Source organism: Vicia villosa, linkage group LG3 (assembly GCF_029867415.1).
Source record: "Vicia villosa cultivar HV-30 ecotype Madison, WI linkage group LG3, Vvil1.0, whole genome shotgun sequence".
Taxonomy (NCBI): domain Eukaryota; kingdom Viridiplantae; phylum Streptophyta; class Magnoliopsida; order Fabales; family Fabaceae; genus Vicia; species Vicia villosa.
The window spans coordinates 1546856-1618944 of NC_081182.1; the positions used below are offsets into that span (position 1 = coordinate 1546856).

General features: G+C 33.8%; 7 protein-coding genes across 7 annotated transcripts; 5 read left to right on the top strand and 2 right to left on the bottom strand.

Moving 5' to 3' along the window:
- The first annotated feature begins 3410 nt into the window (after positions 1–3410).
- Positions 3411–6977, top strand: LOC131654733 (uncharacterized). Its single transcript, XM_058924676.1, has 2 exons — positions 3411–3662; positions 6153–6977. Exons 1-2 carry the CDS (start codon positions 3495–3497, stop codon positions 6675–6677), a joined length of 693 nt encoding a protein of 230 aa, XP_058780659.1. The 5' UTR covers positions 3411–3494; the 3' UTR covers positions 6678–6977.
- A 7567-nt stretch (positions 6978–14544) lies between these two features.
- Positions 14545–15154, top strand: LOC131654735 (uncharacterized). Its single transcript, XM_058924677.1, has one exon. It carries the CDS (start codon positions 14614–14616, stop codon positions 14947–14949), a length of 336 nt encoding a protein of 111 aa, XP_058780660.1. The 5' UTR covers positions 14545–14613; the 3' UTR covers positions 14950–15154.
- Positions 15155–23073: 7919 nt separating this feature from the next.
- Positions 23074–23853, bottom strand: LOC131593629 (uncharacterized). Its single transcript, XM_058866193.1, has one exon. It carries the CDS (start codon positions 23851–23853, stop codon positions 23074–23076), a length of 780 nt encoding a protein of 259 aa, XP_058722176.1.
- Positions 23854–28705: 4852 nt separating this feature from the next.
- LOC131660032 (26S proteasome non-ATPase regulatory subunit 11 homolog) lies at positions 28706–32251 on the top strand. Its single transcript, XM_058929146.1, has 2 exons — positions 28706–28841; positions 30811–32251. The coding sequence occupies exon 2, from the start codon at positions 30832–30834 to the stop codon at positions 32098–32100; it is 1269 nt and encodes a 422-aa protein (XP_058785129.1). The 5' UTR covers positions 28706–28841; positions 30811–30831; the 3' UTR covers positions 32101–32251.
- A 16263-nt stretch (positions 32252–48514) lies between these two features.
- Positions 48515–52281, top strand: LOC131660033 (basic leucine zipper 9-like). Its single transcript, XM_058929147.1, has 6 exons — positions 48515–48752; positions 50902–51016; positions 51101–51236; positions 51319–51394; positions 51481–51606; positions 51680–52281. The coding sequence occupies exons 1-6, from the start codon at positions 48636–48638 to the stop codon at positions 51989–51991; spliced, it is 882 nt and encodes a 293-aa protein (XP_058785130.1). The 5' UTR covers positions 48515–48635; the 3' UTR covers positions 51992–52281.
- Positions 52282–63939: 11658 nt separating this feature from the next.
- LOC131660034 (bZIP transcription factor RISBZ4-like) lies at positions 63940–68134 on the top strand. The gene is made up of 6 exons (XM_058929148.1): positions 63940–64135; positions 66704–66818; positions 66906–67056; positions 67150–67225; positions 67306–67431; positions 67539–68134. The coding sequence occupies exons 1-6, from the start codon at positions 64019–64021 to the stop codon at positions 67842–67844; spliced, it is 891 nt and encodes a 296-aa protein (XP_058785131.1). The 5' UTR covers positions 63940–64018; the 3' UTR covers positions 67845–68134.
- LOC131660035 (calmodulin-like protein 6) lies at positions 68071–68876 on the bottom strand. Its single transcript, XM_058929149.1, has one exon. It carries the CDS (start codon positions 68790–68792, stop codon positions 68262–68264), a length of 531 nt encoding a protein of 176 aa, XP_058785132.1. The 5' UTR covers positions 68793–68876; the 3' UTR covers positions 68071–68261.
- Between the last annotated feature and the right edge of the window lie 3213 nt (positions 68877–72089).

A 72089-nucleotide genomic window follows, 5' to 3' on the forward strand; every position in this document is an offset into this window, starting at 1 on the left:
GCCTCTAGTATTCTTCTTGCTTTTAGTCGTATATTTGTTTTCCTTGATTACCCATAAAAAATGGATCAATCACCATAAGTTACTTTTTTACTTCTGTTGTCAAAAAAACCTTGTAATTCCCTCTCTCTTGGCCACTCTTCCTCACAAATGATATGTTAACTGCCTCTTTTGATTTTCACCCCTACATTTAGGCAACATTTGTGGATTCCTATTGATCCTTCCTCATCCTACTCGACTTTAACTTTGCAGTTTCCTTAAGTTAATACTTTCTTTCTTTACCTTTTCAGTTTTTCTACTTTATTGATTAGTCATGGAAAACATAAAGAACCCGGATATTGCATTTGGGGACTTATCTAGTGGGATGACATATAGGCGATGTTTCCTCATGCACTTGTACAGAGATTAGTGATACTTCTAACACTGAGGGGAGATTTGAAAGGCGATGTTGATGGATCTAAGGGTCCCCGAGATGCGAAAAACCTTGACTGTAGTATAGAGAAAGATGGGGCTAGATATAATTTTAGGCTCGACGTGAGAGAAGTTGTTATGGTTTTGTTTTGGGGCTCGTGTTTATATTAAGGCTTTTAAGTGGTGGTTTAAGTCTCAGTCTCGTTCCAGAATTCATGATCATGATTTTTTGTTAACAGTGAGAATGAGATAGTTCATTGGGGACAACAAAACCTCGAGCTTCCCACTAATGAAGATCAATACCCCTTTGTGGAACATGACATCATGGGCAAGGATTTCGTCATCAATTAGGCGCGCTAGGGAAGAATTCATATTAGGATGTAGACCCATCTTTTGATTGTCTAGTCTCCCACATAAAGCCTGACAAAAGACCATGCATTTGCTTTGACAAATGTCCGTTGCCCTTACATGAGTATTATTTTTCTATAATGGGATTTAGACTTCCTTTTAGCGATATTGAGATTGGGGTTACGAATCACTTAAAAATTAAATTTTCCCATCACAACAGCACCAAGTGAGTTGGACTTACATTAAAATATTTAACTATTAGTGTGAATATAAGAATGGTGGTCCAATTCTGAAGCTATTCTTCCACCTTTTTAATTTGCAACATTAAAAGATTAAATTCAGATTTTGAATATTGAAATGCATGTGTGAAGATTTGATAAAAAAACATGATGATTGATGATGAGTTTGATGTTGTATATGTGAAATATTTATATGTTGAGTGTGAAAAATGTTTTTGATTCAATTACTATAATTTTTTAGGTGTTTTTGGGGCTGTTTGGGACTCGATTAGTGAGTTTTTAATCTGTTTCAAATGGTAAGAAAAATCTCAAAACGCCGAAAACTCGGAAAAATTGCATAAAAACATAGAAGGGGATTGATCGACTTGTTTCATTCGTAATTTGAGTTTCGTAAGACCTTTGAGGTGCGGTCAGTTGAGTTGGAAAACTAACGTGATAATCTATCTGCTGAATTGGGGAAATTGGGTCTATGAGCGCTACAACAGTAGTAGTTTTCTGGTTTTTATATCAGAAGTGTAGTCGAATTTCAGCCTTATATAAGTTGTCTTGTTTCACGCATAACTTGAATTTTCCAAGTCCTTTAAGAGTAAATCTTATATCATAAGAAAATAGATAAATAGTCCATATATTAGACTTAATTATCTCATTACATTAAGTTAAGTAAAAGAAATACTAGTTACAAATTTGAAGAAACTTTCTGCCTAGAACCTGTAGCAGTTCCTATTGTTTGATTAAACTGTATCGATTGGAACCATCAAAAAGAGACATGCGGTACCAAAGAATCCCCAAAAACCACCCCAACCACCTAAAGATCCTATATCACACAGACGACGCTACCTCAAAGGTCACAAACAATTGAGAAACCAACTTTACCGACCTCCTACACACAACACAAAAGAGGCCACTCAAATCAGCTAAAATTAAGCTTAAGCAAATTTTCTTAAGATGGAATTTTATCTCACAAAAGTTGCCAAGAGACGACAACCATTTTAGAGGGAGCATAACTTATCCAAATTAATATAAAAATCATTTTCGCTCTATGAGAAAAAAAACTAGTGGGGAAACTCCTCTCCACGAAGGCATGATAAGCCGAGGGTACCAAAAATACTTCATCCTTAAAAAACCTTCGCCACTATTGTAAAATATGAAGTTTTTCTCTTATTGGGTCTGCTTTGTATTGGGTTTATGCTAACCTTATATAGCCGTTACACTATATTTGTATAGGGATAGGATCAAATGACACCAAGGTGTCAAAATTTAATTTGACATCAAATCTCAACCGTTAAAATAATAGATCAAACGGTCGTATTAAATGAAATAAAATATAAAAAATATATATAGCCTATTTTCCCCCTAAAAAATAGGTTATTTATATGACTGTTTGATTGAATACAATTAACAGTTGAGATTTGGTGTCAAATTAAACTTTGACACCTTAGTGTCATTTGATCTTATCTCGTTTGTATATATATTCTCAACATTACTTGATAATGCAATATACAGATTTTATTCCCTTTATGTCTTTTGTAACATGTGAAAAATTCCTATTTAAGAAATCCAATATGGTTTCAAACTCCTAAAATTATCACTAACTAAAGATGAAGATGATTCCTAAATAATAAAAATTAGGTTGACAACCATATCTCTTGTTCATAAACAAAAAGAGATTCCTTTCATCTTAGATCCCAAACTAAAATCTCGTCCTCCTACAATCTAACGTTGGTTAGAAATAGTAAAAATTCTAAGGAATATTTCTTTAAGGGATGTGAACCTAACCCAAGAGTCAACCAGAAACAAATGTGATTATTTACACTTTTCACAAACCAATAACAAGAATCATCCACTTTAGAATCAAGAAGAGAGACACTAGTGTTCTTCAATATATAAACAATATTCTTCACACTTATCTCTACTATTTGCAATAAATATTATACATATGCAATTCTAATAGACAAAGTCAAATTTATAATTTAACACTGCCTACATGAATTTGAGAAAGAGAGAAAATTATGTCTTATTGATTTTAGTAACTAATATTTGCATGCAACTAGGTTATATATATAATCTATATTGCATATGTGACCAAGTTGAAATTACTAATTAAAGTACTTTTTATTTTCCAATAACAATTAGCCAAGTCTCCCCACGTGATTACTAACTACAAATCATCCATTTTCTATAATCATACAAATTAACACGTAATTAAAGAACCTATCTAAAAAATAATATGAAAAAAAAAAAGGAATTCAGACAAAAGAGACCCCACGTGTAGTATCATAATAAGCATAATCATAAAGTTTGTAATAAATCTCAAAAAGCAAGGGTCTTTCTTTATGAAGTATATGATATAGACTGAATAGAGATACGAACATGTCCACATTCATTCTTTCTTCATGTGTATAAAAACCAAGCATGGCACTACCAAATTATTGGAATATCAAACTTCCACTGAGGTTGCTTAAGATAAGGATAGTATCTAGTTGATCTCACGTAGAGATTATGGAATGGAAGAAGTGTTATTTGGATGTAATATTGGTTCCATTGGCAATTCTAATGAGCATTGGTTACCATGTTTGGTTGTGGTATAATGTTCGAACTCATCCTCATACAACTATCATTGCTATCAATGCTAATGGTAGAAGGAATTGGGTTGCTGCTATGATGAAGGTATGTACCTACCTACCTACACACATATAGCTTGTTTTAGTAATTTAAAAAAAGAATTATTTTATGTTTGTTTATTATGATAAAAATCTTTTTTTTTTTTAAATCAATTATAAAAAATGATTTTATTCTGAAACATCTTCTTATTTGAAACAATTTTATATATTTTTTCAGATGTAAGAAACAGATGAAAATTTTCAAAAGTGATTATTTTATTTAAGAAAATTTATTTTTCATTTATTTTAATTTTAAGATGTACTATGTTTTATATTAAGACTGAGATCAATGCTAATCCGCATTTATTAAAAATAATTAATAATTTCTATTGACATGATAATATATTGAAATACAACGGAAAGATAGATAAATTAATATGTATTAATTGAATTAGATAGATAGATTTTAATTTCTGTCAGTAATATTTTTCTCTACTTTTTATAATTTAGACGAGGCATAACTAACATGTCTTGAAAAATAATGAAAATATATTGAAATAGAAAATTTTGCTATAATTAATTATTTTACTTACATTTTGTCTATTAAATCTTAGAAATGCTTATTTTAATATATTTTATGATTTAGACAATATGGATGTTTAAATTCAAATTGATTGACTAAAAATTTATAAGTCAGTTAAAAAAATTAAAAATCACCTAAAATTAAATATTATTAAATAAATTTGAATTTCCTTTAATAAAAAATAGTTCGGATCAAGTCGAGTTTTAGATTAATTTTTCAAAAATAAATTAAACTGGACCAAACTATACACATATATAAAAAAATACAATATTATTTTGGTGATAAAGAAATAAAAATATTGTTTCACAAATATAAAAGAAGAAATATTTGATATTCTAAGATTTTGTTGGTACTAAAACCCTTAGAAAACTAATTCAAAAAAATTAATTTGATATGGAAAAATATTATATTAAATAATTGGATGTTGAATATCATATCTAATAAATGATTCACATGCCGAATTTAAACCTAAAATTGTAGGAATGGAATAAGTATACATGTGAGTATATGCTAGTATAGATGCTTCACACCTATTAGGAGTGTGAACAAACAATTTATTTAGGTAAGTTTGTAGCACCCTTAACTTTTATATTGCAAAATTAACATAATTAGTTTATTAAATAATTGGATGTTGAATATCATATCTAAAAATGATTCACCAGCAGAATTTAAACCTAAAATTGTAGGAATGGAATTAGTATAGATTCTCCGCACACTACTTTCGCATTACGTGGTCCATTAGAAGTGTGAACAAACAATTTATTTAGGTAACTTTAATACAAATCTATGAAATCTGATCATGTACGAAAAACATAATCTATCATATCATATCCCCAACAGGAATTTTCCAAATCACGAGTTGTGGTGGTCGACCAAATGGACCTACTCATATTCCATCAACCTTACCTCTCCGACTCGCCTCGTAGGAGTGCAACTTGAATTAGCAAAGTGGATTATAAACATCCACAAAAATGTATAGAATGGGTTCATGATTAGATATTAGACACAAGAACAAATCAACCATTAAGTGAGGGTACGTGCCCTCCACATAGTAACAACTAGCTTTATCTATTAAGAGTATGTTTGTTTCACTTTTTTAAAATAATTTTTATAGTATTTTAAAGAGATTTTTCATAAAATTTTAAATATAAATTTATTTGGAATAGTTATTCTTAAAATTTTATTTTAAATATTTTATCATTTTATTAAAAAAATTGAATATCAAAATTTTAAAAAATCACTTATAATATATTATTATAATTGTGTTTGAATAATATTTTTTATTACATATAATATATTTTTTAATAGTAACTAAAATGTATATCATATATAAAATTATTTATTTATTCATAATTGTAATATATATATATATATATATATATATATATATATATATATATATATATATATATATATATATATATATTATGTAATATGTTTCAAAAATATAATATAGTAAAATAATATTATCTTATTAATTATCATGTCTCTATTTTATTCCAACCATAAAAAAGTTATGTTTTTTCACTCTCGATTTTTAATTTTGTATCTTATTAGATAAAGAAGAGAATATAAACGTATTTTAGTTAATTAATTTAATAATATTTATTCTCTTCATTTTGATATACAACATATACCATGATTTGTTTTGACAAAACATGTTTAAAAATAGAGAAAAAGGTTCATACACTTTACACTGTCAACCAATCACAACCTTGTATTAGAATAAATAACACTTTAAATTAAAAATTCTTTTAATAACAAGACACTTTGTTAGTTTTCTATTGGATGACAGTGTAAAATGATTTTACACTATCAGTGCATATAAATTAAACTCTTAAAAATAATGAAGATATAAGTTCACTATTCAATTATTTTAATATATGAAATCATGTATATAGAAGAATTATAAATTATTTCATCGTAAAAAAATACTAATGTAATAACACAAAGTATTGATAAATATTTTGACAGGACAATGAGAAGAAAAACATCCTGGCTGTTCAAACACTAAGGAACACACTAATGGGCTCAACCCTAATGGCCACAACCTCCATTCTTCTCTGTTCAGGCTTAGCAGCAATCATAAGCAGCACCTACAGTGTCAAAAAGCCACTCAACGACACAGTCTATGGAGCACATGGAGAGTTCATGGAAGCACTTAAATACGTGACACTTCTAACAATTTTCCTATTCTCATTCTTCTGTCACTCTCTATCCATAAGGTTCATAAACCAAGTGAATATCCTAATCAACACGCCACAGGATCCAATGTCTTTGGCGACACCGTCTTATGTTAGTGAGATGTTGGAGAAAGGTTTTATGCTAAACACGGTTGGAAACAGGTTGTTCTATTCGGCACTTCCTATGTTGTTGTGGATTTTTGGACCTGTTTTGGTGTTCCTGTGTTCTCTTACTATGGTTCCTTTGCTTTATAACCTTGACTTTGTGGTTACTAAGGGGAAGATGGATCCAAATGAGAATAGGGATTTTGTTTGAGGTTATGAATGTGTTTTATTTAACTTTTGAGTAATAATTGAAGTTGGTCTTTATTTCAATGATTAGAAACTTTGGTGTATGTATGTGATGTTCTCAGTGTAAGCATGTAACAGTATTTTAGATGAGAAATTTACTGTGTTCAATAACTTGGGTTGCACTATGATAGTATTTGATATGCTATCTATCTAACATGTATTATTAATAGAGCCACCTAAGTTCTATGTGTAAGGTAAATAGGACACTGATAAAAAAAATAGCGGATGAATTTATTTTGGATAATTTATAAATTAAATGATAGCAGATAAACTCTCTCATTGAATTTATTTTGGATAATTTATAAATTAAATGATAGCAGATAAACTCTCTCATTAAATTTACTTTTGAAATTAATTTTTATCAGAAGAGTTTTGATCGATGAATCCAATATTCAAAGAAGTGAGCTTCCATTGATAGGGCTACTCCAACCCGTTTAGAGGCCTAAAATAAATTTTAAAGTGAGACCTTTAAAATATAATTTAAAGTGAGACTTTTAAAATGTATTTTAAAATATTAATTTTGTGGTTGCTAAGAGTTGAACTCAAGACCAAAAGAAAAAGAAGCCTATATTTTACCAACTCAACTACAATAATATATGTAACTCAAGTATCATAATATATTTTTTATAACTAAATTAAAAAAATTAAAAAAATTTGAGGCCTTTTTTAAGCCCAATTTTTGAAAATTTCTTTAGCCACCTCCCTATGGGGGTCACCCCCAGCGAAAATCCCAAAATACCCCTACTTCGGAAATGAACTTCCGAAGCGCTTTTTTTTTAAAAAAAATTTCCATAATTCGGAAGTTCATCTCCGAAAACACCTCATGGGGGGTGTCTTCGGAGATGAACTTCCGAAAACACCTCATGGGTGAATTCGGAAGTTTATTTCCGAATTATGCAGAAACTGTGTTTTTTTTTTTATGTTATTTCTTAAACAGTCTCGCATTTTAATTAAACGCAAACGCCAAATAAAATAAGCAACAGATAAACAGAAAATACTAATACGATAAATAAAATCCAAATAATATATACAAGCCGAACCAAATAGTAATAGTGTGCGCAATATACAATCCGAAAACAAAAAATAAATAAACCCGACCACTACTGGGTGTGCCTAACCCTCTCACCCTGAGCCCTCCTCTGCCGCCTGTACCCCGCCGCACGGCCCGCATCAGTGACGATCGCCTCCATCACGGCGACTGCATCTGGACCGCCCTGAAGAACGACACCCCGATCCAAGGCGTCCCGCCCAAGCATCTCTATCCGCTGGCAGATCGGCAGGAGATCAATGGCGTGGTCATCCTCGGCCTGCTGGTTCTCCAGGATCTCCTCATGTGCTGGCCTAGGAGCGCCGGGAACGTCGGGTCTCAGTAGAGGATGGGACACCCGATAGAACCATGTGACGTACCCCTCCTCACTGTGCCAGTCTTGTGTGACCCGAGTGAGACGGTACTCCTGCGGTACCACATGATGCTGTCAGTCCTCCCATATGGCAGTGAGCTGCACTCGGGTCACTGTGTCGGGAGCTGCCTCAAAGGGTGACCTGGGTATCCGCTGCACGAATCCGAACTGACGCATGCACCGCTCAGGGAGATACCGGACCATGATGCCGGTCCCGCATGCCAACCAGCCTGAATATAGAGCAATGCCGTCAAAGGGGACAATCTGAGCGTAGTCGACGAACGGCCTCCAGGTGACGTCGTCGTGCATCGTGCGGTCCAAGTACAGACGGTATGGTCCCACCGCATCGTTCCCCCTCTGGAGAGCGTATCTGGCGGCCCTGGGCATGACGTCCACGTACGCAGGATCGATGTGAAAGCCGTGGATGCGGGAGAAGTAGGAGATGATCCAGCTCTGAAACAGAAACACGATAATGTATTAAAAATAAATACGAAACATAAATAAATAAATAAATACGATAATGTATTAAAATAAAACGTACCGTAAGCAGTGTGCAGGATCCGACCAACTGCCTCATCCTCCAGTTGGAGGCCTCATTCAGCTTCTGGTAGAGATATGCCAGAGTAGCTGCCCCCCAGTTCCACTGGTGAACGGTATCCAGGTCCATGAAGTAGCGGAGGTAGGTCACGTCGACGTACCTGGCACTCTTATCCACAAAGCATGCAGCGCCTACCACATGCATGTACCAGCACCGAAGAGCGCAGCCGCGGTGATACTCTGTGAACAGCTCGTTACCCACACCCTCAGCCTCGGCAGCCGCGTCCAGGTGGTGCTCAAAATAAGTGCTCAGTGTGGTGAACCGGACATGAGGCCCAGAAGTCGTGGCACACTCATAGTGAGCAACCTCGTGCTCCATGCCCAAGTAGAGCATCATCCACTCAATGGCCTCCACCCTCTGGATCTTGGAGTGGGTCAACAGCGGCCCCTTAATCGGCAGGTGGAGAAGACACTGCACGTCGTGCAAGGTGATCGTCATCTCCCCAACCGGCAAGTGGAAAGAGGACGTCTCCTTGTGCCAGCGCTCCACAAATGCCCCCTGCATGCCGGTGCTGATCGTGGTGTACCCCGTCATGCAGAGCCCGCTGAGCCCTGAACCTCGCACATGGTCGTTAAACCACTCATCTGCTGGTTTAAACAGACCGAAAATCTTGCGGGCGTGGTTGACCATTTTCAGCGGCTCTCTCTCCTGTTACCAAAAAAAAAACAAATAAGCGACATATATTAAATAAGCGGACATATATTAAATAAGCGACAAATAAACGGTTAGATTATAAAAAATGGTGACAAATAAACGGTTAAATTAAAAAAATACCTCTCCCTCCCAGATCCGCCGAGCGACGTGATCGTGGTAGTGAATCAGCACGGAAGTGTCAAAGGGCCCTCCCGGATAGCCATCCTCCTGCTCATCCTCCTCCCCGGCTGGAGGGTCAACATCCGGTACACCCTCCGGCTCGTGGTATGGCACTGGCACCTCCTCCTCCTCCTCCTCCTCTCGCTGGCGGGAAGAAGATACCCGAGCCAGCCGACTCCTAGATCCTGAAGCAGATGTACCCTCTCCCACGTCCACGGGAACTCGCACACGGCGTCCCCGACCCTGCCCCCGTTCCTGGGTCGACGCCAGCTGCGCCGCCGCCCGCTCGCGTCTAGCCGACGCAGTCTGAGACTCTCTCCCCTGTCTGATGCGTGTTGGTTGGTTGCCTGACATGTTCCTGTAAACAATTGAAATCGATTAATATGCGAGACAAAAGAAGAAACAAAAATAATTGAAATTCTGATACAGTTCGGAAGTTCATTTCCGAAAACTGGGATGGAGGTGTTTTCGGAAATGAACTTCCGAAACACCCCTGCGATGGAGTTTTCTGCAACTCCCATGGCAGACCCCAAAACCAAACATCAAACCTATGTCTACACATTCTAAACATCCTAAATATCAGTATAAACCTAACCTAATACATTTTTTGCTATTTGTAAACACCCTAATATACATTTTAATCATAGATCTTAAAATCAAAATGCTTACCGATTGAATGGATTTGAGGACTTTTGAATGTAATAGAGCAAGTAGTTGGAGCCTTTGAGGTAGCTTGGAACTGGTTTGCACAAAAATCTCTTGGGGTGTGAGTTTGGAAGAAGATTAGGGTAAATGATTAGGGGGAGGGGGCTGTTTTGCTTAATCTGCAAAACGCGCAGTATTTCGGAAATGAACTTCCGAAATGGTGTTTTCGGAAGTGCATTTCCGAAATAAGTCAATTTTTTTAAAAAAAAAGGCGCTTTCGGAGATGCATCTCCGAAAACACCTTTTTCTTGCATTTCGGAAGTTCATTTCCGAAGTCAGGGGTATTCTGGATTTTTCACCAGAGGTGAGCTAGAAGGTTGGGAGGTGGCCAAAGAAATTCTCCAATTTTTTTAGGCCTAAAGCCCTAGCTTGGGTAGTTTGGCCCTTGGGCCGGCCCTGTCCATTGAATATGATATGGTCACTGAGGTGACTGAAGAGGATGATGGACTTGCTAAAGAATCAACAAACCATAAGCCTTTGTGTTACTACATCATAAATTATGGTTCTTTAGATGAATACAAGGTCGTGTTTGAAAGGTTTGATTTAGGAATGAAACAACACCTGAAGTCCCTTTGCATATGGGCTAAGGTTGAGAATGTGGAGATTAATAAATTCTTAGTGGCTGGAGGGGCGACAATTAACCTAATGCCAATATCCTTAATAAGGAAGATTGGAAAATATGACACTGACTTTAAACCTCATGACATGGTTTTATCCAACTCTTTAGGAGTCATACATGTGGATGTTGTTCTAGGAACCACTACCATGCCAACCCAATTAATGTGTGATCCAAGAAAGAATGAGTCTTCATTAACTCCTAAAATATAGGTGGTCAATAACTCCCTGGAATAAGAAGGGATCAGTTAACTCCAGTAGGAGTGACTCAAATCCTAAGTCCTAAAGACCTCTATAAATATATCTCTTCTCAAGGAGATGAGACAGACCCTAAGAAATACACAATCTTAACACCCTAAAGAGCACAACCTTATTAACATTTTAAAACATGACCATCGTGAGTGTACACTTGCTATCAAGCATCACTGGTCATCAGTAGAGCCTTTGACCTCACATGATCATGTCTCATAAATAACTTCAAAACACCACCGTATATGGCTTCTGCCACTGTGGGTAAGCCCTCATCATCAAAACGTGTTATAAACATACTAAGGGCTCTGAGTCTCCCTGTTCTTGCAGGGGGTGTACTTTTTCACTAGTACATTACGTAACCATAGTATTTCAGTTGTTGCATGATACTCTGCCTCACTCGAGGATTTTGAAATTGCATTCCCAAGTTTCACCAAATATCTTAATACAAATATTATAGTAATAGGACATGACACCCTATTCGAGTCGCAGTAACCAACTCATTTTAAATCATTATCCTTGGGTAGGATTATGCCTTGACCGAGAGAAGATTTCACGCATCTCAAGACTCTCATGGCTGCATCACAAAAATATTGAAATGGGATTTGCATAAATTGGCTTATAATATTAAATGAATAGGTGGTCTTGTAATTGTGAGGTAAATAAGGTGTTCCACTAATCTTTGATATCTTGATAGTTCTAAAAAATGTTGTTTGTTAGCTACAGTTTAGTTTGTGATTTTGTTCCATTGGAAAAGGAGATGGCTTACAACCAAGCATGCCAAAGTCCTAAGTATATTTACTTTGACAAATGAATAATCTTAAAATTCTTGAGCCAATTCTAAACTAATAAAATACCCCAAATCTCCTAGATCCTTCATTTACTAAGATATTGTTTGAATTTGATAAGAGCAGTTGATTTACTGTTAGCTATGACCAAATTAACCACATGAATTAATACTGCAATAAAATTGGATTCACACTCATAGCTAAAAAGGCTATTATATGCTTGGCTTTCTTTAAAACCATAATTGAGCAAGGACATGAAAAGTTTAAAGTACCAATTCCTAGAAGCTTGTTTTATACCATAAAGGGGCTTCTTTAGGCGACAAACCATGCTTTTATTAGGAACTTTGTATCCTTTAGATGGACTCATTTACACTTCTTCACTGAGTTCTTCATGTAAGAATGTGTTTCTAATGTTCATTTGATGAAGCTTTCACCCTTTTGCTAATGCAATAGTTAGTAAACACCTAAATGCAACCATTTTTGCTACATGAGCAAATGTCTCGTTAAAGTCTTCACCTTCTACTCGTGTGAATCCTTTTGATTTTAATCGAGATTTGTATTTCTCAATCTCTCATGTAGCTTTATACTTAATCTTATATACCTATTTGCAACTTACCAAATTTCTCCTTAAAGGTAAATGAGTTTATTCCCAAGTTTCATTATCTTCCAAGGCTTTAAGTTATTATGTGGCTCATGTCGTATTTTACTTCTTGTGGATATGCTTTTAGAACTTCATTATTGGTGATGGTTTCAAGGTATGCTTGATGTTTTGGATAAAATCGATCATAACTTAAATTTTTTGAAATAAGATAACTCATACATGAAAAGGAATTGCTCTTTGATAAAGTGCGTTTGGGGTTTATAGCATATCAATAATGATCCATCAAACAAACATAAGGCTGTCTATTTCTAGGAGGTAATTATAACCCCCCTCAATTTTGACTTCCGCTTCACTTTCTAAACCTCTTTCTCGCAAAATCCTCTTCTTCAATTATGTTAGTTCATGGTTCAACGGATCCTTTTCTATTTCATAAATGTGTATCTCTTCATCATTGTAATTTGAATGGATTTCATTATTGTGGAAAACATTATGTTCTTCTTAAAGACTGAGAGTATGGATTAACTCTTCCTCCACTGAAGGATCTTCAGTTTCTCCTTGATCAAATAAATATGTTGATTCTTCTACTTGATTTTGATATGTATGTAGTTTTGTACGATTCTCAATACTTGGTTGTATCATATTGTCTCAAGGCATATGGAAATATATGTTAATGAAATACAACATCCCTTAATGTGGTATATGTAAGTGTATGTGTGTGTGTTTTTTGATTATATATTCTCCATCCTTTTTGTATTTGAGGATAACCATCAAATATGCATTTTCCTACTCTTTCTCTAAATTTTTCAGGTTTCTTTGATGGACTTTTCATGCAACACAAGCATCCAAAGACTCTAAAGTGTTCATAATTAGGTTCTTTCTCGAAAAACATGTCATATTTTCTTTCCTTTATTGACTATAATGGGAGTTATATCCATGAGATGTGTTGATACAGTTTATGTGAACTTGTTGTTCTTCTTCTCTTTGAGTTAATTCTTCGGCGGCGCCACAATTCTATTTGGGTAAGGGTTGTAATTTACTCAACTCATCAACAAGACTCTTGAATTGTGTGTAGTAATTTGCTACCGTTGTGTTTGATTGTTTATGCATCAAACATAAATTTCTCCATAACAGGTGAATTGTGGTGTTTTGGCTTGAAAGCGCTCTTCAAGATTGATCCACACATCTCGAGTTGTTGAAGCATGTGAGATGGTATTGTGTAGATTTTATTTTATCACATTGATCAACAACATTATCACCATTAAATCTGTTTTTTTCCCAGTCATGGTATTCTTTAGATTTAGTTGATGATTCCATCAATAAAACATAGTTTGTCTTTGCATGTAAGGTTGTCTTAATCGATCTTGCCCACATGTGGTAATTTTCTCCACAAAGTAGTTTATTAACACGAGTGAATTTCCAGAATTATTAGACTTGCTTAGATGATATGCCTATGTATTCTTTGTTTCGGGTTTGGAGGTATTTTCTTCTCCAATTTCTCTTTCAAATTAGAATTGTGCTCTAATATCATGGAAAAAAAAGTAAATAAAATGCTTTCAATATTAAGAGTTTATGCAAATTTAATTGGTGCATATTTTTATATAAACTACAAAGATGTTAAATTATTCATAATAAAACTCTATATACGTAACAAAGTCTATGTAAGACTTTGATCGCATCAAATTTTTTAATGTGATTGAATATTTTAATTTTCCAATTTTATCGGCTCCACTTATCTAATTTATTACAATTTTATCTTCTTCTATTTAATCTTTTTATAATAGATATTTTAGATTTAAAAAGTTAATGTATTTGATTTATTACAGGTAAGAAAGAAGTAAACAAAGTGTTTTTAACTCATATTTTTATTTAAAGATGAGAAACATTGTCTTTTTAATATTTTCTTCAATATTCAATGTGCTTCACCCAACAAAAAAAATCTTAGAGACTGTTAAAAATAGTGTCGCCAGCATTTTACTTATTTAAATTCATTTATCTCTCTCTCTCTTTTTTTTTTATTTTTATTTCCATTATTTAATTTTTTTTAATATAAAAAAAGAAAAGGTTTTCATTTTGCAGTCCGAATTTTCAGGTCGCTCTTCCAACATTTGCCTAACGCCATCCCCAAACGCAAAATGACAACCTCTTTCCCTCGCTTGCTCTCCACCGCATCCAACCCTACTCTCCTCCGCACCGGATCCGAACACCTAACTCGTTCCGTCTCCAACTCAGTGACTCGTCTCCTCTTCTCCTCCTCGTCTCAGCCCCATACCAACACCACCGTTAGGGATCAACCACAGACACCGGCGCCAGAATCTCTCAAACAAAGCCAAAAGGAACAAGAAGAAGAAGAAGACGACAGCGACGAACTTGATCTGAACAAAGAAACGGGCGAGGTCGGTGGACCCAAAGGGCCTGAACCCACAAGGTATGGCGATTGGGAACGCAATGGTCGATGTTCTGATTTTTGATATTTTTCTTCAATTTACCATTACCATTAAATATCATAATATAAGTAATATTTGTGTATTTCTCATTCAATATATGTAACTGAGGTTGGAACAAATCAATTTGTTATTTGTATGATCTCTAGAATAAATTACTGGTTTGTGATTCTTGAAGAATGTTGAACAAATTTGTGATATATTGATATGATTTAGCAAGGTGTTTACACCAGCCACGTATCTACCAACTAAACCACTTATTTACTTGAGGCAGCTTTGCCTGATTAACGATCTTCTCTATTCATTTCAAGCCGTGATTGTGTAAATGCACACAAAAATATATTGGTAGGGTTCAATGTGAGTTGTTTTATAGCTTTTTAGCTTGCAATATGCAAGCATGGAGTGAGATTTCTGTCTCTGATCTGTTTGGGATTTTAGGTTATGAATTACAATTGAGGGTTTAAGATTCATTAGAAATGAGCAAATATTCTAGTAACTTAGGAATTTGAAGGTGTAGCATCTCTATTGTAGGATTATATTTCACGAGCTGGTGTCTTTTTAAGGTGTTTTCTCTTAATGGTTCCTGAAACTATGTTGTTGGTAGTGCGCTATATAGCAGAATATCGTAGCGGTGGTAGGGTTCAGCACAACACTTATGTCCTGCGAGCCACCACCAACAATAGCGGGTGTAGCGCCCAATATTGTGGCCCAGAACTACTATCCCAAAAGCTATTAGGGGTTTTTGGGAAAAATTTCAAGGCATTTTTTCAAACCCTGACATTTTAAAGATTATAAATGCCAATCCAAATCCTTTTAAAAGTAAAATTATGTAATTCATACCCAAAAACACTTGATGACATGGTAAGATATCTCTTTTAGCTTAACCAAGATTTGATCTTGATCATGGGCATGCATCAGAGAATCTAAGGCTGCTGCATGTCCAGGGCCGACATCAAACCAAGGACCTCTGGTTAAGCTGAAAGAGATCTCTTATAATCTCATTCAAGTGTTCTTGGGTTTGGTTCAATTCTATCTATTAAATTATTCACTTATTTATGATCATGTTACATGTCAATTTTTTATATTCAAAACCATAAATTTTTTTAACACAATTGTGCTCCAGTTTCAATCATGTTTCCATTGTGACTCGTTTTCTCAACCTTGTTCTATGCACTTCCAAATAGTCACCTTCCATGTGCCTGTATGTGCAGGTCGCTACAGTAAACGTCACCCTTGACTTCTCATACATAATTTTGTTTATCACTTTGTGTTCTTTGTCGCGGTTGTTTTTTTTTTTTCTTCTAGAAATTTGATGAAATAATGGGAAATTTATGTTTTGGTTGATTTGTTCAAAAGAGCCAAGTCCCAAGTATTGAAATAGAGTGAGTTTTCATGAAGTTTTCTTTGAGGTCTTCAAGCTTGTTGCATAGCACCGAGTTGCACAAGTACATTTTGTTCTTGTTTTTCCACTCCAAGCTACAATGTGCCCTTTTGTCTTAAGAATATTTTGATGCTATGCGTTCATTTATCACTTCTCATCTCCTTCTATTTCTTTCCCATTGATTAATTCAATTTCTGCACACACAAGAAAGAGCACCGCGGCGATGCAAGACACATGAAAGTAAAAAGAATAATGAAGATAGGCAGATAATTGCGACACTTGCTGCGGCGCATGCAAATTGTGAATTCAACAAAATCATATTGTACACTTTAATACAAAAGGTATATCATCAGAAATTGAAGAATGAATAGATGTATGCTTTGCTGTCAATCTTTCACTCTGCTACCAAAGCAGTCTTGTTGATGGAAGTGTGAGCTCTTAGTTGGGAGAGAAATATGGTGAAAAGAATATTAGAATGCAACTACATGACTAAGAGGTTTTTGCTCTTTATGATGAGCTCTTCAAATATGAATGTTCCAACTTTATTACCTCTGCCCAGTTTTGAGAAAATATCATAATATATTTTGCGTATTTAATCTAGATTAATTAGTATGTTTTGCTAATTACTGTGGCTTTTATGTGATTTTGTTGCTAAACCAAGTTTGATACAACTCATCCAGATATTTTGTATTTGAAATCACTTGTGAGCATATATCATTGTTAAATTTTTTGAGAACTTTGTTATTCATTGTAATCTTTTCCGACCGGATCCATACTAAGTTATACTAAAATTATATAAAATTTGCTGGTGTACAAATGACGGATCCATATTCAGTGTGGTGTATATATGATACTATCTGTATTCCAAACCTTTCATTGAGGTCTATTTGTCATTTTTGTCTATAGATTAATTTTATTTTTTTAAGAATTTGATATTAAGGTTTAAAAAAAAGGAAGTTGTTCTGGTTAAAACTGATGTCCATTTTATAAAGCTCAATAAGGAGAGTGTTTCAAACAACAACAAAAGATTCAAATGTCCCGCCAAGGTGGGAAGAGATATGATAATATTTGTTTCCTGAACATGTCTAGGGTTTTAGGAATTCAGATTTTATAAAGCTACTATAAGGCTTAACAAAAATTTTAAATTCAAGTATACCCTATTTTAATTCTAACTATGACTCATTTTCAATTTTCAATTCTCATTAAACATCAAAATATTTTTAGATATTCTGTCATCAAACCAGTCCATGACACAAAACCGCATATTAGAGTTTGCCATTAATTTTATCATTTCATATGTGAACTTCCTTGATCTTTTTTTAAGATAAAAGTTTTCTAACCGATACTTTTAGAGTGTCTTTGAATTTTAAATGAAATAATATTTTTGAGATAATACATTTTTAAAGGAAAATTTAATTCTTATACTAAATGTCATCGTTTTAATAACATATTTAAAATTTTTAAGAAATTTCATACATAATTAAAAATTAAGAATTTAAAATTCTTTCTTTTATCTATTAAATGTAAATTTTTCTGGTAAAGTTTAAAAATGATCAATTTAGTCTATAAATTAAGAAAATTTATATAATGGTATCTTTCATATTTTGAAATTGGTTTCTTAATTTTCAAAATTCATAAAAATAATTCAACAACCAAAATTAAATAATGGAGAATTTTTTACCCTAACTAAAGGAAGAAAAAGAAATTAAAAATTAAAAGCATCCAATTAAAATATTATTTTGAAAGAAAAAATAATTTAATATAGAGTAAAAACCCAATTCAAGTATAAATGAGTATACGATTGATTGACACAAGATGTATAAAAAATTACAACATACAAAATGTATCAAAAATTACATCATAGAAGCCAAATAAATAGAAATAGAAGAAAAAGCTACATGGCCGAAAAAGCTACAGGGCGCGACATCGTCTCTGAGACAATACATTTGCTCTTTCAATTTTGCGTTAGACATAACATGATTGTGAGCGATACTTGATGATATTGACGAATGATTTAAGTTGCGTACAAATGATCAATAGGTTTAAATATTTGACGGGTAGATGAAATTCAATCCTGACGAATGCCCTCCTCTCCAAAGAATGTTTTTTTACATGTTCATATTTTACTTTTTGCACAATTTAATGTTTTAAACCATTCAAAACCAAGCTTATAAACAAAAAGACTATCGAACAACATTCTTTCCCTTGCACTGATCCCTATGAATACGATAAAACCAGAAATGCTTTCAATATTTTGCTTGCTACTTTACCGCAAACAACAGTAAGTGTGATGCTTTCACTGCTTAGATGTTGAAAATGTTGCATGGATTAGACTAACTAGACATGATAGAATTACAAAATTGGTGGTCGACGATGATTCTAAAGTCTTAAAAGATATGGCCAATGGGGATGGCAACAGGGCGGATCGGGGGGCGGGTTTAAGCACACCTAGACCCGCATCCACCACCCAGACTCGCCCCTGCTTCCAAACCCGATCGGCGCTAATATTTGTTTCCTCTGCCCTCACACCGAACAAGAAACAGGTTTTCCCGCACCCGTCCAAATAAAATTTTAATTTTTTTAATAAAAATAAAAGTCAATAATTAAACTAAATAATTGATTATTTTAAAAGTATTTTTTATGTTTGATATTTTTATTTAAATTGTATTTTCAAAAAAAATTCTAATAAACATGATATTACAACATTAAAAAGTGTATATGAGTAATAAAACTATGAAAAATAAATTAAATTTAGTTGGCGGGTGCGGGTGCAGGGCGGGTATTAGCATCACCCACCTTGCACCCATAAATAAAAATTGGGTTTTCCCTGCAACCGCCCCGGTTAAACTGGGTTTTTCCCGCTAATTTTGGGGCAGGGCCTGGCGGAGGCGGGTTTATTTGTCATGCCTAATGGCCAAACAAGAAACTATCGACTAGCATAATTTTTAAACCATAGTATGTAGAATTAGACAAGTGCCTAAAAGGATTGACACACCAAATTCAATTATCACTTATGCAAAGGAAATCAATGTGTAGATTGACTAAATAATTATAATCTTACTTTGAACGATAATTAGTTCTTCATTCTTTTGACTCTCCTAAAAAAATGGTTTAAGGATGATCGTTTTAATTGATGAAAGTAATGAGATCACATTCCTTAGAATTTTTTATTATGTTTTTTTTATGTTTTTTTTTCTATGGGCCATAAGTGAAGAGACATGAACGATGATGTTAGTTGAAGCTAAAATATGTGGAGTTTAAGCTTAAAACAACTAGTTTAATGTTCTGTAAAAATCAAATGGCTGGAGGTTGAAGATGAACATTTGCCGTAGCATTTTTATTTTCTTTTTCTATTTTAATTCTTTTTCTTTTAAAAATTGATTAAAAATAGCTCCCTTAACCTTTTTGACCCCAAATTTTTTCTATAATTTCATAAAAATATTTTCCTACTCATCTATTTTTTTTCTAGATTTTAAAAAAGATTTTAAATATTTTTTTGTTATTTTTCTATTATTTTCTTTTTAATTCATTTTTAACAAATTATTTCTCCATCACTTTCAAATATTTTGAGATCCAACTTTTTAGATCTTGTTTCTCATCATTTTCTTAATTTTTCATAATTTTTTTGTTCATTTATTTGATTATTTATATATGTTTTGAATTTTCCATCTAATTTCCCTTTTAATTCATTTAAGAATCTTTAAAAAAAAAACTTTTATTCTTTTTCTTTTGATTTTAATTGGTTGTTTGCTTCTGACTTTTGGTTTACTTGGTCAATTTTGGTTGATTAAAGTTTCATCTTGTTTAATTGGCTTTTGGATTGATGCTTGCTGAACTTTCATCATTTCAAATATATCTTTAAATGATCATTAGATCATTTTTAGTACTTTGACCTGATGATAAGTTTGTCTCAAGGTGTCATTAAGAAAGTGGGTTGAAGTAATAATCTCATCTCCTTTGCCTTAGTGCTTGATCAATTCTCTCATTATATTTTGTTTTGACTTATGCTACTTGTTTTAGGAGAATAATTTCTATCATTTCTCTAAAACGTATGGTACATAAATTGTTATTGACCGACCTCATATAAGTGTTACTTCTACATAAGTGCACTTATGATTGCTTAACATGACACTAAATTGTCCAGAATAAGTTGATTGGTCATTAATACTATCATTGACATATAATTGTGCTAAAATTTATTTTATGTTCTTTACTTTTGTGCCTTTACTTTAATGTCATTTTATTTTATGCCATTTACATTCATAGCATTTTATATTTCTTGCTCTTTACTTTTATGCCTTTTTGTATCGCCCCTTGGGCTTTTACTTTCTTTTCCATTAAAAGACCAAAAACATCTAAATATGAGAAAATCCTAAAAATAGCTCTTAATAATTTTGTGTGAACTAGATGTTACTATCCCATGCTTATGGACTTTGGACTTTAGACTTAGACTTAGGATGCTTTCCCTTTGTTTAGAGATTCATCTGAAAATTTTATTCATCTAGACCTTGGACTTGCATCTGAGAACCTGTCCCTTATCTTGATAAACACTTGAACTTTTGAACTTGGAATTTCATCTGATGTTTTGAGATCCTAATGTTCATCTGATACACTTGTGGTCTTGGCTTTCATCTGAGGCTTGAGATGCATTTGATCATATTGCTTTACTTGCTTGCTTGTTGCTTCTTGTGGCTAAAGTCCAAAGAAAAAGGAATGCTCATTTTTTATTAATGTCAAATGCTTGCTCCATCTGGTGTTTACTTCACTTGTACACACACAAATGATTTCTCTTTGGCTACCTTACAATGAGACCTTTTATTTCAAGCTTTAATATAATCTCTTCATCTCTTCCCCATTCTTTAATTTTCAAAGCTTCTCTCTTTTTTCAAAATCTTCTTATTTTTAAACTTCAAACCTTTTCTTAATAAACCTTGACTTCGTCAAGTGATCTTCAAATCTTTTTCTTAAATAAATGCTAAAACACTTAAGCAAATTCAAACCCTTTCAAAAAAATAAAAAATACCAACATCATCAAACTTTCTTTTGTGTCTGTGTAAATTTTTTTCTTTTGAAACCTTTTCAGAAAGGAGGAACATTAGTTTAGTTCTTGCAGTGATGCAAACCCTAAGCTCCTAAGAGTTGAGGTTGCAGTTGTTGATATTTTCCACTTCAATGTGAGACATGCTTGTTGATTAAATCCAAGTAAAGCTCTCCATATCAAGATGATGCATACACACTCCCTCATACTTGTGGATGACAAATGGTGTTTTCCACTAGAAAGCGACATAATGTCTTTTCCATTAAAAATAAACAAACAAAGTGTTGTGTTTCTTTATGAGCAAAACTACAAATGCTCTGATTTATCTATTGCATAAAAGGGGTATGTAGGCACAAGATGGGACGTCTTGCCGAACACACAAAAATAAAAATAGTTTTTTTTCCTATCTCATCAATCTTTTTGCAAACTTTAACCCTTTAGCCTAAAAACACAGATTTTCAAAAGGTTCATGTGGAGTACCACAGATGTGGGAGGTGCTAATACATTCCCCTTGCATAACCAACCTCCGTATCCAAATCTTTTTTTGTTGGGTTTTTTCGATATTTTCCCTTTCCTTTGGAAATAATAAAATTCGGTGGAGATTCTTGCTTTGTGAGTTAAGTTAATCAATAACTTAATATTAATTTTTCCACCACGACAATTTTGAAAGTGGAAAGCCTGAATGAAGACATTTACTTGGCTTATGGCACATGAGAGACTTTTAACAAATTATAGGAACCACAAGAGGAATCCAAATTTTTTCGCTGATTTCCATTAGTTTACAGACACTGATGAGACATTGGTTCATGTGTTGTGAGATTTCCCTCATGCAACACAACTTTGTATTAGACTAGTTTCTGATAACAAAATGATTTATTTTTACTATTTTTCTTATAGGGCAGTGAGTCGCTTACAACCTCAGATTGAGTATTGCGAATTTTCACAAACTGCACTGAAGGTCCTTCTTTATAATATTTTGTTGGTACTTTTGGAAGTGGAGAAACAAAACCATTTTTAAACAGGGCTTATAGTGTCCTAAAAACCCAAATAGAAACAATCATGCATTTGATAAAGTAGATCGAGAATGACAATTATGTTTAGGACAAAGTTGGACTGTTTATACTAGAGATCAGACATATTTGTTGGTAACGTTCATATAGAAATTAGATTAAGTACAATTGTGATAACACTTATAAGAGTTTTACTTCCATTGGTGGTTACAGAGGCTTATTCAAAGATTCTTCAAGAATTTGGGTGAGGGGTTATGCGTCGGAAATTGGTATGTATGATGCTTTCAGTGCTTAGATGTTGAACATGTTGCATGGATTGGACTAACTAGACACGAGAGAATTACAAAATTGGTGGTCGACCATAGTTCTAAAGTCTTAATAGATATGGTCAAACAAGATACTATGGATGAACACAATTTCTCAACTTTAGTATGTAGAATTAGAAAAGTGCCTAAAAAGATTGACACACCAAGTTCAATTATACTTGATGCGAAAGAAATCAATGTGTAGATTAACTAAATAATTATAGTCTTACTTTAAATAATAATTAGCTCTTCATTCTTCTGACTCTCCCAAAAAAATATATTGAAGATCATTTTAATTGATTTTTTTTGTGTAAGCAAGATGGAATATATAGGAGAACTAAGGATTCTCAAACCTGTTTACACGAAAGGCGGAAAAAAACAAAAATCCGCCGAAAAGAAATTACAGACTAAATGTAGTTATGAGAGGAAAAACAAAGGGTCTTTCGTAAACTCATAGAAACTATAAATTGGGTGCGTAATTTCTCCGAAAAACGACCACTTCCATAGCAAAGACTTGATATTCCAAACCGTATTATAAACAACACAACCTTCATTGCGGAAGCAAACCCCGTTTCTAGACATCCAAAAAATCCACAAAATAGCAAACCATATCACCCCACATTTTCCTTCCTTAACTTTCTTTTTTTTACAAAAGAGGTACCAATCCATAAAGCTTTGAAAGCACTCTTCTTCCATTCCCCTCACCGGTTTTCCAACCCAAACCGCTATCTCTCTCCAAACCACACCCGCCTCCTTACACTTGAAAAAAGAATGATCACAAGTTTCCGGAATAGTGCCACAAAAAGCACACAAAGAATTCTCTATCGACAAAGAAACGCCCCTACACATCAATAAATCCTTTGTTGGTAGCCTATTAATTAAAAGCCTCCAACCAAAAGCCTTAATTTTGAACGGCACTTGCACCTTCCAAATTAATTCCTTAGCAACGTCAAATCTATTAGGAGGGCCAAACGGATAATTAAAACCGGCCAAAAACTCATAACAAGAAGCAACGAAAAACGAACCTCCCCCCGAACCACTCCATTCAACCTTATCCCTCCCCTCCATATGCACAATTCGGTCCAACAACAAAAGATGGAGCATGCCATGCTCGACCACCACCAAAGAATCGGTGTCATCACCCAAAACTACACCAAAATTCCCCCACTTCCTCATTCCATCAACCCAACCACCCATACTAGCCACCAATACCCTTTTCAAACAAGAAATCGAAAACACCTTGGGAAAAAGCTCCTTTAAACAAAAAATTATCCACCCAAATAGATTCCCAAAACGGAGTGATGAAACCATTTCCAACCACAAACCTACATTTCGACTCTATCGGGTCTTCCGGCGATAAATTACCAATCGAAATCAAATCTTTCCACCACACCGAAGAAGAAGAAGAAGAAAAAGAATTAAAAGAGGAAGACATACCTCCACAAAAGGAATTCATCACCAAGTCGCCATACCGAGCTTTTAAAACATTATACCAAGGCGCTTCTTCCCCTTCTAAGATCCTCCACCGCCATTTATTAAGAAGCGCAAGGTTGAAAACACCAACATCCCTAATACCAATGCCACCTTTAGAGGTCGGAAGACAAACGTTCTTCCAACTAACCCAATGAATCTTCCTTCTCTCATCCAAACCCCCACACCATAAGAAATTATTTTGAATCCTCACAACTTCCTTGGCAACCGAATAAGGCATCTTGTAGAAAGACATAGTGAAAATAGAAAGGGAGCTAAGAATCAATTTCACTAGAGTGATTCTTCCTCCCAAGCTTAAAAAATGGTTTTTCCACCCCGATAATCTCCTCCTCATCTTAGAAATAAGATGAGTCCAAGACTCCTTTTTTCGCGGATTACATCCCACCTTAATGCCTAAAAAAGGAAAGTACTCTCTTCCACCTTGCAAGATAAAACAAAAGAAGCGGCCTCCAAAAAATAAGCGCTTACATTTATACCGATCAACTTACTCTTATGATAGTTAATACCAAGACCCGACACCAACTCGAACGCCTTAAGCACCGCCTTTATCGCCCAAACTTGCCTCCAAGAACAATCCCCCACCAAAAGAGTGTCGTCCGCAAATTGTAAAATGTCTATCTTGCATCTCCCATTAAAATCAAGACCTTTAAATTCTCCAATTTCATACGATTTCCTAACTAGACCCGCTAAACCCTCCGCCACCAACTCAAAAAGAAACAGGGATAACGGGTCACCTTGCCTTAACCCCTTCTTCACTACAAACTCCTTAGTCGGACTACCATTCACCAAAACGAACATAGAACTACGAAAAATCAACAACTCCATCCATTTTTGCCACACACCTCCAAAACCCATCCTAACCAACATATATCTAAGAAAATTCCACGAAACTCTATCGTAAGCCTTTTCAAAGTCAACCTTAAAAAACAAACTAGCCCTTCCTTCTTGTTTCGAGAAATCCACCACCTCATTAGCCACAACACCCCGTCTAAAAGTTGTCTTCCCGGAACAAAAGCGCTTTGACAAGGCGATATAATCAAATTCAAAACCTTCTTCAATCTCCCCGCTAGAATTTTTGAAATAGCCTTATACAAACAACCTACCAAACAAATGGGCCTAAAATCGTCCAAACCCACCGGATTAGAAGATTTAGGAACCAAAGTCAAGAACGAAGAATTAATAGCCTTTGATAACGCCCCGCCCCCATGAAAGTGGTTGAAGAACCTCACAAATTCCTCCTTTAGGAAGAACCAACATCTCTTAATGAACAAAAAGGAAAAACCATCGGGACCCGGACTTTTATCACTCCCACATCCCCAAATAGCTTCCTTGATTTCAATTTCTTCAAAAGGCCTCTCAAGATAAGCGCGATCTTCATTGCTTATACTCTTAAAAGGAATACCATCTAGGTTCAATCTATCCTCCTCTACCTCAATGAATTTCGAAGCAAAGTGATTACGGACCTCCTCCTTTACCTCTTCTACCTTTTCAATCAAACCTCCGGGACTAACAATAGGACCGATGTGGTTCCGTCTTCTTTTCTCTCTAACCACATTATGGAAGTAACGTGAATTAGAGTCCCCATCGTTCATCCACTTAAGCCTAGCCTTTTGAACGAGCATGTTTTCCTTGATCTTAAGATTCAACCACAACCTCTTATTCGCCTCACTCCTTCCACTCAAAGTATCAAGGAAATCCTCCTCCCCCACTTCCTCCAATAACTCATCTCCCTTGTTAACCTCCTTCATGCATTTCTCCAACTCCAAGTCAATATTTCCAAAAATCGTAACGTTCCACCATCTAAGTCTCTCTTTTAACCTTTTCAATTTTTCACATAGCACAAAATCGGCTCTACCCACAACTGTCATCTCCTTCCATTCCGATTCCACAAAAGGAAGAAAAGAAGAAAAAGAGAACCATTCATTATTAAATTTGAACGGTTTGGGTCCCCAATTAGAATTATCCTTCACCAACCAAACCGGACAATGATCCGAAATGTCTCTACACCCAACCAATTGACCAACCAAACCCCATCGATCAACAACCACGTTAGACACCAAAAAATGATCGATTCTACTCATGGATCTCCCGCATCCGCTATACCAAGAAAACTTCTTACCTTTGCAAGGGATATCCACTAAACCAATGTCCTCGATGAACTTACTGAACAACTCCTCGCCACTAGAAAGATCCCCGTCCCTCCTACCTTTCCTCTTTGTGGAATTTTTAATGGAGTTAAAATCTCCACCAATAATCCACTCCCCATCACAATACAAATTCTTCAACACCAAAATATTGGCCCACAATTCTTTCTTCTTAGCTAGGAAGCAAGAAGAATACACATTAATAATATAATAAATGCCCCCCTTCCAAATAACCTTGATCCCTAAAAAACCTTCACCTTTGAAACTAAGCAAAACCTCCACAACTCCTCTCTTCCAAAGAGTTATCATACCACCCGGCATACCAACCGAATTTGAAAAGGAGAAGCCTATATCCTCCTTACTCCAAAAACTATGAGCTAAACCTTCCGTCGTATTTGTGAACTTTGTTTCTTGAATTAAAAAAATGTCCGCCTCCCCTTTATTAATTATATCACAAATCCTCCTTCGTTTTAGAGCGTTTCCATCCCCTCTAATATTAAAAGAACCAATGATCATTTCAATACTGACGGTATCTCCTTCTTAGACACAATTCTCTCCACCTCCAATCCATTTAATTCTTCCATTTTTCTAACAAAGTGCTCCCTTCCTCTAGAGCATCCCACTCCTAATGCCTCAATCGCCATTCTCAACTTTTGACCATCCTCACAATTCACTTGTTCCCATTGTCTTGCGTTGTTAGCCAAGATAAAATCATTCTCAGAGTGATTACCATGGTGCTCCGATCCTCCACCTCCTATAGACCCTCCTTTCCTCAAACTAACATCCCGCCCTTGTACAGTCAAATTTACTTCCTCTACAGACTCAGAAACAACATTCCTGCTAAACTTCAAAGCTTTTTTAATTTTGCCCTTCCTACTCATACCCTTCATCTTCCTCAGAAGTTTGTTTTTTGAACACCCCCCAAACTCAGCCACAGATCTGAACTTCACCTTCTTGGAACACTGTTCTTGCTTGCTCCTGAAAGAACACGGTACAGTAGATGCTACCACTTCCTCCGGCCCTGAAAAAATTCTCGCTTGAGGGTTCGAATTCCTCACCTCCTTACGACTAGAACAAGCCGAAAGAAGAGCTCTATCAAAGGAAACCTCCCAAACCCCCAGCCTCCTTCCCTGATCCCACCACCGATTCAGCGGTTGAATCTTCCCGCAAACAACCTACCGAATCACCCCCTTGCGCCTTTGCAGAAGCAGAAACAGGAACAATTACGGTACCACCCAAACCCTTCACATCTGATTCAAATTCTTCAATAGAGTCTCTTTGATCCAGACTACTGCCAGACTCCAAAACCGCTTGCTCACCCCACGACTCGAAGTCATCAGAATTAATTGATTCTGATGAATCAGATTCATCAAACAGAACCGGGGAACAAGAAGAAAGAAACACAGACTGATGCTCTACTAAAAGAGCCAGCTTAAAGACTTTGCCATCAAGCTGCAGATCAACAAACTTAGGTATGGTAGAGTTAAAATCAATACAAACCTGAATTCTAGCCACTTCGAATTGACACCCGCTTGCAGTTGCTTCATCCACACTAATGAACTTACCAAAACGATTGCCCGCAAACGAAAAAACAACAGAATTTCACCCAAGACTAGGAATCCCAAAAACGCGAATCCACACCGCTCTCGTTACGTCCACCACCTCCTCGCACCACTTCGACATCTTAATTGATGATAGTAATAAGGTCATATTTCTTAAAATTAATTGAGTTTTTTTTTAATGTTTTTATTTTTTTTTTCTATGGACCACTAGATCCTCTTTTGTACTAAAACAATTATCCACAAAATAGCTCAAAAAAATAATAGAATAAAATTATTTATAACCTAAGTTAATGCTCGTTTCACCCTAATAAATCGATCATATGATATTTTAAACATTTCACACATATAAAAAATATAATTAATATTATATGAACTTGAGAAATTGTTCATAGTTTCATGAAATAGTTTTTTATTATTAATATGAGAGAAATATTAAAAGAATTAGAACAAGAAAAAAAAAGAAATAATAAAAAAAACAAAAAAAAACATATGAAATATAAAAAGAGTGTAAATGTTGTCTCAATAATGTTAAGCGATTTATAATATGTTACAATTTTTTTTTAAAGTGATTTATAATGGGAAATGCTAACAAGTGCCCCTGGGGCACTCTTTAATAGCTTTAAAAAGTAAGTTTTTCTTGGAAATATGCGTAATTAATGCATCGAAAATTGAAATGGTGAACTTTTGAAAGAATATTTTCTTTATTTAGAATGCTTAAAGAGTGTCCCTGGGGCACTCGTTAGCATGACCCATTTATAATTTGTGTGATATGTAATAAAAATTTCAATCATTTAATATTTTTATATTAAATCAATTTATAAAGTAAGATAAAAAAAAAATAAAAAAAAAAAGAGATTCTAATCGGAGGGACAAACTCATTTTTGAAGAATCCCATCGTCCGCTATCTCATTGCCCTAAACTGGAGTCGCACTGAACTCAACTGATCGCTAAGCTCGCCGGGAAACATCGTGGTAATCAGAAACCCCAGGTTTTTCTTCTTTTCCTTCCCCTCTCTTTTAGCGTGCTAGGTTTCGATTTGATTACCGCCCCTGCAAAATGCTACTTCCCATATAATTGCGTCGCAGCAGATCTTTACTCTGCACCGCAATTCATAACATAGCAATCTAGTTCGTATACATATTCATATAATAGCTTAATATTGAACAATTTCATCTGATTTTTCACTAGACACTATTAATTTGTTTAGGGTTAGGTTTACAGGGTATGGTGTAAGGATCTCTCCATTTTCTGTGTTTTTAGGAATAAATTAGAATCAAAATGATTCGATCTACTAATTAGAGGCCCTATTTAATTTGAGTTTAACATGGGCAAATATTTTATGAGGCCCTATTTAGCTACAATGACAAAGTTTGGACCCTGTGCAATAGTCTGCCTTGCACGCCCTCAAAGACGGTCCATTATCTGTTGTTCTTGATCTTCTTTTACAACTACTTTCTTTTTAGCTTGTTTTTGGCTTGGGCGAGGAGGATAGATGGTTTGTGCCTTGGACATGGAATATTTAGAATCAATCTTATTAGCATTAAACTGAGGGGAGATGAGCTTTTGTGATTAGATAGATTGTAATGAAGCTACCAACTAGGATAAGACAAGTGGATGGGGCCACTGGCTCCTCAAATTGTTCTTGGGGAATTGAATAGAAGCGACACATGGAAGGAATCCAACCCAAGTCTATAGGGGAGGTCTAAATAATGTAAAGGGCGTGGAATGAATGAGTCAAGTCTCTCTCCCCTCTCTAATATTTCTTCTATTCCTTCCTCTACGAGTCCTTTTCTGATTATTCTGCTCTGATTGTTATAACTTTAGCATTGTAATTGTGCCTTTTAGCCTTTATAAAGGAAATTGAAATTCCACTTAGTTAGAACTATCAATAAAACAGTACCTTTCCCCTTAATTTGCCTTATAGTGTCATTACATAGATTATATCATCCATGCACCCACTTTAAATTTCATTTAGATTGGCGTTACAGTTTTAGCTCGGTGACACTAAGACTTCCATTTGATTATGCCTTGGTGTCTGTTGAACAAAAACAACATACTTTTGAATATGACATTGGTGACATTTTTATCATGATGAGGTAATTAAATTGTGACTTTCTTGAAAATAGCTCTTTAAGAAAAAAACTCAGGAGCATTAACTCTGGAAACTGCAGCCACACTATTTTGGTGGATAAATAGATGCATTGATTATCATTTTTCTTTAAAATCAAAACAGACTATTTGAAAAGATTTTCTGAGGTTCGCTTGATTCAATTTCAACTTCTGTATTCCTTTCCAAAATATTCCAAAGATTATCAATGATGTAATATTCTTATATTAGCAGTGATGAAAATTCCAAAACATTGACTTCATTTTTTGGTTTTTATTTTGTTATGAAATATATTTGCTTTTGATACTTTTTCACGATATATGAATACTTCTCAATTTTTCTGTAATACATATAATAAAATTTATATTATTTATTGTTGGATTTCAAAATTGGCCATGTTACCGCTTTGCATTGACAGCTGCCATGTCACTTGCAGAGTCATGATCGCTCTATTGGGTCATGTCTTCAGTGATTACCAATTACCATTACCAATGTTAATCATTTTGAAATATTGATAACCATGGCTAAAGTTATATATTTAATTACTGCGTCCAGTTTGAGACATACACATTCTGCCTCTCTCACCTATATGAAGGGAGAACAGTGTAAACCTTTTCAGTTGGTCTCTTGCTCTTTTGTGCAAATATGCAACTAACTCTTTCCTTTTCTCCAGATAGTAGTATGTATCCCTTTGTATGATTAGTTTTTGAGCATACAGTCTTTTAAGGAATAATAGCAGCTATAATACAATACGATACAATATAATACTTTGCACTCATAAAGCTATTGCCTGTAATTTAGAGCTGCTAGTATTAAATCTTTCTCCTTATTTACTAATGTTTTCTTGCAGGGTTTTTTCCTAGCAGAAGCCATGTCTTCATCATACCTTCCGGCCACAACAGAATCAATTGCTCAGGCATTGGAGGCCAAAGACCATTCCGATTCGATCTCCATTCTATATCGTGTGCTTGATGATCCATCTTCTTCACCAGAAGCTCTGCGGATGAAAGAACAGGCCATCACAAACCTTACTGACCTTCTCAGGCAAGAGAACCGGGGAGAGGATCTGCGTAGCCTTCTCACTTCATTGAGGCCCTTCTTCTCCTTGATTCCCAAGGCAAAAACTGCAAAGATCGTAAGGGGAATAATTGACTCGGTTGCTAAAATACCAGGGACATCTGATCTACAAATTTCACTTTGTAAGGAAATGGTGCAATGGACTCGTGACGAAAAGCGCACTTTTCTGAGGCAACGAGTTGAGGCAAGGCTTGCAGCGCTTTTGATGGAAACTAAGGAGTATTCAGAAGCTTTGACTCTTCTTTCCGGGTTGGTCAAAGAGGTTAGGCGATTAGATGACAAGCTTCTTCTTGTAGACATTGACTTGTTGGAAAGCAAGCTGCACTTCTCATTAAGAAACCTTCCAAAGGCAAAAGCTGCCCTCACGGCTGCGAGAACAGCTGCAAATGCCATCTATGTTCCTCCTGCTCAGCAAGGGGCCATAGATCTTCAGAGTGGAATACTTCATGCTGAGGAGAAGGATTACAAAACTGGATACAGCTATTTCTTTGAAGCCTTTGAGTCTTTCAATGCTCTTGAAGACCCTAAGGCTGTTTTCAGCTTGAAATATATGTTGTTGTGTAAGATCATGGTGAATCAAGCCGATGATGTGGGTGGAATTATATCTTCTAAAGCAGGATTGCAATATGTTGGACCTGACCTAGATGCTATGAAAGCTGTTGCTGATGCACATTCTAAGCGATCCCTGAAGTTATTTGAATCTGCTTTGCAGGCCTACAAGGCACAGTTGGAGGAAGACCCAATAGTTCACAGGCACCTTTCTTCCCTATATGATACCCTTCTGGAGCAGAACCTCTGTAGATTGATTGAGCCATTCTCAAGAGTTGAGATTGCACATATTGCTGAGCTTATTGAGCTTCCCATTGATCATGTTGAGCGGAAGATGTCTCAAATGATTTTGGACAAGAAGTTTGCTGGGACATTGGATCAAGGGGCTGGATGCCTCATCATATTCGACGATCCCAAGACAGATGCAATATACCCGGCCACTTTAGAGACCATTTCCAACGTCGGGAAAGTGGTTGACAGTCTTTATGTTAGGTCTGCCAAGATCATGGCATGAGCTCTCTAGTTATTTTACTTCACTGCCACATTACTTGATGTTTTCTTTTCCATGCTGACTAGTATATCATTTGTTTAGTTTCCTTTTGTTAAACTCAAAATGTGAAAAACCTATTTCCTTTGGCGCAGAATTGAATGTTTAGTATTGCTTATGGAGTGTTACATACAAAGGACTAGGAGGAGTGTGATTTTAATTAGGTTGTCTTTGGTTAAGATGAAGGGATAAAAGGCGAGGGATGGGAAAGTCAATCTTATTTTATGGCTCAAGGAGAGAGGGAGGTATTTCATAATTAATATAGTTTTACTCCGATGTGTTTATATCTTTTTATGTCTCATTTTTTAACAAACTACGCTACAATTATAGGTAGTCATTTAAAATACTTTTCATTTAATTCATGCCTCTAAATCTTTCTAATGTTGGGGGAGTCAAAATTGAATGAAGAGGCAATAATTATTAAATACTCACTCCATTTTATAATAAGTGTCTCATAATTTTTTTATGTCTCAAAATAAATATCTCTTTATAATACTAATACAACATTTATAGTCTGTTTAGAATTGCGGTGGGAATCAATGCAAACGCGGAAACTCCCTTTTGGAGCTTCTCATTTTTACGATAATTTGCTTAGTAAGCGTGCATTGGCGGTGGAAAAAAAGCCAATCCAAACACAGTATTATTATTTTTTTTCCATTACTATATCTCTATTTATTAACCTTCACATTTTTCAACTACTCTACTAAATAAAGGTATTTTAGTAAATGATACTAATCTATAATATAAGAAAAATAATGGTTGTGGAAAAGGACTAGGAGGAGTGTGATGTTAATTAGGTTGTCTTTGGTTAAGATGAAGGGATAAAAGGTGAGGGATGGGAAAGTCAATCTTATTTTATGGCACACAAGGAGAGGGAGGTATTTCATAATTAATATAGTTTTACTCCGATGTGTTTATATCTTTTTATGTCTCATTGTTTTAAACTGCGCTACAATTATAGGTAGTCATTTAAAATACTTTTAATTTAATTCATGCCTCTAAATCTTTCTCATGTTTGGAGGAGTCAAAACTGAATGAAAAGACAATAATTATTGAATACTCCATCCGTCTTATAATAAGTGTCTCATTTATAATTTTTTTATGTTTCAAAATAAATGTCTCTTTATAATGTCAATACAACATTTATAGTCTGTTCGGAAGTTTGGAATTGCGGTGGGAATCAATGCAAACGCGGAAGCTCCCTTTTGGAGCTTCTCATTTTCACGGTAATTTGGTCAGTAAACATGCGGTGGCGCCGTGGCGGTGGAGAAAAGTCAATCTAAACAAAGCATTATTATTTTTTCTATTACTATATCTCTATTTATTAATCTTCACGTTTTTCAACTACTCTACTACCTATGATAAATAAATGTATTTTAGTAAATGATACTAATTTTATTATTAAAATCAACACATATAATCATTTTCTTAAGAACCGTGCAGAGCTCAAATAAAACACTTATTATGAGACTGAGGGAATACAAAATATGATCAAATTTTTTTTATTTTTTTTATCAATTCAAATGTATTATGGTAGTAGGCACTTCCATATACTTTTTTTTATTCGTTAATATAACTTCCACTTACCCAAAGAGAGATAGCAGCAACTACTTGGATCCGTACACTTTTTTTGTTGTTGACAATGATCGGATAGCATGTTAGCCGGTGTGGACCATATTATACGAGACTATATCTTGTCACACTAAACTACACTTTCACCTACACTCCCACAACAATTGCAGTGATTTGACCATAATTCTATAATTTTTTTTTTGAAATTTTTTGAGTTTGTACTGAATTTTTTTTGAGAATTTCATGAGTTTTTATTGGATTTTTTTTTAGGATTTGTGAGTTTTTATATGACTTTTGAGTAATTTTGTGAGTTTTTACTAGATTTTTTAAAAGTTATCGAATTTGAACTACCTAGAATCTTATTCAGGGTTGTTTGCAGCGGATAAAAAAAAATATCAAAGTTAGAGAGTAAGAGAAAGAGAGACACAAGTGATATATCTTGGATCCTTCTACAAATCAGGAGTAGTTCAGTTCCCTTGCAATTCTAAGAGATTTCACTATAATCAAAATTAATTACAAATGCTCAAGCACACAAGCAAGAGATTTTAGATGTTCGAGCACACAAACAAGAGACTTTCAATACTCAAACACACAAGTAAGAGACTTCTAATGTTCAAACTTACATGCAGGAGATTTTCAGATGCTCAAGCACATAAGCAAGAGCCTTTTTACAATCTAACTTGAGATGAGAGATTGTTAAAAAGCTACACTTGATATACAATCAGAGGTGTAAACTAGATACAACACAAAAGACTCTTAAGATTCAAGAATTTAATTCTAAGTTAAACTTATGCTTTTGATTTGACAGAGTAACAACTTTGTTTGTCAATGGTTCATTTTCTTTCTTCAAGTCATCAGCTCCTTACATAGAGAATCATTAAAGAGTTGTTGGAAAAGATTTTATGCACAAGTGAGTCTTGGAGAAGCTTTGTTCAAAGACGTTGAGATGTTTCTTCAAATGGTTAATGTCTGACAAAAAACTTTTGAAAATCCTTAGCTTTAAAAGGAATTAATATAACACAACAAATTATGCTTCTTCATTCACCGATCAACTCTGGTTCCAAGTCAAAACAATATAATTAATTTTTCAATGAAAATTTTAAAATTTGTTAAATTTTAGGAAATAATGTAATAATTGTTTCAAATTAGGGATGACAAAAAAATCATACTCATGAGTACCCGCTGATAAAACCCGTCACGAATACAGGTGGATGATTTAATATGTATCCACGGATAAAATAAACACATATTTAGTTACGGGCACGAATACGAATTTGTTGGTACCCATCACACGAGTATCTGTATCCAAGGATTAGCAAAATTACTTAAATATAATATAAAATTATTACTATTATTATTATTATTTAGTTGAATATGTAATTATTATTATTTTGTTGAATTTATTTATGTGATAAAAGAAGAAATAAAATGACTTGTGATTATTTTTGTTATTATTATGGGTTAAATTTGAAAATATTTTTTTTTGATAGGGATAAAAAATTGATTAACTACATCATTTTAAAAAATTAAATAATAGTATTTTTGGATATCGGTTTAATACCGGTGAGTATCTAAAAATTTACAGATATCTGTTTTTCTCATTATTATATTTTAAAAACAAATACATAAAATATTTGAATCATATTTATTAGGTTAAATTATAGTCTTGGTTTCCCTATTTTGGTGTTTTCACGATTTTAGTCCCTCTATTTTGTTTTTAAACACTTTTGGTCCCTTATCCCCATTTTAGCTAAAAAAACACTTATGTGTTACTTTTTAAAATAGGTAGCTCATCCTCAAGTGGAGATGGAGGACCAAAAGTGAGGATGGGGACAAAAAAAAATTTAAAATATAATACATAAGTGTTTTTTTTAGCTTAAGTGAGAATGAGGGACCAAAAGTGTTTAAAAACAAAATAAAGAAACTAAAATCGTAAAAACACAAAAATAAGGGACCAAAACTACAATTTAGCCTATTTATTAATATCAATTTTAATAAATAAGAAATATATACCGTTGTAGCAGGATATTGGAACTAGGGGTGTTCGTGGTTTAAGAATTGCATTAAACTGAACCAAATTAATGGTTCAGTTCAGTTTTTAAAAACCAATTAATTGTTAAAACAATTTCAATTCAGTTTCAAACTGGTTTTGAACCAGTTTATATTTATAAACTAGTTTACAATCAATCTTTAGTTATAAACTGGTTTAAACCAGTTTTAATTAAAAAGTAAATTTATTTTGTAAATTATTTCAAAATTGTTTTTTTAATCTCTCTCCCTATATATATATATATATATATATATATATATATATATATATATATATATATATATATATATATATATATATATATATATATATATATATATATATATATATATATATATATATATATCTTTTGTATTTTTTACTGTACGGTACAAATAATTTTGCTTATATGGTAACTAAATCCATTGAGTGGAATAATGAAATTAGAAATGATGCTCTTCAATTACTATATAAATTATATGTAAAAGTAATTACTACTGCCATTAATATTTTATTTAGTTTGTTAATTATAAAATGCAAATTTAACTTCAAGTTTTTTTCACATTAGTTTTAGTTTGTGAAGTATTTTTTTTACCGTTTTGCAAACAACACGCACGATATAGACAATAGTACGCACGATATAGACAATAGTTTATGTGTTGATAAATATCTGGATAAACTTCTTCCTAGAGAATCTGCTTTCTTTAACTTTAGGATACTTTTTTTTTACAGTAAAAACTGACTTCCAAATACGAAATTTTTTTCTTAACTATAGGCTCCAAATACTTTCTTCTTTCTTCCTAAATTCTTGTGGGTGTGTGATACTAGATTTTTCATATGGTTACTCTAATATAAACAAACATTTCTTTTTAATTATAAATATTATCGTTAATTCAACTAATAAATGATTATAATTTTATAAAATTTAAATGTAATATGAATATTGAACTTATAAAGTTAATTAACCATAGGCATGTTATATGTTGAGAAACGAAGGATGGTGATGAATTGATAATATATAACTTTTTATATTGACTGTGTGAATAGTAGTTATTATGTATATTTTGTTTTTTTTTTAATTCACATATATTGTATTTTTTTTCATGTTGGTGTACAAGTAATTAAAAGCTTTTTTTTTATTTTCTGAAAAAAATAATTAAAAAAAAGTTTCTTTATTTTCGGAATAAAAAAAATTTTATATCTTTTCTTTTTTTATCATCCGAATAAAAAAAAACTCGAAAAAATCTATAATTTTTTGTTTTTTTTTTTAATTTTAAAAAATTATTTTTAAACATTATTTTTTTAAAAAAATTAATCAAAATTATTTTATTTAAAAAATATTTATGATGTTTTTAAAAACAATTAGTTAAACAGTTTAAACTGGTTTTTAATTTAAATTTGGTTAACTGGATTGTTTATAATATGTGGTGCAGTTCATAAACCATTTAAATGGTTCAAGTTTTTTGTGGTTCAATGCAATTCAGTTTGAGAATATGGTTCAGTTAACTAAATTTTTGCACACCCCTAATTGGAACTACTATATAAAATCAATAGTTGGTAAATCCCATTTTAATTTTTTTTACTTATAATCTCATTTTACCTAAGGGAGTAAGAAATAGTCGTTTGGTGAAATATAAACGAAAATGTGTAAATAATAATTTAGGGGGCTTTTAATTTTCATTAGCTAAAAATCAAAAGGTTGAATATGACAACTATGTTTTTTTACCTTATTTATTTGATATAGAGAAGATATATGGTATTAGACTGAACAAAATATAAATTATTATCTCACGGAATACTATGAGAAAACTTTGTCTCAAATATAAATTATAAAAAAATAAATCAAAAAAATCATAATTTTAAAAAAACTTTACTAAAAAAATATTTCCTTCTTAAATTAATTTGCATGATTATAAATAAAATAGTTTAATTGAAAGATAATTGAAGTTATGGATTAAATAACCCATATGGAAATAAAATTAGCCTCTAGCCTTTAATTACTTTCAATCTTTTTATTCAAACTCCTCTTTCATAAATATTAAGAAACCTTGTTTGTTTCCCATATCGCCCCCTAATTTATGTCCCCATCAAATACATCACAAGACAAACTACATACATATTTTTTAAAGGTGGTTTTAACATGCGTGGAAGGTCACTAGGTGATACATCTAATATAGAAAGTTAGGCATTGCGTGAAGATAATAGGAAAAAAGTGAATGTAGATATTAAACAAATAAAGCAAAGGTAGCTATTTTCACCTTTAAAACTTTGAGAGAAATTGAAGGTTAACCTGCTTTCTTAACACGACCCATAAAGCATGTACATATGTTGCCAACTTTTTTTTGCTTTGAATTGTGCTTGTCCCAATCAAACTCCATTACTTTAACAAAAACCTTCTACCTTAAGTAACTCACTTTTGATTTGCTAAAAACACCCCCTCTATATTTGTGTATACCACCTCCCCCTTCTTATGTCATATGTTCATTCCATGGTTGCATATTTTGGGTATGTCATACCAATGCACATTTGTGTGTCACTCAGCTCTTAGTTCTTACGAGAAATAGATCATAGTAATATGGAGTTTGATTGAAATGGTAAAATTTGATTACAAATGTAAATTCATTTGGTCAGATTTTTCGTTTCGAATGATCTTAATCTTTAAGTAATTGTGATGGTGATAAGGATTATTAACCCTTTGATGACGGAGTTGTGTGCTGAATCCGATGGTAGAAGGTGTATTTGCAAATAAATTAAATAAAAAAAAATCTTACATAAAATTTCAACTTCTAAACATTACAAGTTCCAAACATTTTTCATTATTCATGCTAGTAAATTGAATAAAAATCTTACATAAAGTTTTAACTTCCAAACATAACAAGTTCCAAACATTTTTCATTATTCATGCAAATAAATCGAATAAATTTTTTACATAAAGTTTCAACTTCCAAACAAGTTCCAAACATTTTTAAAAATTAAAATTAACATACTTATAAAATAATAAAGTAAATTTTAAATTTAGTCAACAAGAACATAAATTTAAATAAATTTTAACAATACAATATAATAGGATTCAAAAAGGAAAATTTTAAACGTAAGTGACAATAAATATTTTTTTTTTGTTTCTATAAATTTTTAATTTTTTAATTCTTCATCTAAAATGATGTCGTTTTAACGAGTTAGAAAAATAAACATAAAAAGATCAACTTGTCGATTCAAGAAATCCACTAATTCATTGGTCTAACCAATGAATGAGTCTGATCACACTAGTTTTCAACGAGTCATTTGCAAGTACGATCTTATAATCTTACCGAACTGCTCTACCTTCTAATTTTTTGTTTAACCAGTTCGAACAGTTTATCTAGATCGAGTTTTAAAATATTGTTTGCAAGTACGGTTTTTCGATCTTACCAGGCCCCTCTACACTCTAGTTTTCAATCTAACTGATCGATTTGGATTGAGTTTTAAAATATTTATTTAAATACTCACATCCGTACATCTAATATCCCTGCATAACTATCAACTGAACTAATTTAAAAGAATATTAAATACATGAGTTGATTACGGAAGAAATGACTTTCATACTTTTTGAAAAGTAAAAGTTAATTTCTACGGTCTAGTTAGGTTTGGAATTTAAACCGCATCTAATTGGTTGGTTGCTAAATATCTTAATTTAAATGGAACAAACACCTGCCTATTATGTCTTGGTTCATCTCTCTTTGTTTTTTTTTTTTTGAACAGCCTCTCTCTTTCTCTCTTTCTCTCTTTGTTTAGTAGTCAAGAATGTGAGGTTTTGCATGATTGAGATTGTGACTTCCAACTATATTTATGGTAACATATGCTTTTATTTAATTTAAATGTCATTCCTCTACTTTGCAAATGGCATCAAATTCTTGGTTAACTAATGTTTTATGAATCGACGTGCTTTATGTTCATCATACAAGAAAACAAATAACCAAAGTTATTATCTCGTGTGGTTACTTTTATGAGTTGTATTCTATTATATATAGTATTAATTCTTTATGTACGGATTGAAATTTTGCAAAAGCTTCTATCAATTAATAGTATATTTGACCTACGAGCAGCCTTAACTTTTAAGCAATTAGTTTTATATTTTTAAAATTAAATTGTATATAATATACATGCTCTTTCTAGACATGTATATATACATTAAATAAAAATATTGTTATGTCAAATCCAATAACAAGCAATTGACAATAGGCGCGATAATATAAAAGACAAAATATATTTTTTGTCCCTTAATATTATGTCGGGATCCATTTTTTAAAATATTCAAATAGATCTCTTATCTATTAAAAAGATGGCACATTAGTTCTTTCCGCCAAAAAATTTTATGGACTAACGTGTCACGTAATCTGCCATGCGTGTAAAACATGGCCAGGTCAAAGGCCTAACGTGCCATCTTTTTAATAGATAAGGGGTCTATTTGAACGTTTTAAAAATTAAGGGACGAAAAATTGTATTTTGACTTTTTAAAACTTAAGTTATTAAAAGTATATATTACCTATTGATCTACTTATATATTAATAGGCTAATTAATTAATATTTTTAAATATTTTTAAATTTAATATGATATTTTTGAGAACCTAATTATATCCTAACATATTTTAATTTAAAACAATAAATATTTTAGAATTCAAGTATAAGTGATTAAGTCTAAAAATTGTTAGAATTCATGTGAAAATTGTTAAATTTCACATCAACTAGATGTGTAAGAGAGGTGGCATATTTCTCACACTTAATCTCTCTTGAGTCATGGATGTTTAACTTATTGTCGCTCTTGACACTCTCCAGACTCAATCAAATGGTAAAAGATCATATTTGGTTCCGAAGGAGAGCAGGAGTAAGATGCTAGCTAGCATAGATTAAGTATATTGATGCAACTGACTCATAGGGAGATTAAAAATAGAAAAATGTTAAAATTTTAAGAAATGTGACTCATACTTAATATCTTAAAAGTGTGGGGTATGTGATGTCAATGTCTCTTAAACTTTATGGATGTTTAATCTAATAAGGTTAAATTATTGAAAATATATTAATCTAATATATATATATATATATATATATATATATATATATATATATATATATATATATATATATATATATATATTCGAAAATACAGTATTCCAACCTTATGATTGACTAATTCGAGAGACCGATCTCGCTCTTCAATTGCGTGGTCTATTTTAAGTCAAAACAAAAATCTAGATAGAATTATCCTAACATAAGATTGTTAGCATCACACAAGATTCGAACATAGTCAATCTCTAAGGCTTTATGTTCTCGGCCGGACATATCTTCCTCAATTCGGCCACATTTTCATTAGATCAGTTACCTTGAGACGGAGTATCTTGGATTCAAACATACCAGCCAATCTCTCAATCAACTTCTAGAATATTCTCATGACCATTGGAATATCATGTACCTAGCTACAAGAGATCCAAGCCCTAAGCATATCCAACGTTCCACGCTTGAAAGATAGCGAGACAGTTATCCTTCTTCCGTATATAAATGGGATAACGCCATTTCAGGTAACAAGTTTGAAACACAATTTGAATACTATCTCATTATTCACATACTGACTTGAGTTTCAGAGTGGTAACGTCGTCGGTGCACCCCCTCTCTGTCGTATTAGAAGCTCTCTTCCACCGCAGCTTTGGCAACTCTTCATATTTTTTGTTCCGGAACGAAACAATAACGTCGTCTGTGGGAAACAGTTATTGGCTCTCGCTTTCCATTAAGAGAAAATTGTTCTCAACACAAAGGAAGTTTCCAGTCGAAAATAGTTGAGCATAAGAGGTAACCTCTCTGAAAATGCTCAAGAAGACATATCTAGATCCTTATCTTCCATTGTCGATCGACGCATTTCAAAGCGTCACAACATCCAACGCTCTATCACCTCCCGAATGATTCTTACTAGACGATGATCCAACTGTTCAGCAAATCGATCAAACAAGGTTAGGATTCCTGGATTGGGAAAATATTGACGGAATCACGAACTCTTATCTACCTTTAGTTATCGCAGAAGGTATTGCTGATCTAACCCTAACGATAATCTTAGTGGATGATGGAAGCTATTGTAACGTCCTTTACAAAGATGCTTTAGAATTGTGAGGCCCTAGCGGATAAATCTGAGTTCGTCCGGTGGAGAGGGATTGTTAGCCTTCAACAATTCAACCACTCTTCTTTGTTGAACAATAGATGTGATGTTATCGGTCGGAAAGGGAATGAGCCATAAAATAATAACTCTCTCATTCCTTGTGGTACAATGTAGAAGAGCCTTCAAAGACGTTTTAGAAAGGTCTTTCTTGGCAAAATTAGTCATGGTTGCTTCTACAGTCCATTTGAAGATAACATATTAGTATGAGAGGGGAGTACTAGTCACTGTAAAAGAAGATTTATAAGAAGCAATGATAATTAGGAAGGTAATATGCGAAGGCATTCTGACATCGACATTGAAGAATAGCGATGAGCGCGAAGGCGAAATTAAACCTACCACGGACGACGAGTTTCAATTTGTACAACTAGGAGATAATCTGGCTAGGTCAACTAAAATCGGTACCGGGCTTTCCCACGAGGTAAGGTCCATGTTAATCAAATGTCTCCAAGAAAACGCCGACCTCTTTGCTATCTCTCCACATGAAATGTATGGGTAATACTTACATGTGTTCTAAGGACACATGTTAAGAAACTAACATTTAAAATCTATTTTAAATAAAATAAAAAATAAAATTAATTATGTATTTATAATTAATTTAATATACAATTTTTAAAACAAAATATTTCTATTTAGTTTTTAACATAGCATTACCCATAAAATATAATAAGCAATTTATTTTTCATTTAAGTCTCAATATCATATCATTTAAAATTAGATAGAAGGTTAAATAGAAAAAATAAAGACCAAATAACAAAATTTTAAAATCAAAAATCAAAAATTAAAATAAAAAGACTAAGAATGCTTTAAGATTTTTCTATATCAAACATTAAACTTATTCATAATTAATGTGAAACTAACCATCATACATTTGAACTCAACACAAAAAGCAAGTGGTGCATGCATCTAGTTGAATTAAAATTTCCCACCTTCTAGCCAACATAAATTGGGAAAGAGACAAAACAAATATTTCTTTTTCATTTAATTCCTTTTCTGCTCTATGTTTTGGAAAAGAGTAGGTGCACTTGTGAACTTGAATTAGTGATTTTTGTCTTTTTATGAATTTTTAAGAAAATGAAATTCGATCACCACGGGACAAATATTGAAAATCAAATTAATGGGCCATACAAACAATAGATAAATTTACAAATAAATACAAAGTTGTCATCATTAGTGCTTAATAAACTAAAATGAATTAGTGATAATTGAACAAATCAACATCTAGGGTAGTATTGTACCATTAATACACGAGGCAATTGGAAATCGGTTTAGTGGGCGTGTAATTTCATTATAAATAATTTTTCCGGTGACATCGAAATGAAGTTCACTATCTTGCCATATTATATATATTTTTTTTCAATTATAAATTCTTGGTTATTTATACAATAATGTCAAATATATTTGTCTTGAGTAAAACATACAGTCACATAAGAGAGTAAAACATACAGTCACATAAGAGTGGCAGAGGACAGGGAGTTCAGGAATATATCTACCACCCGTCTGCTTAACATATGACAATTTCTATCAGAGACGCATAGAGACTATCTAGCCTAATTTAACGAAGCCACCAATAAGTCGTCCCACCAAACCGAGAAATATTTATGAGGGCGTTTTAAAATGGACTCAAGGCGGACATTTCAATGATTCACTTGTTCAGAAATTTGTGTTTTCATTGGCGGAAGTGGTCACCCGCCGTGCACAGATCTGGTGCGGGTTTCTTCACCTGGACAACATCTTTACACCGCCTGCTCCGAAGGCGAATGTAATGGGTCATAAATCAGGAATGTGGTGCAAGTTCCATAGAGTCAAGGGACACCACACTGAGAATTGTTACCAATTCAAGAAAGAAATCGAGAGACTAATCCAAGAGGGATACCTCAAGAAATATGTGAAGGGATACTCTTCCCATGGAACAGACAAGTCTAACTCGGGAGGGTGAGATGACATGGGAAGCCCCAAGCCCAACAAAGTAACAGAGGCATCTCAAAGCATCAGGATTCACCAAGGGCAATGAGACTAGCTCCTCCAATAGAAGGTACGCTCGCCAAATCCTGAATATAGAAGACATCCCCGACGTCGAAGGCAAAACCAAAGCGCTAGAAGCCGCGATCGCCTTCTTTGCCAATTGTAAGAACAAGTTATCTTGTGGACTACACTATTTACCCTTTGCATTTGTCATAAGATGAGGGTTTTTAATGAGGCACCTCATTTCATTATCTTAGAGAATTTGTGTTTGCTAGCTATTCCCTTCTTTGTAGGAAACCTAAAAGCTCGAGAGAAGATTACCCTACAAAATGCAAAACATTGGATCACCAAGTAGGATCCTTGTCATCCCTAAAGGAAGCCAAAACATTGGATCCATAAGTGGGATCCTTGCGGCCCATAGAGGCAATCAAAATTCTATATCCCTAAGAGTGATCCTTGTCGGCCATATAGGCAATCAAAATGTTGGATCCTTGACGCCCAAAGAGGTGATCAAATATTGGTTCCCTAAGTGTGATCCTTTTCGCCCATAGAGGCAATCAAAACGTTGGATCCTTGAGTGAGATCCTTACCTCCGATTGAGGAGATCAAAATGATGGATCCCTAAGTATGATCATTTCCGCCCAAAGATGAAATCAAAACGATGGATCTCTAAGTGGGATCCTTGGCGCCCATGGAGGTGATCAAAGCTTGGATCCCTGAGTGGGATCCTTGCTGCCCATAAAGGCGATCAAAATGCTGGATCCTTAAGTATGATCATTTCCACCCATAAAGACAATCAAAACTCTGGGTCCCTAAGTGACATACTTGTCGCCCATAGAGACGATCAAAATACTGGATCTCTAAGTGTGATTCTCGCCTCCCATAAAGGTGATTGAAACGCAGGATTCCTAAGTGTGATCCTTGTCAAGTTGTCGCCTAAAGGGTAACTGAGGTTGTGGATCCATGAAAAGGGTCCATGGTCACCGGAATAGAGGGTCTTCGAGGAGGACCCTAACCAAGATAAAAGCAAGGTGAATTGCCTAATGCTATGGATAATTTGGATAAGGGACCAAGAAAAACCCTTGAGATGGCGATTATGCCCTACATGGTTACTCTGATGGCATTTAACAAAGCATGAGGCTCTAAATATTACAAATCGTATATTACAAAAATATCAAAACACTAGAAACTATTCTTAATCCACTAGTTGACCGTCCTGAACCACCTGAAAGGGATCCATCATACTTAAGATAAGATAAGGATAAAGGAGGGTGACATGTCTTCTCACCCTCTCAAAATGATGTATGGATATTTCCACAACTTCATCCATGAATAGCAAGACTCTATCCTTTATATTTTTCATAGTGTTGTAAGTCCTCTTAAGTAATTGCTCCAGACGCCCTACATCTTCACAAAGAGGGTTCGTGAAGAATAAACTCACCCCTTCTTTCTCTTTCCTTTCTACTACCTCGCAACTTCCTAATGGCCTAGAGGGGTCTTCCTCCCATCGTGGAATCTTGGGAGAGTGAGCCTCGCCATCCCAGGAGGGATCGCACTACCTTACATGTCCGTCAACAATTTCACTCTCGGGGAGGGACAAGGATGACTTGCCTGCTCTTGTGCTACCTACATCCTAACCAAGTTCTCTCTTCTCTGATCAAGGGAGTATCAACCATATCCTCTGCAGAGGAAAGAATTTTGTTAGAATATATAAAGTAATAAGTACGAGATCGAGTCAAAAACGTATTCTTTCATACCTAAGCACGCCTTTACCCCGTCGTCGTCTTCATGATCCCAAAAAATGAGGGTGCGAGAATCCAGAGAACAAAAACATCTCAAAATCTGGACCACTTCCTGATTAAGGGGGAAACACTTGGGTCCACCCCTTGGATAATTTGAGGATCTGACGTCCATGATAGAGGAAGAGAAGAGTATCCCCTCTTCCCTGTAATGACTGGAGAGGCATCGCCTTGCCCTATCACTCGCAAGAACTTGTCCTTCCAATCCTCATAGGGGTTCACGAATGGCTTCAGCAGTAATCTACTTGGAAAAGGGCGTAACATTACTCAACCTTTTTTGGGAAGAATCTTTGTTCTAAAGAAGAAAAGGAACACTCTCACAATGTGGGACACACCTAGGCTGCAACAGACTATCTGAAAAGCTTTGAGTAATACCCCATACATTTGGAGTAATCTGAGAAGGGGAGACTTTGATAGTCGGTGAGAAAATCCACTTCGAAAGAAGAAATGGAACTAAAACACTCATCTCGTGAATAATGGGTAGTGAAGGTAAAATTAAGGAGGAGATGGCTCGCTGGAGGTACCCATGTTGGCCCTCTTTCTCCCTATAAAAGACTCAATTATCACGTCCTGTGTTGGAAAACCTAATGCCACGACGAAACCTGTTAATCGTATCCACATTAGAATACAAGGACAAAATGTCTTAAACATGAATAAGTTTAGTTTTCTTGCCTATTGTTGTCTTGGTAGAAGAGTAGGAAGTAAGACGTTTTTACCCAAGGAAAAAAAGAGTGGGTTCTTCAATTTCCCCGCTGTTACCCTCGACCGGTGTATCTGTTTGGAAAAGGGAAGTAGGAAAGAAGAAGGAAATAAAGGATTTTTTCAAAACAATATATCCATCCAATGGGGTAACTGCCAAGAGAAGCGGGAAAGTCCTTACACCTGAAAGATGCGTGTAAGTAAAAGAGGCTAGATTGATTTTCGTAAAAAATGTTATCATGAGTTACATTAAATACCACCCACTGTCCTTCATAGTTTTCATGTTTCATTGATTCTTCAGGTTGGGTTGTCACTGAGGATTTGTTTTGTTTCAGTACTGAGACTCGATTTGTTTCTGGTGGTTTTGCTTCAGATCTGGTTGTTATTTTTCTCACGATATGATTCACCGGTGTTGGCGGCAGTTTCTTGCCTTTGATCTCTAGTTCTTTCCAAATATGTTGAGATCTGTAATTTTTAAGGCATTTGGGTTTTTGACACCACATAAGTGGTTTTGTGTTGTTTAATATCCCGTAGCCGATGTGTTGCTATGTTTCTTAGAACTTGCTCGTTGCGGTATAGGTTGATTAGACATGAAATGACCGTTAAGTTTTTGTGATTTTTAATTCGCATAGACTATTTGTATGTTAGTATGTGTGTTGTCTGTGTTAGCGGTCGGTACAATTATCATTACTTAAAAGATGAGTTTGATTAGTCAGATCTGTCTATGTTTTGTTTAGAATACTTGCTTCCTTTTACATATAGTATTTTGCAATTTAATTTTAGAATCCGTGTTAGATTTGTTGAGTTGTGTTTATGTATGTATCTATTTACTTTGCATTAGACTCTTCACCATTTTTGTTTTAATTTGCTTTATTATATTTTTGACACCACATAAGTGGTTCTGTGGTTCTATGTTATTTAATATCCCGTAGCTGATGTGTTGCTATGTTTCTTAGAACTTGCTCATTGCGGTTTAGGTTGATTAGACATGAAAGGGCCGTTAAATTTTTGTGATTTTTAATTCGCATAGACTATTAGTATCTTAGTATGTGTGTTGTTTGTGTTAGCGGTCGACACAGTTATTATTACTTAAAAGATGATGTTTTACTTAAATAAGATGCTACGAACTAAACAAAATATAAAATAGAAATAAAACATACCATGTGGCACATAAAAAGATTTACTTATAATTTTAAAAAATAAAATCATTATAATATTTCATCCATACTTAAAACTAAAACCATATACTCACAATATTCTTCTACTCTTGTCAACAGATTGATCCCGTTTTGTAACAACGAAGCACAAAACCTTACACATCAGCAACTTCCTGATGTTAATTGATAGAAACAAATTCAAATACTAACTTAATCAATGATTGGTAATGCTAGAGAGTATAGACTAATGCGAAATTTCCTTCAAGTTATGAACTAGAACTAGTATGAATTAAGTGTGAAAAGTCAATAATTGATAACTTATAATTTATAATTAATAATTGATAGTTTATAATTTTTAATTAATGATGGATCATTTATAAATTAGTTAATTGAAATGTTTTGTAAAATTAATAATTTAATTAATTGTTAAATTAAAATGACATAAAATAAATTAATATATAATTGTTTTATTTTAAATTAAAATAAATTATGAAAGATAATAATAAATTTTAATTAAAATAATATGAATAAAAATAACCATTAAACTATAAATTAAAATTCTATTTAAGATAGCATATGAAAAAATATATACATTTTTAAATAAATTATAAATTTGTGATGAAAAAAATTTTATTAAACAAATTTTTTATTGTGATATAAGTTTATAAATTAAAAAAAAATTATTCATTAAAAATGGATTTAAAGGTATTTATTTTCTACGGTTTGAAATTAAAACTTCAGTATGTGTCAGTTGGGAAGCGCTTCACATCTCACAGGTTCGGTGATAGACGGTCCAGGTGAATCCCGTGATCTCATCATGGGTCCACTCGTAATTAATTCCACTGACTAGACTAATTTCGTAATTTCAAATCATCAACACAATTTCTGCCATTTTTTTAACTTCATGTGCCGCCCACTTTCTCATTTTAATTTCATTTATTTATCAGAAAATAAAATAAAAAAAAGCATGGCACGTACACGTGTGCACGCTCGCATTCTAAAATTCTATTTATACCCCTGAAGCTCCTAACCTCACTCCCTTTTCCCACTTTCTCTATTCTTCCTACAGTTAACCTTTTCTATCTCTATTCTCCGGCGACGTTATGGCAGCAACGGAATTGGATCTCGACGAGTTTCTCAATCTCGATTACGAACTTCGGTATCCGAGTCTTGCCGATACGGAGGCGTTCATGAACGCCGCTTTCCAAACTCTTTTACCGGTAACTCTTCTCTCTCTTTCTCTTCTCTGATCAATTTTGTTTCTCAATTCTGAAACTGAAATGAATATTTTGCCGCATCATGCCATGCAGCTTGTGCGGTTCGGTCAAGCTTCGTTAGTCGGAAATAGCAATAACAAACTTTACATCTTAAAATGAATTAAAACTAATTTTGAAAATAATTTATATGTTTGAGAAATGGAAGTATTGGAAATTTTGATTCTGTGTGTTTTGAGAATTGAGAGGAAGAAAATTGCTTGTGGAAATATTTGTGAGGGTTAAGAAGAGTTGAAATGAAAAATGTATGAAAGACTTAAAATTAGTGGGGGTGCATGCGTCGTGATGTGGATTGCTTTATTGTTGTTATTTGTGTGAGGGTGAGTAACTAGTGTGAACGCAGGGCTTTGGAGTGTGGGTCTTTTTTGTTTTTGTTCCCTTTTGGAGTCTGACCTTTATACAGTTACACCACCCAGATTTTATACTTGAAAAACTGTGGAAATTTTTTATTTTTAATAAATTGAATAATTTAGCATTTTATATTTTTCCTATATACTGTAAGTTGTGCCGCAACCACCCTGCGCGTGGATTTTAAAAAAGATAGCAAAAGAGGGGTAACATCATAATTTTTTTCATAACCAAAATATTATTAGGTTAACATGTTCTTTATTGACTTTGTTGAGTTTGAATACCTTAAAATATATAGCAATAATCAAATGTTTTTATTGATTTAGAGTTTTTTCTCTTAAAAAAATTAAATCAAATTAGCGGTTTACACTACTAAACCCGATAAATTATCAAAGCTATTGAGACTTTCTGATAGTAAACTCACTAAAATCAAATTATTGATTTATTTAATGGAACACAATTAGAGTTCAATAATGATCATTACATTATTCTAAAATCAATTAATGAACAAACTGATGACCAAAATCAACTTTTTCCATCAAAGTTCAAATCACAACCTTAACCAACCTTTCAATTGTAAATAATCTATCTATTTTATTAAATTAAACATTTCAGTACCCCATACCTTTAAATTTAGTTGGATAAACATCTTTTATTTAATTAAAAAAAATATTATTTGATATTACATCAATTTTATTTTATTTATTTTATTCAACTAAAACTCATAGATATCAAAGAAATTACTATACTCCCTCTAGTATTTATCATAAGAAAAAATTTACTTTTTAGATTTATTCAAATGTATCTGATTCATTAATCATTCAAATACATTTAATTTTTCCAAAGTATTAAACTAAAAAATCTAAAAAATTGAAAGTCTAATGAAAATAAAATATATTTTTAATAAATTTTATTAATTTTTATTAATAAAAATTAAGATATTTTTTATTAATAAAACCACATAAAGTCAATAAATTTTATTAATTTTTAATGGTTTTTTTCTTTCTATAATATCATGTATTTCTCTTAGAAGTTCTTGTTATTATAATCCATAATACTACTAGTTATTTATTATTTTATTTTCTTATATGGATTGGTCATTAGGTTAGTAGTAAAAATGAAATTATTTATTATTATTACTATTATTATTATTTTCTGTAATAAATATTCAAGAATATTAGTAATAACATAACAATTAATGTTATATTTATTTTTGAAAATTACAAATAAATGATCATTTATTTTATTACAAAAGTGATAAGTAATAAAAAAAGGATAAATTTTTAAGTTTTACATCTTTGTTATCAATATAATTAAGTACTACAGGATTAGGTTACCTAGGCATACAACAAAATGCGCCACAACCTTTTTAGATGGAAGAATGATTTTTTTTTTTAAAAACTATACTTATCGTCCTAGAAATCTTAATCTTAATTTTAATTTTAATTTAGAATTTGTTTTAGATGTAAAATAAATTTTAATAAAAAAAATAAACATAAGAAAATCTATTTTGTGTATTTTAAAAAACTTTTAACTCACCTAAAATTGAATTCAAACATTGAAAATTGAATGTATCGAATCTACCCTCCTTTTTGAAAAAGTAATCACGGGATAAAGGGTTATTTTACACTTTATATCCTTATATTATTGCCAAAATCTGCGTGGACACGTTTTCAAAGTATTATTGTCACTTTTTATGTTGTACCAAATTCTATGAATTATTCAACCTTTGATAAATGCACTGCAGGATGTGGTAGCTTCATTTTCAACTTGTGGTGGAGTTGGAGACTCTCAAAACCTTACTCCCAAACATTCCACCATCAGTGCTACTATTGATTCTCAATCATCCCTTTATGGCACTGGTATGCTAATTATGTAATTATCTTTGTATTATAGCAGAAGAGCATCATAGTTAATTAACTAATCTATATTAACATATTGTGTAGTTGGAAGCCCAGTTTCAGCCAATAAACCAACCAGCAGAGAGAACCATACCAAAGGGACAACAAGTGGCTCATCTGATCCTTCTGATGAAGATGATGAACAAAGCACTAATCCACGTGATATCAAACGCATTCGGAGGTAATAATTTATCATTCTATTGTCTCTCAAAATAAACATCCATGCTTTTCAAATCAAATCAATTATCATGTTATCGCTTCAGAATGGATTCTAATCGCGAATCAGCCAAAAGATCAAGGCAAAGAAAACAAGCTCATTTGTCTGAACTTGAGTCTCAGGTAACTAATTCGTTTTATGAAATGCATAATCTTAAGTAGTGATGTTTTATTTTTTCTCATTTGAATTTTTAATTTGGAATTCTCAGGTTGAAAAACTGAAACTGGAAAAGGTAACCCTATACAAACAGTTTACAAATGCTAGCCAACATTTTCATGAGGCTGATATAAATAACAGAGTGCTAAAATCAGATGTTGAAGCTTTAAGAGCTAAGGTTTGTAGAGGAATTTGCTTTTTCTATAATGTAGCATACAAAATTTAATTTACATATAATTTTCTATTACTAGGTGAAGTTAGCTGAGGATATGGTCACTAGAAGTTCTTTCACCCCATCATTAAACAATCAGTTTTTTCCGAATCAATGTCAAATAAGCACACCGCCGCAACTCAATGTGCCATCTTTGCGCCGCGTGCCACATGTTTCACCAACCATCAATGTCCAACAGGGAAATGGTGCTTCGTATGGTGGCGTCGCGGCCGATGAACACTATTCAAATCTTCTTGGGTTTGGAAACTTGGACATGAGTAATTACAATGACATCATTGACAATGGAGTCTTAAGCAATGCTATGAGTTGTGTAACTACTACCTGGCCCTAAGGGCATTTTTTCTTGATCACTAGATCAACTTTATATCATCTCATATTTATTGTATTTGATTAGTAGATTAAGTTGATGCCTTGCTGAAGTAATTATACTCTCTTCTCCTTCTATTTATAAAAAAATATTTACTTTTTGATTCTTTGAATAACCAATAGATTTGGTCGCCTAAACATTAGTTATTCAATGTATCTGAAATGTAAACTTTTTTTATAAATAAAACGATATGATCAATATATAGTGTGTTTATATTTTGTATTTCCTTTTGTATAAAAAGAACTTATTGATTACTTTGTGCATTATTCTGATAGAAAACTCATCAAAATCAAATTATTAATTTATTTAATAGTACACAATTAGAGCTCAATAATGATGATTATATTATTCTAAAATCAATGAAATGAACAAACTAATAGTACTACCCCATCATCAATTCAAACTCACCAAAATCAACTTTTCCATCAAAGTTCAAATCCACATATAGTATAAGAAAAATAATAATAATTTAGACATGATAACAAGGCAGTTTGAGGTGGATTTAAACATATCCAGTTCCGTTCCCATCTTCCAGACTCATTTTCGCCCCTAATTCTACTTTAGACATGACATCAGGGCAGATTGAGGTGGGTTTAAGCATATCCAACTCGGTCCCCGCCTTTCAAACCCAGCTTCGCTCCCGCTCTCAAACTCAGTCGGGACTAGTAATTAATCTTCGCCCGAAGGGCTAATTTATTTGGCATGTCTATACTACCTACATACTTAAATCTTAAACCATCTACAACTTCTTGATGTTACACACATCAACAACTTCGTCGTGTTAATCAATAGAAACAAATTCAAATACTGTGAGTGAACAGTAACGTTTTCTATCCCACGTGTGATTAGAACTAATTACTGCATTTTGTTTTAATTTAAAATTTAAATTACTTTTGACTATTTCCTAGTAGTTTGCAATAGCCCTAAATTTTAGCTGGAAGGTTGCAATTGCTCCATATTTTCAGCTGGTATCCCACGTTTTATGAGGTGGAGTTAGTGTTGTGAATTTAACATACTGTTCTTCTTTAAATACTGATATTTTTCCATCTGGTTGAAAAATAACAAAAAACAAAAAGCTTCTTCTTTTTCTTTTGAAAAACTAGTTCTGAGTATACCGATTGATTCCAGTCCTTCGTTGGCGAGAGCCCGCGATCGGAGGACGCTGTGGTAACCTTGGGGGGGCGACGCCGATCTGACTGAGCTCCGGTGGTCTAGGCGAAATCGCTTCTAAGGCAGCGGCTATTATACCGCGACGCAGCACGTTTGTGATTCCCGTTTTTAAATGTTTTTTCAAAGCTGTACTACATTTTATTCTGATTTTCACCAACAATTTAGAAGCGATTTTTTCTTTAAAATCAGAATGGCGATGTACTTCAAGCCGATGTTGGATCTGTCAAAACTCGAACCTCTTGACGGGACGAATTACAAGAGGTGGTCTCAGAAGATGCTGATTTTCTTTGAGCAACTGGAGGTCGACTATGTTCTCCTTCAACAACCTCCAGTTGCCGCTGGTTCCATCGTTCCGAATGCTCCTGGAACGGATGGTACTCTGTCTGCTGGCGCAACACCCGTCTTCGCAGATGATGCAACCATGAAGGAGTATGAATCTGACAACAAGACGGTTCGTGGTCATATGCTCAGCCATGTTACCAACCCGATCTTCGACTTGCTTGCTGCCCATAAATCTGCAAAGGTGATATGGGAACTCTTAGAGGCTAAGTATTCAACTGATGATGTTGGGAAGAAAAAGTATGTTTGCGGAAAATTTATGCAATTCAAGATGGTGGACGACAAACCAATCATGGATCAAGTTCATGAGTACGAGAATTTAGTGGCAGACATCTTGGCTGAAGGGATGAAGATGTGTGAAGTCCTCCAGGCCAACTTTTTGATCGAGAAGCTTCCTGATTCCTGGTCCAACTACCGCAACCAACTGAAGCACAAGAAGAAAGATTTAACTCTTCTTGAACTAGTTAACCACATGAAGATTGGAGAGGCGAATCGCCTCAAAGATAATCCTGTTCCTAAAGTTTCTAATAATTTAGTTAAGGCTAATCTTGTGGAGTCTTCTGAAAATGTTGACAGGTTCAAGAAGAAGGACAAAAAGGCAAATTTCAAGAAAGACAAGGTGCAAAACAAAAGAGCTCCAAATTTTAAGATGAAAGGGAAGTTCCAGAACAACAAGCTAGGCTATTTCGTATGTGGCAAGATGGGACATCGTGCCTATCAATGCTACAATCGAGCTGACAACCATAAAAATGCAATTAAGCCTAAGGGAGATCAAACCAAACATCAAGTCAACATTGTTGAAGCGTCTGACGACCTGGTTTCCATGATCACAACCGCAGAAATTAACCATGTAGCCGAGAAGGTTGAATGGTTGATTGACACTGGAGCAACTAAGCATTTCTGTGCTGACAGGGAACTATTTGCTGAATTTCAAGGAGCTACTGAAATAGATCAAGTCTATATGGGAAATTCAAGCGTATCTAAGGTGCTAGGAAATGGGAAGGTGTCCCTGAAGCTCACTTCATGGAAGTCTCTTACACTGCAGAATGTTTTATACGTACCTTCTCTGCGTAGGAATTTAATTTCTTCTGCTTTACTTGAAATTGCTGGCATAAAACAAGTGATTGAGTCTGGTAAAATAGTCTTATCTAAGAATGGTGAATTCGTAGGGAAAGGCTATAGGTCTGGTTGTTTGTATCTTCTTGAGACTTTGATTGAAAATAAGAACATTGTTTCTTCTGCTTATATCACTGAGACTATGGATTTATGGCATGCTAGACTTGGACATTTAAATGTTAAATCTGTCAATCGTTTGCATGCAATGGGTTTAATTACGAATTTAGCAAAAGATGGCCGCCATGAAAAATGTAGTGTATGCGTCGAGGCTAAATTCAAGATAAAGCCATTTAATTCTGTAAATGAAAGGACAACCGAGTTGTTAGAATTAGTCCATTCGGACCTAGCAGAATTTCGCAACTCAGAAAGTAGAGGTGGTAAAAGGTATTATATCACTTTTGTTGATGACCATTCTAGATACACCAAATTGTATTTATTGAGATCCAAAGATGAAGCTGAATATGTGTTTTACACTTATAAGGCAGAAGTAGAGAACCAATTGAACCGAAAAATCAAAAGGATTAGATCTGATAGAGGTGGTGAGTACGTTACCAATTCTTGGAAGGAATTTTGTGAGAACAATGGCATAATTCATGAATTTACAGCTCCATACAGCCCACAACAGAATGGTATAGCTGAAAGGAAAAACAGAACTTTGAAAGAAATGATGAATGCGTTACTTTCGAGTTCTGGTTTATCCGACAACATGTGGGGTGAAGCTGTATTAACTGCCAATCATATTCTCAACAGAGTTCCACACAAAAAACTAAACAAAACACCTTATGAATTATGGAGAGGGCATGTGCCTAATCTTAAATTTCTTAAAGTGTGGGGGTGTCTAGCTAAGGTAGGACTGCCTGCTTTTAAGGTTGATGCGATCGGATCTAAGACGTTTGATGTTGTGTTCATTGGTTATGCTAAGAATAGTGTAGCTTATCGATTTATGGTTTTGAGTGATCGTTCATTGTGTGAATATCGAGATGCAGAATTCTTTGAGCATATTTTTCCTTTAAAGAAATATGACATGAATGTTGATTCTATGGCCAATAGTGTTGCATCTTCGTCGAAGACTTTACCTCCCATGCCTATTCATGAAACTGAACCTAGGAAGAGTAAGAGACAGAAATGAAAAACTAGCTTTGGTCCTGATTTTGTGACTGCATTCTTGATTGAACTCCATGATCTTAATGAATTGAATGATACATTCATTAGTGTGCACATGCTAGAGGATGACCCTAAGACATATGAGGAAGCTGTAATATCATTGGATGCTAGTTTTTGGAAAGATGCAATTAAAAGTGAATTAGAATCTATCATGTCTAATCACACGTGGGAGCTAGTTGATTTATGTTGGAGCGGTAAAGCGGCAAGCAACAAAAGTTTTGGAAATATTTATCCGGGAATTTATCGTGTCCACAGAGATTAGTGCTACTGAACTGCCGTTCGACGGATTCTTAGTTCTTTAGTTTAGGTTAAAATGGATTTTAAGTAAACAAGGAAAATATAACATTTGAACATAAACTAAATTCATTCTTGATAGAGAATAGCTTATCTGGTTTGAATCTAAACCACTCCTCACAAACTTAGATTTATCACTCCGCCGTACTCAATCTACAATACTCATCAGAATCACCACATATCCCTCACATTAATGTCCATTTCTGCAACACCGGCGGAAATTCAACTATATTGCTCTTTCGACGATGTCTCAACCGATCGAACAACACAGAAGCATTAAACTCAGATATTAAGTGGATGTTAACCCCAATCCTATGTCTAGAATCAAAAGCTAACAGATATCCCCCTAATCAAGATTTGTGATGTCTATTTCTACAACAACACAAATCCAAAACATTTAAGCAAAAAGATCAAGGAAACACCCATTAAGATTTGTAAAGCAAATATATTATACAACTAGTACAAAGAGTAACAAACATCCATGGGTTTAGAGTATTTACATACAAACTCACCAAAAGAGAAATACAAAGAGAAGAGAAGAAGAAGAAAACCAAATCTTTCGCGGTGTCAATCACGAGCAAAGAAGCTTCGACTCCAGATCATCCGATTGCAAGCTCCAATGGTGTTTCCAAGCTAAATCCACCCAAAAATGACCTAGGATGAGTTGGGGTTCAAAAATACCCAAAACATAACCTAAAAAATCTGATTTCCGCCTATTTATGCAATTTTGGATCTGGTACAGCGCGCGTCGCGCGCAGGAGCGCGCATCGCGCCCAACCTGCTGAATTGAAAAAACAGCTTTTAGTAAAAATGGCGTAACTTGAGAACCGTAACTCCGATTTACGCCCGGTTCGAAGCATTGGAAAGCTTATTCAATTTCCTATCTAATAATGAATAAATGGCAGTCCAATTGATGATTTTTATCCTCCTCATTTTGAGCCTTAACCACCGGATGAATTGATTCTGCCGCTCAAAATCGCGCGTTTGAAGCTGTGTCTTCAACACTTTATTGCTCATGCTCCAAATACGCAAGAATACCTACAAAAAGAGTAGCAAACTATCAAAAAGTATAAAAGTGTATGAAAATATATCTATTCACAAAGTATACGTATTTATGCACAAAACGGGGTATTATTCAAACGTTATTAACAAAAAGTATCGATAAGTGCCACTATTTACAATCACAAAATAACTACATTTTGGCACTTAACAACTCTCCCCAACTTGAATTTGTTTGTCCTCAAACAAGGCCAAACACTCAAAGAATCAAAAGTAAAAATCCAAAGAATCAAGAATCAACAAGATTTATAAAAACGAAACAATTGTACGGTTCAAACAAAAACGTACGAACAAAGTAAACACTTACCACAATCCTACAACGACAACATGAAAACGAAACGAATCCTAAGTACAAAAATCATACAAAACATTCTAAAACAAAACAAGCTCAATCATGAATCACGCCTAGCAAAAACTCATCGGTAGATGAAAAACACCGAAAGGTGAGGACTTTGAACACTCATCCAACAATCTTGCAAACAAAAGACAAAATTATGCGTTCATCTAAAAATAGTATTGAAAATGCAACGACACGAATCACAAGGGCTTTCAAGGTTGTAATGTGGCTCAGTTAACAAACAAGTGATAAGTCCTAAAGCTAATCGAAACAAAAAACTTGCCTAAACCTAAGGGAGTGATCAATCCACAAGGTTTCAAACAATGAATTTTCAATCAAACTTCTTCTTCATCACATGTTTCACACCAAACACAAAACTTATTAGCACACTCTTATTCAAAACTCTTTTTGTTCTTTTCTTTTTCAAGCTTTTCTCTTTTTTTCTTTCTTTTTCTTTTCTTTCTTTCTCACTTTTTTTTTTCTTTTTCTTTTCTTTCTTTCTCACTTTTTTTTTTCTTTTTCTTTTCTTTCTTTCTCACTTTTTTTTTTCTTTTTCTTTTTCTTTTCTTAACCTCACATCAATCACAACATAAAGAGGCAAACACCTTCTCCCCAACTTGAATTCAACCATAACATAAAGTGAATACTCCCTACTTTCTAAGGCAAGGTAAAAATCCAACTAAACATCATAGTTAAGGTCAAGAAAACAAAGATAATCAAAATCCATCAAAAAGGGTGAACTATGTCTCAAGTTCAAAAACAAAATGGACAATGACAAAAAGGCTCAAAGGGGGTACGAATGGTCACACACTCACAAGGTAAAATGACATTTGGCTTATGGTAGTTGTGCTCAAAATCAAACAAGTGCCTTGATCACTTTCGTGCATTCACAAAATCGATACAGACGAAAGATTAAACATAATAATATCCAGTTAAAACAAGAAATGTCGGTCACTCACATATATACACAATGGAAAGCCACCTCACATTTATGGTAAAAAGGGGAAACTAATTGTGATTCAAGTCATGAGCAAGTTATGCAAAAAGAATGAATAGTATGAAAATTGTACAAATGAAAAGTCTCCTAAACATGCTATGCTATAGAAAGCGATAAACGAGTACCTTGCAACGTACAAATTCGATCAATCATTACCGCACAACCGGCTTGTTGAATCAATCAAAATCGAAGAATTACCAAATGCGACTCCAAGCGATCGGGCAAAAATTTGAATCTAAACACAAACAAAAGAATTAAAAATAAAACTATAAAATACTATACTATAAAGCCTTGGTGTAAGTGGGAAAAAGGCTAGCCAAGTGAACCATTAAAAAGAATTAAGTTGACAAAAGCAACACAGCGCGCGATGCACCCTCAAGACCGCGCGACGCGCCCTATGTTCTGCCAAACCAAGCTCTTCAGCTCCCAGGCCGCGCGACGCGCCCTCTTTGCGCGCGACACGCGCTACACCAGAAAAGCAAAAACTAGTCCAGAAGACTGCACAACTGGTGTAGCCTCCACTTAACACCTACACATCTCATTTTACACAACTAATAGAATTTACAAAAGTCAAAACCGTTGGGGTGCCTCCCAACAAGCGCTTGTTTTACGTCGTAAGCTCGACGCCTTTATTGTGCTCGGGTAGTAGCTTCCTCCACGACACGCCAACGCTTTCGCCCCTACGTGAACCTAAAGAAAGTGTCTTAACCACACACGAACAAACATTACGAAACAAGAGAATATACAACAATACGTAAACAACGTGTATTAACAAACAAGTAACGATAAGAAAAAACACAATTTTTACAAAAGTTTGGTGAAATTAACTAAACAAGTTGAAAAGTGAAGATTGGAAATTAAAGAACTATCTGAGTTCAACTTGTTTAATAAGTCCACCAAACAAAATTAGAACATGTATCTATACAATCCACTATATAAAAGTATACAAGTATAAGGAAATTCACAAATATACGATATTCACAAAACTCAAAAACAAAGAAACTATCGCAATGCGAATTCAATAAAAACACCAATCCCCGACAACGGCGCCATTTTGTTGGAGCGGTAAAGCGGAAAGCAACAAAAGTTTTGGAAATATTTATCCGGGAATTTATCGTGTCCACAGAGATTAGTGCTACTGAACTGCCGTTCGACGGATTCTTAGTTCTTTAGTTTAGGTTAAAATGGATTTTAAGTAAACAAGGAAAATATAACATTTGAACATAAACTAAATTCATTCTTGATAGAGAATAGCTTATCTGGTTTGAATCTAAACCACTCCTCACAAACTTAGATTTATCACTCCGCCGTACTCAATCTACAATACTCATCAGAATCACCACATATCCCTCACATTAATGTCCATTTCTGCAACACCGACGGAAATTCAACTATATTGCTCTTTCGACGATGTCTCAACCGATCGAACAACACAGAAGCATTAAACTCAGATATTAAGTGGATGTTAACCCCAATCCTATGTCTAGAATCAAAAGCTAACAGATATCCCCCTAATCAAGATTTGTGATGTCTATTTCTACAACAACACAAATCCAAAACATTTAAGCAAAAAGATCAAGGAAACACCCATTAAGATTTGTAAAGCAAATATATTATACAACTAGTACAAAGAGTAACAAACATCCATGGGTTTAGAGTGATTACATACAAACTCACCAAAAGAGAAATACAAAGAGAAGAGAAGAAGAAGAAAACCAAATCTTTCGCGGTGTCAATCACGAGCAAAGAAGCTTCGACTCCAGATCATCCGATTTCAAGCTCCAATGGTGTTTCCAAGCTAAATCCACCCAAAAATGACCTAGGATGAGTTGGGGTTCAAAAATACCCAAAACATAACCTAAAAAATCTGATTTCCGCCTATTTATGCAATTTTGGATCTGGTACAGCGCGCGTCGCGCGCAGGAGCGCGCAGGAGCGCGCATCGCGCCCAACCTGCTGAATTGAAAAAACAACTTTTAGTAAAAATGGCGTAACTTGAGAACCGTAACTCCGATTTGCGCCCGGTTCGAAGCGTTGGAAAGCTTATTCAATTTCCTATCTAATAATGAATAAATGGAAGTCCAATTGATGATTTTTATCCTCCTCATTTTGAGCCTTAACCACCGGATGAATTGATTCTGCCGCTCAAAATCGCGCGTTTGAAGCTGTGTCTTCAACACTTTATTGCTCATGCTCCAAATACGCAAGAATACCTACAAAAAGAGTAGCAAACTATCAAAAAGTATAAAAGTGTATGAAAATATATCTATTCACAAAGTATACGTATTTATGCACAAAACGGGGTATTATTCAAACGTTATTAACAAAAAGTATCGATAAGTGCCACTATTTACAATTACAAAATAACTACATTTTGGCACTTAACAATTTACCTAAGGGAAACAAGGCCATTGGATGTAAGTGGATCTTTAAGAGGAAACTTAGAACGGATGGTTCTATTGAAAGGTATAAAGCGAGACTAGTTATTAAAGGTTTCACCCAAAAATATGGGATTGACTTCTTTGACACTTATTCTCCGGTAACTAAGATTTCAACCATACGTGCATTGTTTTCTTTAGCTTCTAGCTACAAGTTATTAGTACATCATATGGATGTCAAAACTGCATTTTTAAATGGCGATTTTAATGAAGAGATTTATATGGAACAACCTCCAGGGTGCATGAGTCCAGGACAGGAGAACAAGGTGTGCAGACTCAAGAAGTCACTCTATGGTTTAAAGCAAGCGCCAAAGCAATGGTATGATAAGTTTCATAAAACTATTATAAGCTTTGGATTTAAGGTCAATGGATCTGATGCATGTGTTTACTCAAATTTTTTTGGTTCTGATTGTGTGATTATATGTCTATATGTCGATGACATGCTAATCTTCGGAACACATATCAATGCTATAAACTCGACCAAACTATTTTTATCCTCTAAATTTGATATGAAAGACTTAGGTGAGGCTGATGTGATTCTAGGGGTTAAAGTAACTAGAATTGAAAATGGCTTCATTCTGTCTCAGCCTCATTATGTGGAGAAAGTATTAAAGAAATTTAATCAATTTGATGTGGTGCCCGTTAGAACTCCGTTTGACTCTAGCATGCAATTAAAGAAAAACCGAGGTGACAGTGTTTCACAAAATGAGTATGCTAAAGTAATTGGAAGTTTGATGTTTTTGATGAACTGTACTCGGCCTGATATTGCTTATGCTGTTAGCAGACTTAGTCGGTACACTCATAACCCTAGTAAAGATCATTGGGGTGCACTTAATAGATTGTTGAGATATCTAAAGGGCACCATGGATTGGGGTTTACACTATGTTGGTTATCCTAAAGTGTTAGAGGGATATTGTGATGCAAATTGGGTTACCGATGATAAAGAAGTTAACTCCACTAGTGGATATGTGTTTACATTATGTGGTGGTGCTATTTCTTGGAAGTCTTCTAAACAGACTTGTATAGCTAGATCTACTATGGAGTCTGAGTTTATAGCTCTAGATCTAGGAAGTCAAGAGGCCGAGTGGTTAAGAAGTTTATTGGCTGATTTACCGTTGTGGGGGCACCCAGCTCCCCCTATCTCTCTACATTGTGACTCACAAGCTGCAATTTGCATAGCAAACAGCAATGCCTATAATGGCAAGAAGAGACACATTCGGATCAGGCATGCGTCTATGAGACAACTAATCACGAATGGAGTACTTAGCTTAGAGTATGTGAGATCAGAGAGGAACATTGCAGATCCTTTAACTAAGGGACTGAACAGAAAATTAGTTCTTGACACGTCGAAGGGAATGAGACTAAAACCCGTGAGATGAGGAATTCTAGGTGGATCCACACTGTGGTCAAACAAAGCCTTGAAAAGACTCATATGATGGTACACTACATCCCATTCTATGACGAGTGTACTTTAGAGGATGAGCATTAGCTCTTAATGAACTCATAGCCCATGATATGGGTGGTCCTTTAAGACGGACTTAATGAGCTCACCGGTGATTTGAGAGGTTGAGTTATCTAACTCTTAATGACTTCATAACCCATATAGGGTGGTCCTTTTGAGACAGGACTTGATGTAGTCACCTACAGGAGTGTGAAGAGCTAGCCTCCTTCTATGAAAGTATTCGAGCAAACTTTCTATTACACTCTTTAGCATCCCAAGGAAGACTTGGCTATCTTTTGAGAAGTTGTTGAGGAATCAACAGGATTTTAGGTAAGAAGTGTGTTATTGAAAACGATTCTTAAACAAGAGAGTTCCAGATTTGTTCACTCTCCTCGTGAAAGATTCACTTGATTTCACTATGTACCGGGTCAAGTCGTAAGGCACCTGTACTTAAGCTTTAAACCTTACATATGCTCAGAACTAGTTTAAAAAAAAAAACTATATCTTTTGAAAATTTATTACTGTTCTCTGGGGGATTGTGAGTGAACAGTAGCTTTTTCTATCCCACGTGTGATTAGAACTAATTACTGCATTCTGTTTTAATTTAAAATTTAAATTACTTTTGACTATTTCCTAGTAATTTGCAATAGCCCTAAATTTTAGCTGGAACGTTGCAACTGCTCCATATTTTCAGCTGGTATCCCACATTTTATGAGGTGGAGTTAGTGCTGTGAATTTAACATACTGTTCTTCTTTAAATACTGATATTTTTTCATCTGGTTGAAAAATAACAAAAAACAGAAAGCTTCTTCTTTTTCTTTTGAAAAACTAGTTTTGAGTATACCGATTGATTCCAGTCCTTCGTTGGCGAGAGAGAACCCGCGATCGGAGGACGCTGTGATAACCTTGGGGGGCGACGCCGATCTGACTGAGCTCCGATGGTCTAGACGAAATCGCTTCTAAGGCAGCGGCTATTATACCGCGACGCAGCACGTTTGTGATTCCCATTTTTAAAGGTTTTTTCAAAGCTGTACTACATTTTATTCTGATTTTCACCAACAAATACTAACTCAATCAATGATTGGTAATGCTGGAGACTAATGCTAAAAAACTTCAAAGTTATGAACTAACTGTCAAAAGTCATAATCTTTTTTATACTTCGTTTTTCCACTTGTGCATGAAGAAGAGTATATTCGGTTCAATTTTTCATTAAAAAAAAATTGAATTATTCAATTTTTACGGTTTGAAATTAAAACTTTAGTATCAGTCACTCAAGAAGCGCTTCACATTTAGATTCGAATTCGATGATATACGGTCCAGGTGAATTCACCTCGAAATCCCGTGACCTCATCATGGGTCCATCTCGTAATTAATACCCTCTGATTAGACTACTTTCGTAATTTCAAATCACAAACAAAATTTCTGGCATTTTTTAACTTCATGTGCCGCCCACTTTCCCATTTTAATTTCATTTTCTCAGAAAATAAAAATTAAAAAACCACTGCACGTACACGTGTGCACGCTCGCATTCTAAAATTCTATTTATACCCCTGAAGCTCCTAACCTCACTCCCTTTTCCCACTTTCTCTATTCTTACAACAGTTAACCTTTCCTCTCTCTATTCTCCGGCGACGTTATGGCGGCAACAGAATCCGATCTCGACGAGTTTCTCAATCTCGATTACGAACCTCGGTGTCCGAGTCTTGCCGATACGGAGGCGTTGATGACCGCCGCTTTCCAAACTCTTTTACCGGTAACTCTTCCATCTCTTTCTCTTCTCTGATCAATTTTTTGTTTATGGACTCTGAAACTGAAACAATATTTTGCCACGTCATCGAGATTTATGGATGACGTGGCACCATGCCATGCAGTATGTGCGGTTCGCTCAAGCTTCCTTAATCGGATATAACAATAACAATAACAAACTTTACATCTTAAAATGATAGAATTAATATAAGTGACGATTTTTCGTATAATAAATTTAATTTTGGAAATGATTTATATGTTTTTGAGAAAGAGTATTGGAAATTTTGATTTTGTGTGTTTGAGAGAAAGAAAAGTGGTTGTGGAGATATTGTTGAGGGTTAAGAAGAGTGGAAATGGAAAATTTATGGAAGTGTTAGTGGGGGTGCATGCGTGGTGATGTGTACTGTGAGTGAGTGTGAGTAACTAGTGTGAACACAGAGCAGGGCTCTGGAGTGTGGGCCTTTTTGGTTTTGTTCTCTTTTGGAGTCTGACCTTCATACAGTTACACCACCCAAATTCTGCACTTGAAAAAAAATTTGTGGAAAAAATTCATAATTAATTTTATTTTTAGATATATTGCATAATTAATTTATTTAGACAATATAGACTTTATTTAGACAATATAGACTAGATGTATTGCTTAATTAGTAAATTTTATTTCTTTTATAAATAAAACTAGGAGTAGTATTTAAGCAATAATAGATTCAATCCTTTTGAAAAAAATACTTGTGCAAAATTCTTACAAATCTATGAGTATATTGAGAAAATCTCAAAATTTCACGTTAGTAAAAGATAGAGATTGAAAAGTATTTAGATTTTAGATAGAGTACCATATGTTATTTTTATAAGTTGATTGTAGAATTTTTTATTTTTTTTTAGAATAGTCACAATAGTGCCCATAACTTTATTAGTAATTCAATTGAGTAAGAATTTATGTTGCGGAAACATGGATGTTGAGTATCATAGATTATTCCAAAATTTCAGATGTAATATAATTTCATTTATGTACCTGTTTAAAATTCAGTGTAAATATTCATAATGTTTCCCTAAAAATTTTAATTTAAAATTTTGTTCTTCTTGATTTAATTTTATATTTTATATTTTTCCTATATAAATTGTGCCGCCACGTTGCACGTGGATTTAAAATTAGATGAACATTCCGGTACTCTTGAATTTAGTTGGATACCGGTACTCTTATCCAATCAAATAATAGTATTCAATACTACGTTATTTTTTGTTTTATTTTATTTTAAAAAAAAACTTAAAATTTAAACCAATTAACACTAAAAATACTGATACTCAACAAAAACTCATGGATATCAAAAAAAAAATTTACCTTAAAGTAAGCAAAAGGGAGGGAAAATCATAATTTTTGTAAAACGAAAATATTGTTAAGCCAAATTAACATGTTCTTTGTTAATTATTGACCTAGTTGAGTTTGGACGCCTCAATGGAATATAGCAAAAATCAAATGTTTTTATTGATTTAGAGTTTTTTTTCTCCTTAAAATGAATAGAAGAATTTATTAAATTAACTATAAAAAAATTAAGAAACTGAAAGTCTAATAAAAACATAATGAAAGTATGTGTAACCAAAATTATATCTAAGATGCCTTGAATAAGATGATAAAGAATCTCTTTCAACTTAATTAGAGATGGTGGGTTCGAATCACAGAAAACAGTTTACATTATATTGTTGTTGTATTATTAATACGTAACAATTAATGTTTTACCGATTTTGAAAATTACAAATAAATGATAACTTTTTTTAATTAAAAATAGGGATTAATTTATTAAGTTCAACATTTTGTTATCAATATAATAATTAAGTATTACAAAATTAGGTACAATTTTGACAATTTTAAAAAACATAAGTAAACTTGTAGAAATTAATAAAGATCTATTGGGCCTTGAGTTGGCCCATGACCGTTTTTTTTTTGGTTACAAAAACGACCTCATAAATTTGATGTAACTCAATTTGGAATTTTTAGGTCAGCTATATTAATTAAATTTGTTTGGTAAGTTTTGAATAAGTGAAAGTAATTTGGTTGAAGTGGTTAATGAGCTTTTATCAATAACAAATTATTTTAAAAAGTCTAAATCAAAATTGATTAGGTAGAGTTAGAAAAAGTTACATATTCTCTAAGGTTAAAATAAATATAACTTTTTTCTTGAAGGTTAATATTTACTTAAAGCAGTTAAAAAAAGAGTAAACTCAAAATGATATGTGGATGAGATAGTTCAACTAAATAACTATAAAGCTAGTAATATTTATTTATATTTATGTATTAATTTAAATAAATTATTAATATTGATAAATTAATAATTTTTGAAGAAAAAAGTAAAGTCGAACCGATTGATTGATCCGTCGTGTTCCATCAATCCAATCATATCCTTATTATTTTTAAAATTATTGTTTTTAAAAAAACTAACATGCACAAATTTGAATACATGGAATCTACCATCCTTCTTTTTCAAAAAGTTATGGCCACTATCTGCGTGGACCCGTTTTCAAACTATTATTATTAGTATAGCCTTCCAAAAGAACTTATTTTAGTTTAATAAATGCATTGCAGGATGTGGTAACTTCATTTTCAACTTGTGGTGGAGTTACAGATTCTCAAAACCCCACTCCCAAACATTCCACCATCACTGCAACTATTGATTCTCAATCATCCCTTTATGGCACTGGTATGCTAATTTAATTATGTAAATATGCTTCTATTATTACACAAAAAATCATCGTAGCTAATTAATTTATATTTACATATTGTGCAGTTGGAAGCCCAGTTTCAGCCAATAAACCAACCAGCAGAGAGACTCATACCAAAGGAACAACAAGTGGTTCCTCTGATCCTTCTGATGAAGATGATGAACTAGGCCCTTGTGAACAAAGCACTAATCCACTCGATATCAAACGCCTTCGAAGGTAATAATATATCATTCTCTTGTCTCTCAAATTATCAAATATTTAAACATGCATGGTTTTCAAATTAAATCAATTATTATTATATCGTTTCAGAAAGGTCTCCAATCGCGAGTCGGCCAGACGATCGAGGCGCAGAAAACAAGCTCATTTGTCTGAACTCGAGTCTCAGGTAACTAATTCATTTTATGAGATGCATAATCTTAAGTAGTGATGTTTTTTTTTCCTCTCATTTGAATTTTGAATTCTCAGGTTGAAAAACTGAAACTGGAAAATGCAACCCTATACAAACAGTTTACAAATACTAGCCAACAATTTCATGAGGCTGATACAAATAACAGAGTGCTAAAATCAGATGTAGAAGCTTTAAGAGCTAAGGTATGTAGATTGTATAGGAGTTTGCTTATTCTATAATTTAGCATTCAAAATTTAAATATCAATGAATGACCCAAGAAATTAATTTACATATAATTTTCTATTACTAGGTGAAGTTAGCTGAGGATATGGTCACTAGAAGCTCTTTCACCACATCATTAAACAATCAGTTTTTTCAGAATCAATGTCAAATAAGCACACTGCCGCAACTCAATGTGACATCTTTGCGCCGTGCGCCACATGTTTCACCAACCATAAATGTCCAGCAGGGAAATGGTGCCTCCTACGGTGGTGTCACAGTTGGTGAACATAATACAAATCTTCTGGGAAACTTGGACATGAGTAACTACAACGACTACATTGACAATGGAGTCTTGAGCAATTCTATGAGTTGCGTAACTACTACCTGGCCCTAAGAATTTTTCTTGATCACTAGATCAACTCTATATTATCTCTGTATTTGATTAGTATAGTAAGTTGATGCCTTACTCAGGTAATGGTAATTATGCTCCCTTCTATGTCTATTTATAAGAAAACGTTAACTTTTTGATAACCAATATATCTGATCGTCCAGATACATTAGTTATTCAATATAGATAAAAAGTAGATTTTTTTTTCTTATAGATAAGACGACAGGGAGTATATATTCAAAAATAGTGTGTTTACATTTTGTATTACGTTTTGTATAAAAAGGACTTATTGATTACTTTGTGCATTTTTCTGATAGTAAACTAAGCAAAATCAAATTATTGATTTATTTAATAATACACAATCATATCTCAATAATGATCATTACATTATTCTAAAATCAATGAATGAACAAACAGGTAGTACTATCCCATCATCAATTCAAACTCACCAAAATCAACTTTTCCATCAAAATTCAAATCCACAACCTTAACCATCCTTTCAATTGTGTTCATATCCCAACCTTTATCCAAACCCAAACAATCAAGCACTCTCTTCAACTCCATTGCATCTATATATCCATCACCATCCTCATCAAATATCTTGAAAGCTTCAACCAACAACTCACTTCTCTTAGATGACATATCCTCCAATTCACCAAGTACTTCTTCTACAACCACTTCTTCATCTTCTTCGCCGTCGTCTTGAAAGACCTTGTTATCCTTCTGATCACAACCATAGATCAAACCAAGCTTTTCCACAACTTGCCTAGCATTTTCCTTCTTGATTCTTCCATTTGCTTCCATTCCAAAGACGGTAACGAGAGCTCGAACCATCCTTTCGTCGAGCTTGAGAATATTCTCTTGATCATGATGAGGCATTGAGCTTGGTGGTGAGTTTTTGAATGCTTGTAAAAACTCAACCATGAATTTGGAACATGCTTCTGTTATACCCATTTGAACCTTAATAGATCAAAAACACTAGAGAAATAGTACTTAGTAATAGGAAGCTATAGTGCAAGATTTTGGTTCAATGCTCAAACTTTAGTAACACCTCTTTTATAGTAAGATAATTAGTATTATGGCCTTGTTTCAAATTTAAATTACTCAAGTGCCACTATGATACAATTATCAACTAATAAGACTAAATAATTAATCAATAATCATGTACCAAAATGATAATAATGAATCTTGCAATTTTATATTGGCATTATAGAGTTCCAACTTACAAGGCAGCTGGCACATCAATTGAATGAATTAATATTAGATGTAATTGTAAATACTACATTTATTCCAAGATTTCCAAAAAAAACAAAATAATAATTGTAGACATTTTTGATTCATGAAACTAAATCCTTAAGATTTAAGTCACAAATAATTTATTTGGAGATCAAATAAGCCAGTTTTTTAAACATGGATGGACAGAAACCGCGTTATGTTGCTGTGCCAACAAATATTTTAATTGATTTTTGAATCATTTTGTTGGCCTTTCTTCCAACACTAATTGTTGTTCATGTCACGTGCTTTATTTTTAATTCATTCACAAACCTATAATATTCTCAATTTTAAGAGTTGGAAAGCTGATCCATGCATACAAGGAATAGTGCCAGATTCAAATCCCCAACTAAAGATATTAAAAAAAATGATAATTATGCGAAAGAGCTTGATTTGGGTTGTTTCTCGTTTTAAAGTTGAAGAGTTTTTATTCAATTGGTAAAATTTACCATTGTCTTTAAGTCAAAAGAAAATAAATACTACAGACAGATGAAGAGTCATTTCTAAATTTCAAAGAACAATTGAATAGATTTTTATGAAATTTGTTCATTTTATTACTCATTTGAAATCACAGAAGATCAAAAGAAATCGAGTCTATTGACTTACATATTAAATAGATAAGTGAAAGATTTGCTTCATGATTTGCCAAGTGGTATCATTCACATTTGGGATGAGTTGGAAAAAAGGTTCCAAGAGTAATTTTTTTCTTAACCAAATTAATGGACAAGATAAAAGGTATAGCGAATTTCGAACAAGATGACTTGAATCTTTCTATGATTAGTGAGAGAGGTTCAAACTTTTGTTGAATCCCATAGTTTGGACGTCATGGGTCGGATACACATTTTGACCCATGATTTGAGAGTTGTATGTTTCTTGATGCATCACCCAAATCAAAAATTTGAGTGAAGGAAATCATAGTATATATGACTCATAATGAATATTGTTCACTCACCTATCAGATTTTTGTGTCTGAAAAAATAAGAACGATTTGGTAGGACATTAATATTTTGTTTACATTATCTTATAGCAACACGTGAAAGGGTATCATGAGCTCTCTGCAAAGACGGAGACTATCTTTTCTACTTTGTTTCCTTGCAATTTCATCCTTTAAATCTTTACCACTTTTCATTGTCCTATTTCTGCAAAAATTAAATTTGTTGTTCTTTGTTGATCTTTGGGTATCCTAGCAGTAACCCTTGCTCATCATTGTATAAAACCTAGGGTCTACATTAGGTGCATGAAATCTGGACTTTTTCTATCTCAAAAGTATGTATACTAAATTCCCGATTATCTCGGCCCTCTTTCCATAGAACGGGGGGATAAGACCAAAAAAAGTATTTTGGTTTAATGTTAATCCATTTTTTGGCTTTGTTAATCCATTATATATGGATGTCAAGAACGATGAACCTGGGTTTTGGAAGTTTGGAGAAGAGAGAAACAAATACTTCTCGCACACGACTGAGTAGATATATGCAATCTTTAAGGATTATTTCTATTAACCAGTATGTATACCATTTCTCATACAGCAGGAGTCTTTATGAATCTGACATAGTAAATAATATTCTTATTATTGATTGTAGGCCGATTTTACACAAATTTTCTAATGAAGACGTCTCATTTGGTTCATGGTGTCGCAGCGCGAAAAAGTACTCGAGCATTCGCATGCTCAAAATACAACAGAGTCGTCACCGATTTTATTTATTCCAAAATGAAAGAGAAAATATCGATAAAATCCACAAAGAAAGAAAATAGATAAGATGGTCATCGCAACCAAATTAGGGTTCTGGAGTCGGTTATGCACGGGGAAGGTATTTCAATGATACCCATTTAGTTAATCTTGTGATCGGATGTTAGCATGATGTTTACTTGTGATTCTCTACTTACGTGAGGAGAAAGAAAGAAAAGGGTTTTTGGATTTTTTATTATTGGGCTCGCCAAGACATCACATCTTGTGTCTACTTATTCCCCAAGTGTTATGGGATAGTCACAACTTACGTAGTTCTTGATGGCAAATGTTTGTTAGTTGGTTGATTTTAGTGGGAGACACTCAACAAAGTGTCTCTCTTTTATGAAATGGCTTGAAGTCGCACACATGCGAAAAAAGAAATTTGATGAGTTTGGAGGTTGATTTTAACTGGCAACAACCACAAAAGTTTTTATGAAAATGGTGAGATAAATCAAGATTCATTTACTTATCATGATTTTAAGCATTTGATTATGAAAAAGCTTTGAAAATCACTTGGTATTGACATAGATTTTTTGGATTGAGAAATTGGCTCAAGTTTGAAAAAGATTTTTGAATGGCGACACAATGACATGATTGAATCGAGTGCGAGTTAGTGCCACATTTTGAAAACTACTTGATATTGATCAAGCACTTTATTCTTAAGATAAGTTGATTTTATTTGTTCGATGATCTAATATTTGATTAATCTTAAACAAACATTCAAGCAATAATAGGTGCATACATGCATAAAATACCCGAGCCTCAATGGAAACCCTAAACCCCAATTCATTATGTTCGTGATATTTACATTGGAGGGTTACAAGAGATACAGAAAAGTAAAATACAAGTGATAAAAGGGAAAGGGGCACACTATCAATACATCGTTTGAAATAGTAAACCCTAAATGGGCTCTAGGCCCGCTATGCAAAAAGAAAAATAACATACAATACAAGGAGGTGCATCAGCAATTACAAACTGAAGATCTACGTACATGCGGTGAAATTGAACTTGTGTCAAAAGTCAGATGCAATTGTTTACACATGGTGACATGAACAATAAAAAATTAATCAAACGACCAACCAAATAATTGACTTATGCGTTCATAACACAGACTCCATTAATGATAAACTCTAACAAATAAACAACTTATCAAAAAAACACAAAATTCAATCAATTAAAAAAACTACTAATTAAAATATGTAAACATAAAATCAATAAAAATTAAGTATACTAATATAATATAAAAAAGAAAA

Coding starts and splice junctions, on each gene's coding strand:
- LOC131654733 (XM_058924676.1), top strand. CDS start 3,495: ATGGAATGGAAGAAGTGTTATTTGGATGTAATATTGGTTCCATTGGCA. Junction 3,663..6,152: donor GGGTTGCTGCTATGATGAAG/GTATGTACCTAC, acceptor ATATTTTGACAG/GACAATGAGAAGAAAAACAT.
- LOC131654735 (XM_058924677.1), top strand. CDS start 14,614: ATGACAACCTCTTTCCCTCGCTTGCTCTCCACCGCATCCAACCCTACT.
- LOC131593629 (XM_058866193.1), bottom strand. CDS start 23,853: ATGGGTGGTTGGGTTGATGGAATGAGGAAGTGGGGGAATTTTGGTGTA.
- LOC131660032 (XM_058929146.1), top strand. CDS start 30,832: ATGTCTTCATCATACCTTCCGGCCACAACAGAATCAATTGCTCAGGCA.
- LOC131660033 (XM_058929147.1), top strand. CDS start 48,636: ATGGCAGCAACGGAATTGGATCTCGACGAGTTTCTCAATCTCGATTAC. Junction 51,395..51,480: donor TGTCTGAACTTGAGTCTCAG/GTAACTAATTCG, acceptor TGGAATTCTCAG/GTTGAAAAACTGAAACTGGA. Junction 51,607..51,679: donor TTGAAGCTTTAAGAGCTAAG/GTTTGTAGAGGA, acceptor TTCTATTACTAG/GTGAAGTTAGCTGAGGATAT.
- LOC131660034 (XM_058929148.1), top strand. CDS start 64,019: ATGGCGGCAACAGAATCCGATCTCGACGAGTTTCTCAATCTCGATTAC. Junction 64,136..66,703: donor CTTTCCAAACTCTTTTACCG/GTAACTCTTCCA, acceptor AATGCATTGCAG/GATGTGGTAACTTCATTTTC. Junction 66,819..66,905: donor ATCATCCCTTTATGGCACTG/GTATGCTAATTT, acceptor CATATTGTGCAG/TTGGAAGCCCAGTTTCAGCC.
- LOC131660035 (XM_058929149.1), bottom strand. CDS start 68,792: ATGGGTATAACAGAAGCATGTTCCAAATTCATGGTTGAGTTTTTACAA.